The sequence below is a fragment of the Quercus lobata genome, chromosome 1, assembly GCF_001633185.2.
Source record: "Quercus lobata isolate SW786 chromosome 1, ValleyOak3.0 Primary Assembly, whole genome shotgun sequence".
Classification (NCBI taxonomy): domain Eukaryota; kingdom Viridiplantae; phylum Streptophyta; class Magnoliopsida; order Fagales; family Fagaceae; genus Quercus; species Quercus lobata.
Genome location: NC_044904.1, coordinates 18,791,150 through 18,845,704, shown reverse-complemented (window position 1 = coordinate 18,845,704; position 54,555 = coordinate 18,791,150). Strand labels below are relative to the sequence as shown.

Below are 54,555 nucleotides of genomic sequence, written 5' to 3'. Positions count from 1 at the left end.
TTCCTAACAAACAATTGAAGAAATAATGCAAAACTAAATGTGAATGCTATAAATTGCTTTTTTGTCTTAAAATACAAGACATCTTAAAAGCTATAATTTTTTTTTAAAGAATAATTAAATTCATTTAAATTTCTAAAAAAAATGAATAATTTCGTACGCATTTTTTTTCAATTTATCTGCATGGCACACGACCTCTTAAATAGACTACTAATAAAAAAAATTTAATTAGGTGATGTTAGCATTGGTAAATTGTATTTGTTGTACCTTCAGTTAGGGTCGATTTGATTAGTCTTTCAATTTTGGGAAATTTTAATCCAATCCTCTAAAATTTAAAACTAAACAATTTTGTTATTCTAAGTAATCTTCGTTAATTTCTTTCTTACATGGCGGACATGTGAAGTGGATTACTGATTCATACAATCACACAACACCCTTTAACTAATATGGCATTGCTACATATACATAAATGGGTCAATATCAATCTACAAATTATGTAGTTGTATCTTAATTTTACACCACCTAATAACTTCTAATTAGAATGTTTTAAAATTTTCCGGTCAAATTTTATTTTTTAATAGGATCATCTTTTGATACACATGTAGTCTATTTATATATATAAAGCTAGAAATCAGATAAAATCCAATTATATTTTACAATTTGAATCCAATTTTGTACCATATGTGTAATTTAATTTTTTAAATTTTAGTGGCAAATGAGAAATGACTCACTGACAACAAGCAACTAAAAAATCGAGGAGACCATAATAATTACATTCATTCACCTAGGTACACATTAACAAACTCAATTTCTCTCTCTTAGACCTTTTTGTTCTTTAATCTCTCTCTCAAATTCATAAAATAAACCAAGGAAGGTAGTGCACCAAACTATATCTCTCTTGTTTCATCTTTAATTTTCAGCCTTAGCCTCATAGGATACGCTTGTCTTTAATAGTTACATATTTTCAGGACATGTTAGACCAACCAAAGACAAATATGTTTCAATCTTTTTAGACATGGAAACTGGAAAGGAGGCAAGGTTGTGGAACTGATGGATGCTTTGTTAGGGGCTCATACTTTGACAATGTATCGCATGACTAAAATATTGTTCCTTTTAATAGAATTATTTTATTGTGTATGATCAAATCATGCATGTGTGGGTTAGCATTTGTACATTTTAGACAAATTGGTCATGTTTGCTTTCTCTATGAAATCATATTGTTGGTGTGCAGACCCAAATTCTACTATGTGGGTCGGGCTTGGAATTTGGGCTTACAATCTACTTGTATAGTGGGCTTGGTATTTTCTACTATGGGCAGTTCCACCTCAAATTCCTTTGTAGTTTCCTTAAGTCTCAATGCACACCTTAACTCTCCCCTCTGGGTTACTTACTCCCGGGTCTCGCCTGTTTGCTCTCACTCACTCTTTCTTATTTTTCTCACCATAACTACCAACCCCCCATTTCTCATTCTCTTCTCCTTTTTATAGCCTCATGTTGGTGGAGGCATCATGATTAGTCCCTCAGTTCACTCGTGTGGGTGGGGTCTAACTTAATTATTCCTGATGAAAATACACTCTAATCGAAACAGTGGAAATGGCATTGGAACTGACTCCAGCCTCCAAAAGTCTACTCGGCAGCGATATCCCCCAAGGTAATACCGGGCTGCCGAGAACTTGGGTACCCCTGAGCAAACGTACTCCCGACCAAGTTAAAGCTCGTCGGCAGAGGTTTGCTTTTGGCATGTTCGACATAGGGTGGACTCATCATGGTTTTTGGGCTCAGATTGGGCCTTAGAGCTTTTCTGAATCAAGGCCACGAGTCCAACGAGGTAGGGGTCATGGACCATACCACAAGGCCAGGGCCCAATGGGCCTCGGGCCCTACCCTATACAATAGCCTCTCCTTGATTCGTGTTCGACTCCCGGAAACGAATCAAGGATGACAAGCACCAAAGATCTCTTTGGAAGCTCAATCGTCAATTACTGAATGGATAGGATGGTCATTAATGCGCTCTCAAAAGGGGTGCTATGCCAGGCTGTCAGGTCTAACCGCCATCATAACCTGACGGTTCGCAAACCGAGGTGGCGTATGTGGAGGTTATAAAAAGAATTTGGAAAGGTTTTCCTGCCTTTCCACTCCATTAAATGCTCCTATCCTATAAATAGTTCATGTTCCTTCTTCAAATCACTTCTTGCTTCCCTACTCCTCAAAATTTCTCTCTGCCAAGCATACTTCTCTTGTGTACAGATCCTCCAAACAAGAGTACCTTCTTTTAGAGCCCCAGTAAGTTCTCCTCTTTTTCGCTTCCTTTCCTTCAATTTCTTTTCCACACTGTAGTATTTAGGATAGGTTTCTCGCATCTTCTTGACACTAAGGTTACTCTACCCAGTTTTAGAGCAGCATATAATATTCCTGAGGATGTAGATATAGCTTACTACCATGATGATGATATTGCTCTCCAACGATGCCCTCATGTAGTGTTTTTCCCATTAATGGCCATTTTGGAAGGTAGGGTTATGTTCCCCATAGATCCCCTTATTCTCAGTACACTTAGGTTTTATGGTTTGTACCCCAACCAACTCCCTCCTAACTTTTACCGAGTAGTGAGTTGTGTTAGCCGCTTAAACCAGATATACAGATTGCAATTAAACTATCATGACATCAACTTCATGTATAGCTTATGTGGTAATATTAGGGCAGATTACTACCTGAAAGTTAGGGACGTACAGGTACAGCTCATATCATGCTTTCCTAACTCCAATAGAAACTCGACAGGAGAGTACATCTTAGTGAGCAGCAACTGGCTTATTGGCCAGCTTACTTGCCTCACTTCGTCACGGGATGTTAATTAGTACCCTACATATATAATTGTGTCCTTTTAATACCCCCTTTTTTCTTTTTTGTCTTTCCCTTTTTCCTTTTTTCTTTTTTTCTTTCTTTTTTTCGTTGGAACAAGTATTAACCCACATAATCTTGTTTTGATACAAAAGGTAAGAAGTTCAAGCCAGACGTCAGAGTCGTGCATGTGAGAGACCTAAACTTTGTGCTTCGATAAAAAAATTTTGTGAACACTGACGGGCAACTCCGTGCATCTTACCTTATACTCGGCTACAACCCGGTCTATTTGTCGTGGCAGTCTTTTTGGTAAGCCTTGCTAGTAAACAGCCCCCTTTTGTCTTACATTGATGTGTGGCATCCCAATTTCCTTCTTCCCAATCTTATCCTAGGTGAAGCTTGGGATTTCGATCCCCGGATAGTGAAAGTGGAGTCCTTAGTGCCCATGAGAGACAATTCAGCAGATCTTGCTTTCCAAAACCGTACCGTACATAGACCCATTAGTGAACCTGAGGCCCCCATTCAGCCAAGCGGGCAAGTAGCAACTGAATTTGTAAAATCATATGAGACAAAAGCAAATCGAGGTAAAGAAAATATGGTATCAAAGTGAGCGCTAACCCTCGACCGTTTCTAGCTTGGCCCCCGACTTGCCTCTCAACAACAACTGCAGCAGCAACAAAGTAGAAGTTCAACTCCCCCTCCTCCACCTTTCGATCGCTTTTGAAAGAGGCAGCATACTACTAAACAATAGCCAAAGGCGACAGATGATGCTCCCTCGAGAACCCCACCTCCTCGAGTGTCTGGCAGGATTACCATCCTAGAGCCCGCAGCCGGTGCTTGGTCGAGTCCAATGTGGCATCCTCCTCACAGCCAGAGGTGGGCTGGTAGACTATCTTTAGACTTGGCAATGAGCCTCTTCCCGTGATGGCCAATGTTCGCACTTGGGCAGGGGGTGAAAGAGGGAGAGTCATGCGGAGCTTGGCGCAAGGTCTCCTCCTTCCCAAGGATAAGCATTTCTTATCGGGTGGGGATGATGAATCGTTGGCTAACCAGCTGCAATGGCATACCATAGCGGAAACACATCATCTTTCCTTTTTTTTTTTTTTTTTTTTTGGTAAATGCATTCATGCCTTCTTTCTTTTCATGTTTATTACTATTGCATTATCAGGCCACGCAACTGGCATACATCATGGACGAGCAGTTGAAGAAGGTTGCCGAGGACACTGAAAGGGAGAAAGCCTCAAAGGATGTGGCCATCACCACTGCTAAGGAGAAGGGGAAGGCTGCTGAGGTCGCTGAGAAGAAAGCTTAAACGTCCGAGAAGGCTTGGAGCCTGTTTGGTTTAAGAGTTTCCGTAACTCAATTCTCAGTTTCCATAACTCATAACTCAAAAATGGTGGGACCCATAGTAAAAAGGTTGGTTGGCCAAACGATAACTCTGTTTCCATCACTCAATTCTCTGATTTTTGAGTTATGAGTTATGGAAACTGAAAACAACAAAAGGCTGTTTTCAGTTTCCATAACTCATAACTCAATGGCATTTCCGTAAATAAACACACATGAGGGACCCACAGCCGCAACTTTTAACCACCTTTTGACTTTTTTTTTTTTCTTCTGGGTTGGCGTTGGCTGTTCGTTCCTCTTTTTTCTTTTTCTTTTCTTTTTTTTTTTTTTTTTACTGGTTCGTCTGTTCTGTTCTATTTTTTTTTCTTTAGTACCTAGACTCACCAAACTTAGTGAAAAAAAAAATAATAAAAAAAAAACCCCAGACCGAACAGCCAACCCAGGAGGGAAAAAAAGAAAGAAGAAGAAGCTGCTAGTGGAAAAAAGAAAAAGAAAAAAAAACTGCATTGTGACAGGTGTGGGCCCTCCAAATAGTGTGAAAAATAGTGAGTGATGGAAACTGAGTGATGAAGGCAAACGGATGTGAAAAATTGAGTGACGAGTGATGAGTGATGAGTTATGAATGATGAGTGATGAGTGATGAGTGATGGAAATTGAGTGACGGAAATTAAGTGACGAAAAAGTCTTACCCAAACAGGCTCTTGGGCATTGGCGGAGAAAAGGCTAGCGGAGATGGACATGAAACTGGGAGGAACAGAGCTCAAGCTGGCCGAGGCAGAGAGTTTGAATCTTGCATTGGCCGATGAAATTGCCAACCTCAAGGCGGCTCTTGAGGCTTGTGAAGAAAAATGGTATAATGAGGGCTTCGTGGATACTGAAAACTCTGTGGAGCCTATTGTCTATCAAGCCTGGCAGCATGGGTTCGGGGAGGGGTGGATGGCAGCCCTACAAGCTATAGAGGTCCCTAATGACTCTTCTTTAAGGAATCTCAATTAGGTTCCCTTCTCGGACCCCCTTCCCACTATCCAGAATCCCCCTGTCGCAGCTAATGAAGAGGAGACTCCCAGCATGAGGGAGTTGGTGCAAGCAATTGACTCCCACATGAAGTTAGTTGATCTGGAAGTCACTAGCAACCCTTGTGCTACCACCCAGTCTGCCGGGAACGTACAAACCTAGCCAGCCCCAAAAACTTAACCAGCCGAAGACGTAATAGAATGACCAGCCGAGGACGTAGCCTCGCTCCCACCCGCAGACCCTTTAGCTTGAAATTTGTATTCAATCTCTGCCCTTTAACTTTTCCTTTGTTTATTTATTTATTTTTATAGAGGGGGTCAGAGAATCTATGGAAAAATGCTGTAGATTCGGAAGAACTACTTTCCTTGGACATTGCCGAGGAAGTACTGCTTTGCCTAACACTTGTTTTTCCATTGTTTTTCCTTACTTTCTTACCATCTTTAGACCAAAATGAGCGTTAACCACTTCATTAAAGCCTAGTTTCCAGCACACTGTCTACAAATTCATTGTATTGGACTCTTTAAGCTCAATCCAAAACCATTTGGGCTTAGGACTCAAATATGACCCCTACAATTGACGCTGTCTGACCTCTACCAATGAGCCATATTTTAAATAGCCAAATAAGATGGAAGGAGACCCTATGAATTGCAACTAAAACCTTCATTTCCAATACCACTATAAGCGAGGACACACCACAAAAGATTTTAGAACTTTGTGGAGTCATCTGAAACAACTAGTTAAGATGGAAAGTTGAAGCAATTTCTATATCAGCCCAATGGGTAAGGGGGCCAAACAGGATCGGAATCTCAAAGAGATACTTCTTTAAGGCCACCTTTAGGCGCAATTAATATTATCCTCGCTGCTTTAGGAAGGACTGGTTCTCATCCCTTCAGGGTGATGTCTGTGGCTCGGCCTCCTAGCGAGGACTTCGACCCTGAGCCGAAAAGGGGTAGGATGGAGGTTCGACCAGTTTTGAGTTTTTCTGATGAAGGCAAAGTGGGAATCTTGCAGCCACATGATGATACCCTAGTGATCACCCTCAGGATAGGAGGGTATGATGTGAAAAGGGTGTTGATAGATCAGGGCAGCGATGCAGAGATTATGTACCCTGATTTGTATGAAGGACTAAGATTGAAACCTGAAGGTTTAGCATGTTATGATTCACCCTTGGTGGGCTTCAATGGGAAAGTTGTTATTCCAGGGGGCCAGTTTATACTACTCGTGTAAGCAAGTTCAGAAGTAGTGGAAGTGGACTTCATTGTGATGGGTGCTTATTCTCCCTACACTGCCATTGTAGCAAGACCCTAGCTTCATGCTCTAGGAGCCGTTTCCTCCACCATACACTTAAATGTGAAGTATCCATCAAGGGATGGGGTCGTAGAGCTAGTTGAGAACCAGTCTATGGCTAGGCAATGCTTGGCAGGTACAATTAGGCATCAGGCTGGAGGTGAGTCCTCAACGCTTGCCGGATAGGACTTATAGCAATTAACGATGCCAATGCTACCCATGGGTATAGTGATGGAAGGATCAGAGTGTGAGGGATAAGAAAGAGTTATTGTTGCCAATGATGAGGAGAAATTTTGTCGAGTCGAAGTCTAGCTGCCTCCTCTGGAGAAGGAAGAGTTGATAGTCTTTCTTAGGAAAAATATTGATGTATTTGCGTGGAATGCTTATAAAGCTCCTAGGGTGGACCCAAATTTCATTTTCCATAATTTGAATATCAATTCATCTGTCATCCCCAAAAAGCAACAACCTCGGCGCTCATCTAAGGACCATTCTGATGCCATTAAGGAGAAGGTGATCAGGCATAAACAGGCTGGGGTTATTAAAATGGTATTTTACCTTGATTGATGCTAATACTGTGGTGGTGAAGAAGAAGAGTGGAAAATGATGAGTATGTGTGGACTTCACATATTTGAACAAGGCCTGCCCAAAATACCCCTTCCCCATGCCTTAGATAGATCAATTAGTGAATGCAACTATAGGCCATCCTTGGATGAGTTTTTTGGATGCCTTTTAAGGGTACCATCAAATACCATTGGCTTTGGGTGATTAGAAGAAGACCGCTTTTGTTACTCTTACTGGTAATTACCATTACAAGGTGATGCCTTTTGAGTTGAAGAATGCAAGGTCTACCTATCAGAGGATGATGACTAGGATGTTTAAGTCACAACTAGGCAATAATATTGAGGTTTATATAGATGATATGGTGGTGAAGAGTAAGGTGGTGTCTGAGCATATGGAAGACCTTGGAAATATTTTTGAAATACTAAGGAGGCACAAACTATGCCTTAATGCTTCCAAGTGTTCTTTTGGCATTGCCTTGGGTAAATTTCTGGGCTACATGGTCACTCATCATGGGATTGAAGTAACCCCTGATTAGATTAAGGCAATTAACAATTTGCAACCTCCTCGGAATTCCAAAGAGGTTCAGAAGTTAACAGGGATGACTGCTGCTTTAAACTGATTCATTTCTCGGTCAGCAAACAGGTGTAGGCCTTTCTTTCAGTTGTTGCATAAGTGGAAGGGGTTTGAGTGGACCTAGGAGTGTGCCCTGACCTTCCAACAGTTGAAGGAATACCTTTCTCGGCTACCTATTATGTTCCGGCCCGAGAAAGAGGAAGTCTTGTTTGCTTATGTTGTTATAGCCTTCCATGCGGTAAGCTCAGTATTGATACGAGATGACAATGGAGTACAGGGACTAGTTTATTATATGAGCAAGTTACTACATGAGGTCGAGGTGCGTTACCTACCACTGGAAAAGATCATTTTGGCAGTAGTGCATGCTACGGATAAGCTCCTTCACTACTTCTAAGCTTACATAGTTGTTGTTTTAACTTAACTTCTGCTTCAATCGCTACTTCAAAAAGCTGATTACATAGGAAGGATTGCCAAGTGGGGTACGATCCTAGGGGCTTTTAATATTAGGTATATGCCTTGCACCTCTATCAAGGGCCAGGTCCTCACAGATTTAGTGGCCAAGTTTGCTAAATCCCCATTAAAAGAGGAATGAGAAAACTAGAACATGGATGGAAAGTCAGTTGGCGTAGTCTCCTTGCAAGAACCTTTATCCTAGAAGGTATTCGTTGATAGTGCAGCAAATTAAAGATGATCTGAAGTGGGGCTAGTGGTAATATCTCCTGAGAAGATCATTATTGAAGAATCCTTAAGGTTGGATCTCTCGGCCATTAATAATGAGGCTGAGTATGAATCTTTGTTGGTAGGAATGACTATGGTTCAGAAAATGGAAGGAAAAACAGTGGAGGTATTTTCAAATTCGAGGTTGGTTATAGGCTAGCTAAATAGAGATTTGGAAGTCAGAGATATTAGAATGCAAGAATATTTGAATCAAGTTAGGCGCTTACAATTAGGGTTCAAGTTTTTCACCTTACTACAAATCCCTATGAGCAAAAATATGTATGCCGATTCTTTTACCACCCTCACAACCTCCTCGATGCAGAGCTTACCTCAGGTTATTCTTGTTGAGAACTTATGTAAACCTACTGAAATAAAAGGGGAGAAGGTCTAAATTCATCAAATTAGGGTGGGACCTAGTTAGATGGATTATTTCGTGTTATTCCTTAAGGATGGTATCTTGCCCGAGGAGAGGGCTAATGTCACGATCCAAATTTGTACTTTAGAATTTAGAGCGTGACTGACATGTTAATATCAAGTTTACCTCAATACTAATACGAACTAACTTAAGCTTAAAGTGGTTATCAAAAATCGTTTCTTGTATTCCTGTTTATTTTCTTGTATAAAAGCCAATATATACCACAACTGTCAAAACTTTGAAACTTCATTTCATTTTGAACTTGTAAGATTACAACTTGACTGAAACTTAAAGTATTCAGTAATTATTACATAACTAAACTTTTAGCAAAATTATAATTTACAAACCTAACCCCAAGACATAAAACTGGGGTTCGAAACAAATTAAGGTTCAAAATTACATCAATGCTCAAAAGGATCAAGTATATCTTGATTCCTCCTATACAACAAAAAGCTAAACTACTATACAACAAAAAAGTTAGACTATTATACAACAAAAACTACAAATTCTAACAAACGAGAATCATAGAATTCTTACCACTTCTAATACTCTCACTGCTTCCAGGGAAGAACCTGTGCACTGAAATATAATAGAATGAGTTAGGAAGTCCAGTAAGGTTTTAAGTTCCATGAGCATTTAATAAGAATGCGTGTAAATCAAATATTTTATGGATATATCAGCTTTGATAAATAGTCTTCATACTATTCATAGTATTCTTAATCTACTTATGAACTTTTTGATGAAAATACTTCATTTTCCTTCCATATAATAATAAAAGAATATAATAAGGAACTTAAACATAATTCAATAACCTTATATTTAAATAGACTATAAATTACTTTATCATAAACTTTTCATCAGACTTATAACACAATCAACATACTTTTCTTATAACTTTCAAATAACTTAATAGCTCATTTATAATAAATATTAGTTAATTCAATTGTAAGTTTGTCACAACTTTAGAAGGCTTTCAGCACAAAGTGATAGGCATCCTGCATTTTCCACAATGCTAGGAAATCCTAGAATCATATCAAAAAGTATCACCCTTTTCGGTGTGATCATATTATCAACTATAGGGGTCAGTTGACATCCTTCACAAGTTGACCATTACTAATAAGGGCGATTATAGTAGAGTCCTCACTACTTATAATGACCAATCAAAATCTCCATGAAAATATCAGTACTATAACCCGTACAAGCTAAGTTCAGATCATAACAATGAAATAATCGAAAACTATATTTTCTGATAATTATGCTTTTACACAAATATTTCATAACAGTAGCATATCAATTTCATTCTTTAAATATTACGTTCGTGATATAACTAATAGCATCAATATGCTAAATTATCATATATATATATATATATATAAGATTTAATAAATCACGAACATAAATCTTTACTTAGATCATGCTTATATGTAATATCTCTAATTAAAAGATTTTGATGCATAATAATTTTCTAAATAGTCCTTATACTTATCAAATGCGCATGTCACACATCCCTTACTTGAAAACAGAAGACGCGAGAGATTTGTATAAGAGGAACTCAAGTGTCCACATTCTCATTCTCGTCACCTAAATGAAAGACCAAAACTTATTACTAAAAACTCTTCCAAAATAGATAAACTTATACCCCAAACATAACCTAACTCTCAAACTCAATAAAATCTTAATTCCCATCACATAAAGTTTCCCCAAAGACAAGATACATTCATCAAACACATTATGTACCAAACATAGAGAAACCAAGACATAAAATTTCATTTATAATCTAGATATACCAAAAGATAAGCATATTAAATTATAGCTCAAAACATTCACCTTAACTTTAGAATTAAATTCACAAAGTCAGAGCTATCTAAACACATCAAATTTTCATACAATTTTATAGAGCCACTCCTCTGAATGTCTAGTAAATATTATATCAATTTCAGAGTCGAAGTATAAAACCATGATTTACTAAAAATCATACAAAACAACATGCTCAAAGAAGGTTCTGGTGCAGCAAAGAAAACAAGAGAAATGGATTTTGGGGTGGAGCATGTGTAAGCTAAAGGAAATAGTGAGTTGATGACTCACCTTACAACTTTTAGCTTTTCAAAATTTACCCACCACCCCCAATAAACTTATATATTCTAGAAAGGTCCAAAGAACAATATAACTTCGTATATAAACCCTTACCTTTATAAAACTTATTTCTACAACATTAAAAGAGCATTTATCTTTTATAATATCACAATATCAAAATTTTATGCACTTAAAGTAACTAAGATAATAACAAGCATATAAACCCATAAAATTAATTGTGCAATTAGGTTAGGATGTTACAGTCGAGGTCGATAAAGTGCGAAGAAAGGCTCCTCGGTTTTGGCTGTCCGAGAATAAAAAATTGTACAAATGCTCTTTTTCTGGGTCATATTTGCTATGCATGCATCGTGAAGCAGCAGAGCCACCCTTAGAAGAGTTACATGAAGGGATTTGTGGAAGTTATACAGTAGGTAGATCCTTGTCTCACAGAGCCCTCACACAGGGATATTGGTGGCTAAATATACAGAATGAAGCACAAGAGTACATGAAGAAGTGTGACAAATGTCAAAGATTTACTCAAAATATTCATCAACTAGTGAGTGTTCTCAACCCTCTATCTAGCCCTTGGCCTTTTACTCAATAGGATTTGGATATTGTAGGATCATTCCCTAAGGCAGTAGGAAATAAGAAATGGTTGTTGGTCGGCACGGATTACTTCACCAAGTAGGTTGAAGCTAAACCATTGGCAAATATCAAGGACGTGGATGTCAAGAGATTTGTGTGGAAAAATATTGTCACTCAGTTTGGGATCCCTTATACCCTCATCTTGGATAACGATCTTCAGTTTGATAGCAAAACTTTCAGGAGGTACTGTTGTAACTTGAGTATTAAGAATAGGTATTCAATTCCAGCTTACCTATAAGGAAATGGATAGGTCAAGGCTGTCAATAAAGTCATAGTAAATGGACTCAAAAAGAGGTTGGATTATGCCAAGGGTAAATTGGTAAAAGAGTTGCCACATGTTCTTTGGACATATCGCACTACCCTTCGTAGGTCAATAGAAGAAATCCCTTTTGCAATGACTTATTGGGCTGAGACAGTAATTCCTTTAGAGACCGGATTCCCGACACTGAGGACAAGCTCTTTCACTCTGAATGACAATGACGATTTATTAGAGAAGAGTTTAGATTTGATTGAAGAGCAGAGAGAAACGTCATGGTTCAATTGGCGTATTATCAACAGAAGTTCAAGCAGGGGTACGACCAAATGTGAGGCTAAGGCCACTAACGCCTGGAGATTTGGTATTAAGAAAGGTTTTGGGTACTGCAAAGAACCCAACATGAGGAAAGCTAGGGCTCAACTAGGAAGGGCCATATAGTATCACCTCGATGGCTAGAATAAATGCATATTACCTGGAAGATCTAGATGAAAATGTTGTGCCACGCCCCTGAAATGTAAATAACCTGCAAAAGTATTATTATTAATGAAAGTCCTTTATGCTATATTTTCATTTATGACATTATGCGTCACACCTCTTATTTGTTTAAGTATTAAACAGAACTTTAGTCATGCTTGATTCCTCGGACCACATACCTTGGGTAAATTAATACTCCTTACTATTTGTCTAAGTGTTAAAAAGAATCTTAGTCATGCTTGACTCTTCAGAACACATACCTTGGGTAAATTAATACTTCTTATTATCTGCATAAGTATTAAACAAAACATTGGTCATGCCTGACTCCTCGGACCACATACCTTGGGTAAATTAATACTTCTTACTATTTGTCTAAGTGTTAAACAAAATCTTGGTCATGCTTGGCTCCTCGGACCACATACCTTGGATAAATTAATACTTTTTACTATTTGTCTAAGTGTTAAACAGAACTTTGATCATACCTGACTCCTTGGACCACATACTTTGGGTAAATTAATACTTCTTATTATGGGTTTAAATATTAAACAGAACCTTAATCATGTCTGACTCCTCGGACCACATACCTTGGGTAAATTAATACTTCTTATTATTTGTCTAAGTGTTAAACATAATTTTGGCTATGCTTGGCTCCTCAGATGATATACCTTGGGTAAATTAATACTTTCTACTATTTGTCTAAGTGTTAAATAGAACCTTGGTCATGCCTGGTTCCTCAGACCACATACATTGGGTAAATTAATACTTCTTACTATTTGTCTAAGTGTTAAACAGAATCTTGGTCATACCTAGCTCCTCAGACCACATACCTTGGGTAAATTAATACTTCTTATTATAGGTTTAAGTATAAAACAGAATCTTGGTCGTGCCTGACTTCTCGGATCAAATATCTTGGGTAAATTAATACTTCTTATTATCTGCCTAAGTATTAAACAAAACCTTGGTCATCCCTGTCTCCTTGGACCACGTACTTTGGGTAAATTAATACTCCTTATCATTTTTCTAAGTATCAAATAGAACCTTGGTCATGCTCGGCTCTTCGGACCACATGCCTTGAGTAAACTAACACCCATCACTATTATAATATTCTAATAAGTGGATAAAAAAAAATTTGTAAGCCAATGTATGGTTTACCTTTATCTCAAATCAAAAGGGAAGGCCTAAAGAACCTATTGTTAGGTTAATGACTTGTTTCAAGTATGTAAGGTATATCTTCTAAAATTGAAATTATTTCTTGTTAAAGAGAATATACCTGGAAAGCGTGGCTTATTCTGTGATTGATTACTTGAAGTGAGGCAGTAATATTCTCACTTGTACAAATGATTGTTGAAAACTGGATGAAGATACTTGTTATTTCAGATACAATCGTCCCACATTCTTATGTCAATTAAGTCTAAAATAAAGTATAGGTTATAGTGGAACTTGCATAAACACCAAAAGTTTAACAGAAATGTCATAACTTTCATTAAACTAAGCCTTGAAAAAGGGCAGAATGATTATAAGTTGTGGAAACCTGAATTACAAAAAAAAAAAAAAAAAAAAAAAAAAAAAACAACAACAACAACAACAACAACAACAACAACAACAAAGTACTACTGATTCTAGCTTAAGCACTAGTTAATCTTTAGCGGAGGTTTTTCCTTCCCTGTACCCTTGGTGGGCTTGGCAGCTTCAGTAGCAGTGAAGGCTGGACCTTTGCCTTTAGGATCCTCCTTAGCAGGTATAGGAAGTGTGGCTAAAACAACCTTAAGGCTTTGAGAGGTTTCTTTGCCCTTGGGAGGGTCCTTGGGTTTAGTTTGGGGCTTGGTAGTCTTAGGAACCACTCCCTTAGTAGTATTTTTAACCTTCTAGGGGGTCTTAGCTTGTTTAGTTTCCTTTGGAGGGCTATTGGAGGAAGGGAGGATTTTGGCAGGGCTGGCCTCGTTATCTACATCCTCTTTGGAGACTATATCTGCCTTGGGACTTGAAGTGCTAGAAAGGCCTGAGGCGCAAATGGCTGGGGGGTAATATACATTCTTTGCTCTCCTAAGGGTAGATGAGGCCTCAACCCCAGCCTGGTTGAGGGCCTTTGTCCACACTTGGAGGTAGTATGTTCTACATACCCCCAAGACCTCAACTCTGAGTGCTTCTTTGGTCTCTGCTACTCTTACATCGTAGTCGTTTTGTTCAGCCTGGTCCTTAGCCTTTTCGGCCTCTTCCAGCCTTTTTTTCAAGCTCGTAATTTGCTCTTTGGCTATAAATAATTGGTCCTCGGTTTGGTAGAGCTGCTTACGCTGGATCTCCGCCTGCCTCTCAACTCCTTAGAGTGCAGCCTCGGTGCTTTTCTTATCTCGATCAGAATCATTTAGCTTGATGGTTAGCTTTTGTGTCTTTTTTTCAACCACGTTAAAGGCCTCCACGTCCTCAATGCGCCTCCCTCATCTTCCTTCATCTGCTGGTGAGAGTTGTTTACCATATCCTTTGCCCTAAAGGTAGCTTGAATAGCCTATCAAATAAGGAAATACACTTGTAAAAAAAAGGGAGAGGAGAAATGAGAGATAGGGGTTAAGGGACTTACCATGGCGAGGTCCTTCTTTAAGTTGAGGAACACTTCATGCTTCCTCATGGACCTGAGGTTGGCCATATCAGTGGGCAGCAGCAGAGCTTGCTCCATATCCAGCCTTGCTCTGCTGGAAGTCCTTGATTGGGACATCACTAGGGAGAGGAGCTTTGTCCAGCACTAGGAGGGGGTCCAGGCTGGGACTTCAGTTTGTTGGTCACCCCTCCTGTCTATGATAGCACCCTCACTGGAGGACATTGTTTGCATGACCCTGGCTTGTTTGCCCCCTCTCTGGACCTCAGCTTCCTTGGGTGGAAGGTTCCTCCTCTCCTTCGTCACTTCCTTTCCCTTTTGTTCTCGGATTTTCTTTTTATTAACAGGGTCAGGTTGGGAGACCTGAGTAGGGGGAAGGGTGGGAGGCTTTGGTTGGACTGCCTTTTCAAGGATGTTGCCCCCAGCGTGGGACTCCAGCAAGTCGAGGAGGCTCGTTTTTGTCTTGCGTTGTAGCCTCATTACTTCTGAAATGGAAGGGTCTTCTTGTGTTTGGCTTACTTATGCTGAAGGGAGATGACTGAAGTCACTGATGGGAGCCTTGGGGGATTGAAGTCGGTTGAATACCTTGAAGTTGTCCTTGGAGTCCAAAACTTCGACTATTTCTTCTTCTTCTTTGATTATTGGTTGGGAAGAAGTTACTTCTACCTCGACTAAGGACTGGAAGGGTATCTCCATTTGCAGTACACCCTCTAGAATGGGACCAGTGATGAGGAAGTCGGGGACTGCTACGTTGATTTGATGCAAACGTGGGTCCCTCGCTTTGATCACACACTTAGGTGCCTGGAAGCTGGAGGAGATCGGGTTGTAGCTGAGAATGAGGTGGGCTACCCTTAACTGCCCATCACTGTGGATAAAGACCTCAGCCTTTAGTACTTTGTTTAAATTTGGCTGGTTAACTAAATTTATGTTCGAGGTAGCAGTGTGCTTATTTGCAAATTCATCAAAAACCAAAAGTATTGTTAGAAAACATCACATACAAAAGGAAAGGTAAATTATGAGTACCAATGGAAAGGTTGAGCAAATAAAATGTTAGTATGAAAGGAAGGGGTATTGTATGGACCTAAACCTAAGTACCCCACCTGGTGTACCTTCTCGTGTCAGGTAATGGAGTCCATCATGCTACTCCTTTGAGACGATTAAGTAATCCTTGTCCATTCCCTCATTGGACTCAGGGAGGCATAATATGAGCCTGATTGCAGGTTCTCTAGTTTTAAGTAGTATCCCTGCCCTGTTAGTTTATGGCAGTTGTACATCCAGTTAACATCGTAATGGGTGAGGTTCACACCCATCTTCTCGTTGAAGGCATCGACACTACCTAGGATCCTAAACATATTAGGGGCACATTGGGTGGGGGCTAATCTATGGGCTATCAGAGAATCCCTAGTGACTCTACCCATGGGGATTCTCATCCCTCCCTTTACGAGGGTAATCATTGGGATTACTACTTCTCCCTCCTGCTTTTTAGTGTGCCACTCCCCTTATTTACAGTACCTAATGAAAACTCCCTGGGGAATTTAGTATTGAGTCTTAAAGCTTTTTATACCTTTCAGGGTGTCTACTAGGTAAGCAAATCTACCCATATGAGATGAAGGTGAGAGGTAACAGAGAGACGAGGTGGAATTAAATGAGCCAAGGAAGGAAGGGCTCTAAAATGAAAAGAGACGGAATAAAAGCAGAAAATACTAGAGATGACTTATAGAAAGGAAGAAAAGCTCCTTGGACTAGCTCTTGAGTTTTGTGAGTGCAAAAAGTGAAGCAGTTGAAGCTTTTAGGTGTTATATATATGAGTGGGAAAAGTAAGCGGGAAAACTCCCGCTCCAATCCCTATAAAATCTCTAGCCATTCGATCTCCATCGCGTCGTAGAACGTGGGGAGCATGAAGCCGCAGAAATTAAATGCAAGCGCGTCTTGGATACCGAAAGGTCAAGAGCGTGCTTCGAATAGTTGAAAAGATGCCTGCATGAACAGAGATGACGTATGGTAAGATTAGGGTAATTGCAATAATATCAAAATCCTTCTTTTTTCTTCCGAAGAGCAAAAGAGGAGAATTTCGAGGGGCTATTGAAGGAAGGATAGGCTTAGAAATGTATATTGGGCCTTAGGCCTTGTCTGAGAACACTTAGTAGTTTGAGGATAAGGGAACATTGATATAGAGGTACGAGCTAGTGAATGGAGGAAGGTGGTTGGTCATAAGGGTTCAGGAAGGTAGTCCGTAGACAAATGCATTATCGGCTTAATAGAGCAGAGGTCAGAAGGGCTAATGTGCGGTTAATGGCAACATTCTGAGCAGTTTTAATGGAAAGGATGAGCATCAGAAAGGAAAAGCTGCTACCACCACATTAAATGCTCTGTAACTAACTTTCTAACCACATTAATGTGGAAGTGATACCTGAACAGTTATATTCAGCCTTACAGCTGCCACTAAAAGTTTCAAGAATGTGTTGATGGGATAAGGATAAGAGCCGGCCATTTGATCTACACTTGTGGAGTTGAGATAGAATAAAGGAGGGTAATATAAAGGAGAGGGATCCCATTACAGGGGGGGATCGGAGAATCTGTGGAAAAACAATGTAGTATTGAGAACTATAATTGTAACCCAGTTTAAGAGAAATAGATTCGAAAAAACTACTCTCCTTGGACATTGCCGAGGAAGAACTGCTTTACCCAACACTTGTTTTTCCATTGTTTTTCCTTACTTTCTTACCATCTTTAGTCCAAAATGAGCGTTGCCCACTTCATTAAAGCCTAATTTCCAGCACACTCTCTACAAATTCAATGTATTGGACTTTTTGAGCCCCAGTCTAAGACTATTTGGGCTTGAGACTTAAATCTGGCCCTACACTATGACTTAAGGAAATTTACATAGTCTGACATAGTTAATAAATAAAATAAAATATAAAAATAACCTATACCACCACTATAATTGACAAATTCCCTTGCACAAACACGGCTGCACGGGTTACATACTAGTTTTATATACTTTCCAATTATTGACACCGAACTCTAATTTTTTGTTGCATAGTTACATGTGCCAAGCATTAGAAAAATTCTATGGTCCTCATGTCATTTATCTATCCACTAAAATATTCTCACTATTGTTGATTCAGTTTAACATGGAAGTCAATTTCTGTTAATTTTTATTATTATTATCATAAACTGACTCAACGATTTTAAATAGACAGGTGATTTTTAGTGAAATGATAGATGTTACCACGCCTTATAATTTCTCCAAGCATTGACACCAGCTGCAGGCTTTGCATCGTGTATCCAAGAGAGAATCCCCGTCGTTAATATTGGGTTGCAGATCTTGGTGAGCCCATATAAAATTTTGGCCCGGCCCGTTATTGTTGGGTTGATGAGCCCATGGTCATCTCAAACTCACCGACTTCTGTGCTTCCAATTGTTAAAAAAAAAATAGAGCAATCGCAACTCGCAAGGAGTGTGAAGCGAACAAAGCAAGCAACACAGTGAAATCAAATCAGAGCCGTTAATCTCAAATATTCATTCATAATAATAATAAAAAATTAAAACGTTTCGCGAACTCAAACCCTAAACTCAGTCTAAAAATTCGTTCATTCTTTCTACAATTGCTGCCGTCCGAACAGCTGGTACCGATTATCATCGAGCATGGGGAAGAGAGAGAAGCGGAAAGCGAAGCTCGATCTCGAAGAAGAAGACGAAGCAGAACCCAGCGGCTCTGCTAAGCCATCGAATTCCTTCTTGGGACTGAGCAGCGACGACAACGACGACGACGAAGCGGCGAACGAAGATTTGAGCCTGAAGATCGTCGAGAAGGCGCTGTTGATGCGCGCCGCCAAGTTGGTTCCCGACGCCGCCGCCGCCGACGACGGTGACGCCGGCGTTTTGAATGGAACTCAGGGAGCAATTGATGGCGGTGGCAATGGATCTTCTTCGTCTGTATTGGAAGGGGAGGTGGTTGAATCTCCCAGTGGCAGTGGCAGAATTGTTAAGAAGAAAATTGTTAAGAAGATTGTTAAGAAAATTGTTAAGAAGAAAATTGTTAAGAAGATTAAGAAGATGGAAGTTCAAGACCAATCCGTGAGTTTTTTTTTTTTTTTTTAAATATCTTAGGCTCTGTTTGTTTCGCCCAATTTAACTTTAACCCTAGCTGTTAATTTTTGCCAACTTTAGGTGAAGAAGAAACATGTTGAACTGAAATTGATTGTAATTATGCTTTATATATTTATATTTTGTGCCTAAAACTTAGGTATAGTTTTTTAGGTTCACTACATTATGTTCCCAATTAAATTCAAACTCATAGCTGCATTGAATTTGGAAAAATGCTAAAACCACACATACTATTGGTTAGCAAAAAAGTGATGATAATGGTGGGCTCAATTTGCCACATCCGTAGTTTGTAAAAATATAGTAAAATAGTTTGTGGCTGTAGCATTACTCTTGAATTTAATTGTCTTTGGAAAAGATAACAATATTTGTGCTTCATTGGATTTGAATATAATTGAGAACTTAATGTATAGCATTTAAGGAATTGTACCCAAGTTTTGCCTTTTTATTTGTATATTAAAATTTTGATATTTCTATATTGGATATGCGGATATAAGTTTTCCCATTTCGACAATTGAGTAAAAATGGACTTTTGGCTTACTTGGTGGGTCATGAGAATTTTTGTATATGACTGTTTTGGAAACTTATATTGCCTTAGGTCGTTGTTGTGAACGATAAAGAGGAGGAGGAGACAGCGGAAGCCTCAAATATGGTTGAGCCTGTTGATCCAAATGCTGTTGAAATAACTGACAACATTGTGTTTCGGAAGCTTCTTGTGAGTTCAAATATTTGCTCTCAAATGCCAATTTTGAAAATACAATTCCTATTGAAAGGCTTAGTTTGGTATCTCTATGATTTCCATTCTCTCAGCGGGGGCCAAGGTATTTTGATCCCCCAGATAGCGGTTGGGGAGCATGCTTTAATTGTGGTGAAGAAGGTCATACAGTGGCAAACTGTACAGCAGCTAAGCGGAAGAAACCTTGCTTTGTTTGTGGGAGTTTGGAGCACAATGCAAAGCAATGCTCAAAGGTTCGTTGAATGAATATTGGATTTTTATTATTATTTATTGTAGGACTTATTTCCTGCGCTACTAATTGTTGTTATATTTACCCTAAGTTGTATATATGTTCTGCACATACATACATGTAATGTGCACACTGGCTCGTGCATATGTGTTTGTGGGTGCTCACGTGCATCTGTGCATTTATCTATTTATGATGGGCCTTTGATTCTGATCATCATCCATATCTGGGTGTTTGATTTACTGCTTGGTTCTTTTTCAGGGACAAGATTGCTTTATCTGCAAAAAAAGTGGCCACCGAGCAAAAGACTGTCCTGAAAAGTACAAGGGTGGCTCTTTAAGTTTGAAAATTTGTTTAAAATGCGGAGATTCAGGACATGATATGTTTTCATGCTGGAATGATTATTCACCTGATGATCTCAAGGTTTTTTTCCCCTTTCTTTCTTTCATATCGTCCTAGAGTATTTTTTTTTTTAATAAAAAATATCTATTTAAATAAAGATGGTTGAATTTTGAAACTCTTTTCTGATAATTAATGTTTCTCTCCTTTGCCTTATCAGGGAATACAATGTTATATCTGCAAGAGACTTGGGCATATATGTTGTGTTGATTATGTTAGTACTAGCCCTGGAGTAATTTCTTGTTATAAGTGTGGTCAGTTGGGCCATACTGGTTTGGTAAGTTCTATTTAATGTTTTCAATGACCTTACCATTTTGGGTTGTGCAAGTATGATGTGTGTGAGTGTGTGCTTGTGCCTAATCTTAGGCAAAATGGTTGAATATTGAAGTTGATTTGTAAAATTGTAAAACATATATTGACTGAACAAAGTATCTATTAGATGCTGGCATTTTTGAATTTATTGGCATGGAAATGATGTACTTGCCATTGTTGTTTTTATGTGATGATTTGGTTTTATATGTACTGAAAAAGTATCATATCTCAAGTCCAAACTACTCTTTATATACCCTCTTGACTCACCAGAAAGTGGGGGAAAATATTTTACCTTGTTGAAATTGGACATGCAAGGGCTATGTCGAACATTTCAATGAGAATTTCTGATTCATAGTGTCAATTTAATTTTTTCTCGATGTTGTCTGGTTTGGAGCTGTAGTGCAAGTAACTTAACACTTTTTTTACCAGTTTTATTAAACTCTAGAGTTTAAGCAATTTGTCTATAACATTGATTAGACTGTATGTTGCTCTGTATATAACTGTAAGTTGATTCTAGAAGCAAGACATGAATGGTGCTATGCTTGATGCATATTGTTTCTTACTGTTGAGGAATTTCACCATTTATTAGTAATATTCTTGTTTTCATGTCAGGTAGTTATATTTTATCAACTTATTTGTGACATGTAATTGCTCGTTACTCTGAAAGACTGAAACTTTCCTTTAAAAAAAAAAATTCTAGAAGTTTACTCATTTTCCTTTCTAGAACATTTCATGCCTGTTATATGTTTGTATCATAGAATCTTTGATTTTTTCAAATTTTTGTTTCTCTTTGTAATTCTATGGGTTTCTTCGTGTGCTTACAAAGCAGTATTTTTTAAAAATAAAAATATTCATATCTATATGTAAAAAAAAATCATAGAATCTTTGCTTGTTTATTTACATGGGCACTAGATACCTTAGTCTGTAATATAATTTTGTATTGGACAAAACTTAGTAGTACCTTAGGTTCTCCTCTTAAGACTTAGCGATATGGTTACATAACTAAAAAATACACTTTCATCCCATGAGAAAAAAGCTACATGGCAGAATCTTAAGAGGGGGAACCTAAGGAGTAATACCTTTGCCCTTTTGTTTTATTCTTTCTAGTTTCTCATAAGCAAATTTTTTTAACATTTGATCATTTAACTTGTTTTTATAGGCATGCACAAAGGTACGTGGGGAAGCCAATGGTATGGTGTCATCTAGTTCGTGCTACAAGTGTGGTGAAGAAGGACATTTTGCCCGTGAATGCACGAGTTCTGCTAGGGTGAGTTTCAGCAAATATTTGTTCAGGTTCTTAAAATTTTTATGTAAAGCATGGTTCTCTAAATCCAGAAGGTGTTAATTTGTAATTTTGTAGCCCTCTCTTCAATTTCCATTTACCTTTAAAAGTTCTACGTTTCTCTAATATCAATCCTGGTGTGTAATTTTGGACTTTCTGCAGGCTAGCAAGAGGAGTCGTGAATTATCAACCCCAACTTTGAGATTTCACAGAGAAGAGAGAGACTACTCAGAATTCAAGTCTTTGCCTAAAGATCTTGGTAAGGTTCGTAAAAAAAAGACAAAAAGAAATGAAGAACAAGGCAATACTACACCACGAAAATCAAAACGAAGAGGTGGCCAGATAATGGAGGATCCTGGAGACATTTCTACACCACAAAAGTCAAAACATAGAGGTGGCTGGATAACGGAGGATCCTGGTGACTTCTCCCATAGAAAAGCCAAAAAGAACAGCTGGAGGTCTCCAGCAACACCATCAAATAAGGGTCATACAATATCTACTTTAACTGCTGGTGGTCACATTTCAAGCCCTCGAGCATCTAAAAAATCAAGTAATTTTCACTCGGGAACTTCAATGTCACAAGGATCACCAATGGCTTTTCAGCACAGATTTTCAGCATCAAGGTTTGACAACTCTGGCGGTGCTGGGATGCAAAGAAGTTATAATTGGTGGTAGGAACACAAGTTGATATATAAACAGAAGCTACAGGAAGGAGATAAAATCAAACGTAATTGAGACTCAGGTTCCCTTTTCCTTTATTCTAATAGGATTGTAAATATATATATATATATATATTTTTTTGTGCAAAATATTCCGAATGTGATTCATATCAGTGGTTATTTGTGTACATGAAAACAAGCACCTTTCATTCTGCTTCTTGTCAAAAGGAGCATGTGTGTGTATAATTTCCATTCTACTAATTAACCATATGATGCATGGGCATGTTCATAAGTAGTATTATTTCTGTTGCTTTTGCTTAATGGTTACTTTTTTCACCTCTGAAACCATCTTTGGAAGATTAAGTAATTCACTTCGTGGTTTGTCTTTCTGCTTTGTATTGATTATTTTGGTTGTTTTATTGTGTGACTCCAACTATATCTGTTGCAGTGCATTTGGAAAGTACAGAAGTAAATTCTTAACAGCTTCAACTTGGTTGACATATAGAGCTGTAGCCTTTTTGTATGAATAATCATAGCATTAGCAAAGCTTTTACATAAAAGTGAAGACGTAGGATGTTTTATAAGCAAGATGTAGTTGCTATCATCTAAGCCTTATATCATGAAAACTTGTTTTGTTTTATACTACTGGACTTTGTTACCTTTTGGATTGGGGTTGGCTTAGGAAAGAGGGATAGTTTATAAATTTAGGTAATTGGATATATATAGTGTGTTTTCATCGATTTGTATGAAGAATTCTTGATGATCATTCTTTTGATTGAAATCATTCTTGCAGTCATATTTCCAAGTGCTTGTATTCTTTTTATCTTTATTAGAAGATTTATCAGATGGAAAACATTTTTGTTCTTGTGCTTTCTCCTTCTTAGGCTCTATATAAATATTAATTGATCTTTTGTAATGTTGAATCTTGTTTGTAGAAGATCCTACATCACATTATGTTACATGATATTTTTAATATGATTATCGAATAAAATCGTCTGACACTGGTGTTTAATTATGTTCTTGTGCAGAGATTTGGACTTGCTCTACAAATTGGTTGTTTCAACGCTTATGGAGCATCATGCTTCACCTCTGTTGTATCTTACTTACGTCTGACTGTTAGCAAAAAATAGCTACATCGACCTCATCAGAGTTCTTTTGGCTGTTCATTGCTAGTAAAACATCCATTAATTGAGAGCTGCATGATCCCCTTGCTTTGTTGAGCTTTATTCTCTTTTCATTTTTATTTATTATATTTATTATCTTGCTTTCGGAAGCTCTCTTTTAAGGGATTGTCGTGTTGAGGCCTGAGCCTTTTACCAGGAAATATCACGTTCTCTAAATTTGTCACAGCCACACCCCTGAATATTAAAGCAAATTTTCACACACAACTTATTGTACTTTTGAGTTTTGACAACCAATTGCAAATATTTTTTGGTTTCATCTAACATCAAAATGTGATCAAGGATTATTATTATGTTTTTTTAGAGGAAATGAAGATTTATCCTTTCTGATTTGGAGGTGCTTATTATATAATGTTCGTGCCATTGTTTCTTATAGGAATGATTGCATTTTTAGTTGATTCTCATGCTACATGTCTTATAAGTTCTGGTATTTTTTTTCCAAGTTTTAGTTGATGCTGGAGTTTTAATTTTTTGCGCCCCCTCCCCTCCCCTCCCCTCCCCTCTGCCTTCTTTGATGCATTGGAATTAAAGGGTAAAAGTTAGGAACAATGCCTTAGTTGTAGTACATTAGGTTTTCAATTAAATTTAAACACTTGGTTGGCTGCATTGACCAATAAACACAAATAGTGTTATATTTTCTGAGGTAAATTAAATTCAAGATAGCCAAGTGTTTGAATTCAATTGGGGAATGTAATGTACCGTGTATACCCTAACTTTTATTTGTTGTTTAAATATGAAATATGAAATTTGATAATCATGGTAATTATTAATAGGTGTTAATTATAATGGTGCTTATGTATGAAATATTTCTAACAAAGATGTTTAGGGTCAATATTTTTTATGACAATCTATATATATATATATATTTGTAAAAATAAAATCTATACTTTAGATGATTTTGATAGAGCATATATAGAACATATCATTGTCTTTGGTCTGCCCGATCGCCTGACTTGGTCTCAAAAAATGTGGTTGGTGAGGGCTGTTTGCTCATTTAAGTCTTTTTTCTCCATCTTGTCAAGGGCGCTCAATTGGCTGACTTCTTTTAGTGTGTCTATAGTATTCAAGGTTTAAGTCACTCATATCATGTTTTGACTATCAAATTACAACAACAAAAAAAATATTTTCTCACCATCTCATCCGATCCTTGGTGAAGCACAATCAACATTTAAGGCTATCAAATTGGCTATTTTTCACAATTTATCCTTTATTTTTTGAAGGGGACTCTACTGATGTTATTAAAGCCCTACAGGATCTTCTGTCCTTCCCTCCTTGGGTCCTTATCCCTTTTCTCTATGAGTTGAAAGTTGCTCTTAGCTCTTTTTTATCATTAGAGTTTCTTTTTATGATTACACGTATATAATTTTTTGTTTCATAATTTGCCCCATTGATTGCACTTTGTAATAGGAATGAGCTTATTTCCATGTTCTCTTGGATTTTCTCCCCTTAAGATTAAATCTCTCTATCTCATTTTCTTTTTTTATCATATTATTTTGAAAAAAAAAAGTGAATAACTTTCTTATAAACTACTTAGATTTTTATTATAAAAAAAGAAGCAAACCCTCCTCACAAGCTTTCTCATTTTCTTTTGACAACTAAGATTTAACAAATTCGACGTGTATTTTGCCTTTTGCTTAATTATTATTATTATTTTAAAGTAAAAGATAAAACTTTTTTTTAATAGTATATAAATTTTAATTTTATACAATAGATGAATAGAATAGAATAAATAAAATCCATTTTGTGCCCTATCAAAAAAAAAAAAAAAAATCCATTTTGTGCAAGAAATTAGCAAAGTATCGATGCGCGTGTGGCGCATGCATGTGGAATAACATCTAACTTGCACGTGTAAGTTTGTGGAGACACCATAAAAAGGAAGATAAAGGGGGCCCCTGCCATCTCATCATACAAGCTCACCATTTAATTCATGGAGTGAAAAATAAACGGTCAGTGATGCAACTGTTGACTTTTCTAACCCACAAAAATTTTGTCAAATTCTTTTTACAATTTTTTATTTTCACTCATCATGTTTTCTATTTCCACAAGCAAAAACTTAAAAAAATCACATATAAACATAGGATTCCCCATACGGGTTTAACAAAACAATAATGCCCATAACTAAGGCATATTAATCACCAAAACCAATTGTCCCAAACCCAAATTCCCAAACTGCAATCCCTAGATTTAGGGTACGCCAATTTCACATCTTCCCTTTGAATCCAACTTACCTTTTTTTTTCTCTTAGCCCTACTCACACCCCACATTTCCATTTCTTTGTCTTTCCTTACCTTATTTTCTCTTCAAATCCGTAGAAACCAATTTCTTGCCAAAAAAAAAAAAGTAAAAACACTCTCAACCAAATACGTCACCACCGAACCAAACACAACTTCACGCGCACAAAAAAAACAAAAACACAAAAAAAGGCCTCATTCAGTTTTCACTTCCCTCCTCTCCAAATTCCAATTCCAAATCCCTTCTCCACTCCTCATTCCCTTTGATTCATTCACTTCTTCCTTCCTTTACCAAAATCCCAAACCCTAATTCTCTCTCAAAAGTGTTTTAGTTTTGTTGAGTTTACTTCCAAAAGGACTAAAACTGCTTTTGGTTTTTTTTTGTTTTAGTTTTTTTTTTTTTTTTCGTTTTGTTTTGTTTTTGTGTTTATGTACTGAAAGTCTGAATCCCCAAACCAAACATTGTAGAAATTCTAGGGTTTACTTCAAATGCTCTGAAGAATCACTGTTTGTTCTTCTCTCTCTCTCTCTGCACACAAACAGTAGCAATGTCAGAGGACATGCTTCTACATTTCTCTTCCAACTCTTCCAACCAGTCCGACCAGTCCTTGCCCACTAAAATGGCCAAACTCGAGGCTCGAATGATCGGCAAAGCTTCCTCTGCCCCGCAGCCTCAGCAGCAGCAGCAACAACCGGTTCTGCCGCCACAGCAACAGCAGCAGCAGCCCGCTTGGCAGTCTGTTTCTTCTGCAGCAACTGCGAAATTCGGAGGAGGAATTGACGGCTTGGCCGCCTCGTTGAGTTCGAGTGATTCCGACGACGACGATGTGAGATTCTTGACTCTATAGTCCAGTTCTAGAGCAATGTCTGTAGTTCTGGTTGGTGATTGAGTGAATACATTGAATTTGAATTGAACTTGCAGTTGATTAATTGATTGGAATTTGAATTTTTTAGGGATATATTATATGTACTAGTTATGTATTGTGATATATTCAATCATTTTTTTGATTACAATGTTAGACAAGTTGGTACCTATAGTGTTGGATTTAGAGTTTAGACTACAGTCTTAGTTTTCGTATTACAATTGCATAATTTAGTGTTGTGAATCGATAAAATTGAACTAGGGTGTTTTGTCATTCACAATGATGGATCTAGTGACTATTTTATCTCTGCTAAGTATGATCTAGGACCCTGTTGCTGTTGCGAAGCATGTGTGTAGATATTGCACCAATCGATGAAATTATATGGATCTCAAGGTTTTGGATTGAGGGGCTTGTAGGATTGGAGTTTTGGCATTTTAGGATGCATAAACCAGTTAACCCCTTTCGTCGCCATTCCCAGGGCGTTTATATCTTGAAAAAGCATCTTGCTAAAGGTTCAAAGTAACAAACTTTGCATGAGTATTTGAATTGTACCGATAAAAAATATTTGTAGTAACTAAGTTTCAATTATTAATTTACTGAATGTGCTATGGTTTATTTAAGGGTGATATGGATGATATTGATTGTGTAATTAACTCGTAATTTCTTGACATCATGTGCACGGCCCATTTGCATTTATTGTCAATTGGTTCTGGTGGGTGGGGTCAGTTGTCCCATAGGTTTTACTGGCTAGAGGCGTGTCCAAAGGCTCTTCTTTAGAAAGGTTCCCTATGTAATATAAAAATAAAAAAAATTGAAATTTTAGGTTATGGGGTGGTTCTATGCTTGCTTAGGAGTATGCCATAGTGACCTATGTGTGAATATGTTAGTAATCTTGTAGTTTTAGAAACTTTAATAATTTGTTTTCCTTTTTAAGTTAAAATTAATATGTAATATCTTGGCAATCAATGTTGCATATTTTGTCATGTTTATGACTTGATTCACCATACACATGGATATACATATATTCATAGGCATAAACATGCGTATATATTCATAAATACACTTGAATGAGTATATTACTATTATTATGTTTTTTTCTGACTTTGATGGCATTGTTCTATGCAGAATGGAGGGGAGTTTCTAATACTAGCCAACACACAAAAGCGCCAAAAACTCAAAGAAGACGATGATTCAAATGTTTTTGAACGTGTTGAGGTAGGTTCTTGTTTTGATGAGTTAATATGGTGGGAACTTTGCGATGATTGATTGTGGATCACTGCCCGTGATATAAACATGCATGATCATTTGCATTTTTGGGAATTTTTGTTTATGCGGTGGTTTCCTTACTTGCTTAGGGATGTGCCCACGTATGGACTGTGTGCCCATGTGTTTTGCATATCTTGTTTTTAGAAGCATTACTAATTAGTTTTCCTTTTTATGTTAGAATTTTATATGTATTTTCACAGCAATAACTGCTGCAATGTTAATTATTTTATTTATGTGGTCATAATTAGTTGCCAATGACTTGTACATGGTTTGTTTTTCTGTATATATTTTGTATTTTGCTACTTCATTCCTTGCATGAAGTGGCTTTGTTTAATAAACGTTTTTTCTTACTTATAAAAAAAAAAAAAAAAGTTGCCAATGAAGTTTAGATAAAAAGGTACTTTCTCCTCCCATGAGAACAAGGTGGAGGGTGAAATTGTGAGTTCAAACCCTTTTAGATACATGTAACTTTATGATAAAAAAGAAAGCGTTTGTCTCATTTGGTCTGCTGAAAGATATTATTTTTTGGTCAAATTTTATAATTTGTGGGCCACATATTAACAAATATGTGACTGTAAATTTCAGTTTTCTGACTGATAAAATTGACCTGTCAGAATGGAGGAAAGTTTCTAATACAAGCGAACACTCAAAAGCACCGTAAACTTCAAGAAGATGATAACTCAACTGTTTTTGAAAATGTTGAGGTAGGTTCTTGTTTGATGAGTTAATTTGGTGGAAACTTTTGTATAGCTACTTTTTTTTTTGGTTGAGTAATGTGGCTTACTGCTTGTAGTTGCTTGTTTTGTAGCCTCTCTTTCCATGTGTGTGTGTTTGTATCAACATTACCTCAAAGTTCTTAAACGCACTCACTCACACATATCTGCGTGCACGCACTCACACGCATATGTGCGCACATGTGCGCGCACACATACACAGGTGTAGTTTCAAAAATAGAAAGGTCACTTGAAACATCGCATATTATAAAGATTGAAGTCAATGTTGGGTAAAACTCAATTTAAATGGTAAATTGATAGTGGATGCATTAAATGTAAAATTAATGCCTTCAAAATTAAAGTGTCAAATGCTCCATTGGTAGCTTTGTTTTGTGGTTCTTTATTTGATTGGTCTAGAGCATGGGGATTCACTAGTACTAGTTCTCTCCCTGAGGTTATAGAGTTGTTTTTCCTTTTTTACATAATTCTATTCTTGTGTATTTTTTAGGTTACTCTATGTCCTTTCTACATGGAGTAGTCTTTTTGCAATAAAACAAATCCTACTTATCAATATAAATAAATAAAGTGTCAAATGCACCCAAATAAGAAATACATTTATGGAATGCGAATTTTGGGACTGAGGCTTGGTTGTTTGTTTTTATGGAATGCTAATATGGATTGTTGAAGAAAGAGTATTTTGATTCTGTTTTCAAGGAGCAGGCCATGGCAAAAGCTTAGGTGATCTGCAGGATGAGTTTTTGCAATTATACAAGCTTGCACGCATGTGGGCACACACACACACACACACACACACACACACACACAAGCTTCCACTAAGTTTTTTGAAAGAAAATGGATTGCATACTAACGGGTAATGGGTGGGGAAAAAACCTTTCAGGCAATGGGTGATGGGAGGCAAATGGTTGTTGAAAATGTGGAGTCCAAGGCCAATTCTGATTTAAATAGAAAAAAACAAGGTCGTGGAAGGGGGCACTCTGTTTCAGGTCGGGGGCGTGGTTCTAGAGCTAATGATCAGACAAAATCACAGATTTCTTCTTCAACTTGTTCACCTTCAAATGGTCAGCTTGAGAACTCATATCATAAGGTATGCTCATTGGTCCGAACTGTTTTTATATTAATTCCTTATCTCTTCTGTAATTTTTGTCACCCTCAGCTTCATCTTATTGTCATTGATTTCATTATCTTGATTTTGTATTAATTAATTTGTAAGAGAAAATTACAAATTATCTGTATAATTTGAATGGCAATTTGAACATTAATGATTTTGTTATGACCGGACATTGATTATGATTAAACCTATAAAAAAGGATTATTATTGGAGCAGCAATTTGCAATATCTTGTTCAACCAGATGATACTTACTTCATTGGCTGGTAATTACTTGTAATGAGACAATTTTTGGCTTTAGAGTTTGTTTGAAATCAAATTTATGTTACCAGATAAGTGAGAAAGCAGTAAAATATATACTGTTCATATGGATGCTGAAATTAACAGGATTGACATGTCTTGCTCTTGCAATTTAGAAACTCTTAGGTGGGTGGAAAATGCTTAGGAAAGTTTTTAAACTGGCCTCCTCTAGGTAGAATAGTTAGGGACGTTTTTCTTTAACTTTTGAATATTATGGGAACTTTTCCCACAGCTCTCATGATTGATGTTGTGTTAGTAAAATAAAAGAAAGTGGATTAACATAGAAAGCAGCAGTTAGGTACTGAAAATGACAAGTATGGGGGTTGGTGTTTGCCATATGTCTTTGTAATCATTTTGGAGCCTCGATATGTGCAAGGAGATGAAAAGTGTGTATATGCTTATCTGAAAGGACATGGAATGTGTTAGATGTTGCTTGTACTGTGTTCTTATTTTTAGGGATGCTTGGTAGAAATTAACATTAAGTGTGCATTTGGATACCGTTTATTTTGCTGAAAACTGAAATTTGAAAATAATAAAAAAATAATAAAAAAGTACTGTTCACACATGGGTCACTGTTCATTTGCCTACTTGCACTGTTCATCCTAAAAAAAAAAAAAAAGGGCCAAAAACGCAAACGCAAACCAAACGGACACTAAGTTTTTACCAATTACCTCTAGTTTAAATGGTATTTTTCTCTAACTACAAGAATTGTGGAGGGTGAGATTGTGGGTTCCAAAACCACTAAGCGTGTGTCACTTACTAATAATAATAAAAAAAGAACATTAAATTTTGGCTGTTCATTAATTGGCATTCCCTTTCCCCTCTTATTTTAGCAGGATGGCAAGCCGAAAGAGCAGTTTTGGAGTGAGAATCGCTCTCCATTAGAGGTTAGATGAAGGGTTTTTGGTGTATTGTAATTGTTTTGGAATTATGTTTTAAGAATATGTTCTGCTGCTGTTTTGCCAAATAATATTAAATAAACCAAAAAGGAGGAAATTTTGTATGCGTACTACTTGATTTTTTTTTTTTTAAATTTTATTTTTAAATTATTTTAAAAGGAAGAGCTATCATTTATGCCAAGAACTTTGTTGCTCAACGGGCACCTTTTAGTGTTTTAAATGGAGATGTCTAGAGGTCAAATTTCTCCTTACCCAACTATCGAATTATCAAAAAAAGGAAGAGCTGTCATTTATTAAGTATATCTCAGATGCAAAAATGAAGAAGAAGAAGATTTTTATCTCACTTTTCAATTGATTTTTTGTCAAATTAAATTAGGAGGAGGTTGCATCTTTACGAGCAAAAGTTGCAGCGCTAGAGGAGGAATTGCGTAAATCACATCAAGAGGCTACTGATTATCAAAATCTTTGCCGCCAGTTAGAAAAGGTAGTATAATGGCAGTCAATAGTTGTGAAAAACTTACTATACATGTTATAGGGTAATACAATTTATATTTTAAACTGGTACCGATTTTTTGACATTAGTCTTTTAGAATGACTTTGTTCTTTTGTGAGACTGTGATACAGCACCTTCTTTTTGTTTAATGAAGTTTCTTATTTAATTGTGATTTCTGGCAGGAATTGAAGGACCTCAAAGATCACGAACAGCAAATGAAGCCCAAGGTTTGTTTATTAAGGGCCTTGATTGTGAATTTTCAACTTCTAATTTTATATAGGATTCTCTTATTTTATGACGTTTCTCAATTAAAAAATGGTGTTTTACATATTGTCAAACCATGTGGTTCATTTGGTTTCCAACAAAAACTAAAAGATGTGCACAAGATGAAGAGTGCAGTGACACCAAAATTTTGCTAAACTCTTACAGAAGAGCCATACTGGATTAGGGACAACAGTTGCACAAGGAAACTGAGAAGATATGAACATATGCATATTTTATATAAACCACAATGGTTGACACATGGCAGATTTAGGAAATCTATCTATATATGCCTGTGTGTTGTGTGGGTTTCTGTTTAGGAAAATATGTGGATTTAGATTTTAGAACACTAGAAAGAAGAGTTACGATTCAAGAATGACTAGGATTTTGGTAGGTAAGAGAATAGATTTGATTTAAGGTTGCAAAAGAGGTGAGAAGAAACTAAAATCGAATTTCCCCTCAATTTGTGAACAATGCATGTGAACAGTGTCGTTAGTATTGAGACTGAATATAAAAAAATAAGAGAGAGAGAACATAAAAGGAGAAAAAAAACATAATAAGAGTAATGTGTCATAATGCTCAAAACAAAATATTTTTAATAATCAACTCCATATATTTGCGTATTATAATAATACGCTTACATAGATTCTAAATCTTAAATTTTCCTAATAGAATTAGAACTTCTACATTGACTAATAAACAGAATCCTAATTGAATTGAAATATCCTAGAAATTAAAGCCTTCCTCCTCCGTACTTTGTTGGATTGAAGTGGTGCTTTACTCTCTCTGCCTTGTTTTTCTCTCTGCCTTTTTTTTTTATTAAATAAATTTTTTGTTAATTATCAAAAAAAATATATATATATATATATATATATTGAAGGCCCACAACTATAACTCACATCTGACAATTATAGAACTACGAAAGACCCTCTAATTGAAAAAAAAAAAAAAAAAACCCAATAAAGTAAAAAAATAAAAAACTAATAATGTAATTAATTACAGTGGACTCTTATTCTTGAGTTTTCCCTTAATTACAAGGACGCTTAGGTCAGTTGGCACCTCTTGGTCTCTCCAATGGACAGGTAGCCTAGACTCCCAAGTTTGACCCCCCTCCCCCAACTTAATCTATCCACACAATGGTTGCACCACAATAGTGTCATTTGCTTTATTATTTATTTTGGATAGATTTCACTCACTTTAATTTTCCTGAGTTCTTACTTGCCCTTTTTTCTTGTGAACATGCCTTCAGTTGTTGATATATTCATTCTACATATTTTTGGCTTGCAATTCTTTGGAGTGTTGGAAAGGGGATTTGGTGGGCATCGCAATGTGGATATTTGGGGTACTATACCTCTATGTGATATGTGGCTTCTTTGGAGAAAATGCAACAATTGCACATTTGAAGGAATAGAGTGCTTACCCTCAGAAATGAAACCATTATTATTTCCAATCTGTATGATTGGATGGCTGCTTTAAGTAGTCATTCATTCTCTACTATGCTGGATTTTTTGGACTTAAGCACTTTTCATTGACTCTTTGACAACCCATGTAACTAGTGTACAGTGGTTGCACTGTTTTTCTTCTCTTTTGAATAATATTTTCCTGTTACTTATCAAAAAAGATTCAGTACTTATCCCCAAAAAAAAAATTTCTTTGATTTAGCGTACCAAGATGAAACAAGCTTTCTGCTTCTATGCTTTGACCTAGATTATCTTACACCAAGAACGTAATGTGTTGATTTTTAATTGGGCTTATAGAATGCATAGAAAATTACCTTTTTTTTCCTTAAAAAAAAAAAAACCTTTTATGCATAAGAAACTGGTTTGTGATTGTTTAATTTCTAAGTTATTTTTTTGGATAAGTATAAATGCAATTCATTAGAAATTGAAAGCATAAACAGGAAGTATACAAAACTAAAAAAAAAACAGCAAAGTGAAAAGGGAGAAAAAGAGAATGAAAAGAGATACTAGCCGTGATATTAGCGGCAAAACTGTAAAGAGTCTAGAAACTCCATCAATGAGTACATAGAAAGAGTAAATGACTTTGAATCCTATCCATAAAGAGTCTATTAATCTTATTTACTATTCATCTGTAGTTGATGATGTGAAATTCAATTATTGGGGAAAAGTATATCTACTTCTAATTCAATTGGGCTAAACTATAGAAGAAATGAAGCTCTGTGTTGATTTTTTAATATATATATATATATATATATATATTCTTTTTATGGTGTCAAGCTAATATCTATGAATTGTCATCGACTCTAGAGAAAGGTTAGAAGGATGGGAACTTTTCCTGTAAAAAGGAAATAAGCCTGAGATGGAAATGAAAACATCCAAATTATTTTTACTGAAAAAGCTCCAACCTTGATAGTTATTCATGATCTGTTGATCTATAAGGGGCAGAGTCGAGCATAGAGTTAAGCTCATCCTTTTCATTTCCAGCCATGCAAGAAACTTTAGGCAAGCATGCAATGATAATCTTAGTGTTTTCCATAAAACTTAAGATTATGATTGATTTGTTACATATTTAAATTAAATGCCTTATATTGATTTTTCCCGCATCGCTGTATTATGAAATGTATTTGGCTTATAAAAAATTATTTTTTATATTGATTCTTTTAACACTTATTGTGATTCCCCCCTCCCCGAGGGTTGGGGAGGGGGGGGGGGGTTGCTTGATTCTTCGGAAAATTGCAACTAATATTGGCTGATGTATTTTACCATGAATCTTGTCTTTTATGATTGTTTCTTTTCACATGTGAGGGATTTTTGAAGGAACAGCGATAAAGCTAGTTTGGTGGGACAAAATCATTAAATTCTATCCTGGGCATTGCTTCCTTCATTTGAAAAAAAAAGCTTTCTAAAACATCTTAGAACAAGGTTTCTATATCTTCCATGGTTTTGAGACAAGATGCACCGTGTAAAGTAATGTCCACTAGTTGCTTTTTTTTTGGATAAGTGTAATGTCCCCTAGTTACATATCAACAAGAAAAAAGTAATGTCCACTAGTTATTTGGTTGGCACGTTCTTGTGACCGTAACTGATTTCGGTTTTCTCTTGTATTTTTGTTGTCCACTCTTATGCAGAGAATCAAAATAATATCTGATCTACTGATATCTGTTTCAAAAGCTGAGAGACAAGAAGCTAGGATGAAGGTACGGCAGGACTCTTTGAGACTTGGCAATGTGGGTGTAATCAGGTACTACGTTAATTGATTTATGCTTCTAATAACTGTACATGGAATAAATTTGGAATGCCTTGTTTGGTGATAATGATGAGCGAGAGAGTACGAGAGAATATTGTCAAAATGGAAAGTGGAAACTTGGTATTAATTATATATGATTGCAGAAAGAAATCAAAGAAAAACAAAAGCAATCATGTAAAATTATTAGCCATCATTTTGTAGAGATTTGACTTTAATATTCATATTTTGGGAAAAAAAAAATAATGAGTAGTACATGCTATATATTATATGCTTTGTTGCTGCCCCTCCACTTATTTTCCTTCCAATCTTTCTGGTTAATCTCTGTTCCCCAGAGGAGACCTATGTCAGTTACGAATTGGGGTGAAGTTTACCAACAAAATTTGTGGTGATATTGTAGCTTGTAACTACATATATTTGTAATTTTAGCTCAACAGTGAATCGAAAGAGAAAAAGAAATGATAAAGCCTAGGTAATTAAACCTAGGTTTCTTAATTGATGACCCCTAGGAAGGAGAAGGTGATCACGTGATGTAGATGCTTTTTTGCATAGGCTATTGTTAAATGTTTCCAAACAAGTAGCAGGATTCCTGACTAAACATAAAAGTAATTTGGAAACTCTGAAACCAAGTTGAAAACTACCAAAATAAAATAGAAAAAAAAAAAGGAGGAAGAAGATCCAAAACATAAAATGACTCATGGGCTTTTGGTGTAGTCCATTCCAGCAATTACCAGATTACCTCTAAAATAATAAAATTAAACTTTTTTTAAAAAAAATTTGATAACGTAGTGAACTTTTTTAGAAAAGAGCCGTTTGGACTTCTAGCTAGTGAAACCTTTGGGCACTGACTCCACCCACCAAAACCAGTTGCTGAGTAATCTAGGGGCATTCACCCCTAATGGCTAAGCAGTTTAAAATTAGACCATATTCTTGAAATATTTTGATATATAAACTAGCTCCTTCTTGCTACAATAATAGTGAGTGTGTATATATATATTTTCATATTGTTACCATCTTAGAGAATGTTCATGTAGGCTTTTTTCTATTTTTGGGGAGGGGTTGTTGGGGGGGGGGGGGGGGGGGGCGGTTGTGGGAAATTTCTTGCAGCCTTCAATGCTGAAGAAAGTCATTTTTCCAAATAAATTGGAACTTTCCTAATCTTTGCACATATTTCCATCTTTTTCTTTATATCGGATTGATCATGTTCTCTTGTGGATTGCAGAGCTGGAACTGTCATATCGGAGACATGGGAAGAAGGGCAAGTGTTAAAAGATCTTAACTCTCATCTTGTATGTTGTTTCTAGTCTTTATTTTTACTTCAATAAATTTGGTTACTTCTGAACTTTCTTCATGTGCCAATTTTGTTTGAATCCAATGACATCTCCACCTCATAAGAGTTTGCTTTTTTAGTAAGTAAATAATTCATTAAGAAAGGGCAATAGGGAATCTTGTACATGGAAAGTCTATAAGAGATAAACCAACAACTATCAATGAAAATTATAAAGATCAATCAGCTCAATTAAATTTGAAAAAGAATACTGTTCTGTGGCTGTCATCCATTCATGTCAGGATCTTTTTTTGATAAGTAAAGGAAAATATATATTAAAGAAGAACACAGCCCCGTACATAGGAAATGTACTAGAAAGGCAAACACCTCAAGAAACCAAATTACAATGATCAAACAAAACAGGAAGAGAAAAACAATAAAAAGATGGTATAACTAAACACCATTTGAGAAGAGTAAAAAAGAAAAAAGACTTAAACTCAAGAATGGACCGTTCACGACCCTCAAAGCTTCTAGCATTCCGTTCCCGCCAGATACACAACAAACAGTGCGGCACCATCCTCCATATAACAATATTACGATGACGCCTGAAGTTACAAGACCAACAATCCAACAAATCCACTACCCTTTGCGGCATCACCCAACAAATACCAAACAAGCAAAAGACCATACTCCACATCTCATAAGCCAAAGGACAGTGAAGGAGGAGATGATCTACAGATTCCCCACACCTTTTGCACATAAAGCACCACTCAAGGACAACAAAATGTCTTTTCCGAAGGTTATCAATAGTTAGAATCTTGCCTAAAGCTGCAGTCCAAGAGAAAAAAGCTACCCGAGGGGGAACCTTCGATTGCCACATCATTTTCCACGGGAAAGAAATGGCGGAAGAGGGGGAAAGGGAGTTATAATACTTGCTCACCGTGAAACCCCGACTGCTGGACAACTTCCAACAAAGTTTATCAGAACCAACACCTCGTACCTTAGTGGAATAGATCAAAACCATACACGAATCCAAAGATTGTAACTCTTGATCATTCACTAAGCGACGAAATTGTAAGTCCCAAAAAATACTCCCGTTAGCATAGCACAAAACCTCAGAAACCGAAGCATCCCTTGTCCTACTAATATTATATAGATCTGGAAACGCCTCCTTAAGAGGACGATCCCTACACCACACATCCTCCCAAAATTTAACACGAGTACCATCACCCACATCATACTGAAGGACCTTAGAAAATTCAGCCAGCCTCTTCTAATGGACTTCCACAAACAAACACCATATGCCCCAGACACGGATTTTGTACACCAACCACCCCCCTCATTCCCATACTTCGCCCCAATGACCCTTCTCCAAAGGGCATCATTCTCCACACCATACCGCCACAATCATTTTGCTAATAAGGCAGAATTAAACCTTCTCAAGCACCGAATGCCTAGCCCTCCATTCGTCACTGGCCTACATACCTTCGACCAATTAACTAAATGAAGTTTACGTTCGTCACCAATACCATTCCAAAGAAAGTTTCTTTGTAATTCCTCCATCCGCTTGGCCACCTTAACTGGAATAGGGAAGAGAGAAAGAAAATAAGTAGGCAGGCTAGAAAGAGTACTCTTAATAAGGGTAACCTTGCCCCCCTTAGATAAATACAGTCTCTTCCATCCAGCTAGCCTTTGCTCCATCTTTTCCAAGATAGGATTCCAAACCGTCTTATCTTTAAAGGAAGCACCCAACGGAAGACCAGACTCTCTACAGCCCAAAATCTCCACTAGCTCATGCAGATTAGGCACATCCCCAACAGTAACCAATTCAGACTTACCTAGATTAATTTTTAGCCCTGACACCTCCTCAAATCTAGAGAGAATCTCACGCAGAGCTGTTATATGATTGCTATCAGCATCACAGAAAACAAGAGTATCGTCCGCAAACAACAAATGGGACACCGTCAACAAGGAACCAAAAGCATTCCCCACTGAGAAGCCCGAAAACTGACCTGACACAGTAGCTGCGTCCAACATAAGGCTCAAGGCCTCCATGACAATATCAAAGAGAAAAGGGGATAATGGATCACCTTGCCTCAGTCCTCTAGAACTCCCAAAAAAATCAAAAGGACAACCATTGATCAAAATGGAGAATTTAACAGTTGAAATACAACACTTGATCCATCTTCTCCACTTGTCAGAAAAACCACACTGCTGTAACAAAAACAAGAGAAACTCCCAATTCACATGGTCATAAGCTTTCTCAATATCCAATTTGCACAACACCCCTGGAACCCCTGCCTTCAGTCTACTGTCTAAACACTCAGAAGCAATAAGGACAGAATCCAAAATCTGACGACCTTTTATAAAGGCGTTCTGAGATTCTGAAATAAGACCGTGAACCACCCTTCGCATTCGATTGGCTAACACCTTAGCGATAATCTTGTACAACCCTCCCACCAAACTAATAGGCCGAAAGTCTTTGACATCCACGGTATCATTTTTCTTAGGAATGAGAGCAAGGAAAGTAGCATTGAGACTCTTTTCAAACACTGCATGGGCATGAAAATTATGAAACACGTTCATAATATCAGATTTCATCAAGCTCCAGCAAGACTGAAAAAATGCCATAAAAAAACCATCTGGACCTGACGCTTTATCACCATTGAAATCATGGACCACTCTAAAAACTTCATCCTCATCAAAGGGCCTGTCCAGCCAACTAGCATCTTCCTCAGAAATGCTAGAAAAAACAACCTCATCCAAAAGAGGTCTATGGACCTCACTTTCCAAGTATAACTGCCTATAAAATTGAGAAATGCACCCCTCAATGATCCTGGGATCCGTGGATAACTCTCCATCCACCATAAGCCTATTGATGGTATTGCTTCTTCTATGCGAATTAGCAATACGGTGAAAAAATTTTGTGTTCTTGTTAGGATCATCTTAAGAATAAGAGTTGGAGGGTTAGGTTGAACTCATGTTATGATCATCTTTTGTGATCATATTGAATAATTGATAGTGTTTTAATCCTGTGTGATGGCCAATAGCAATTTTTGTAACCTTTTTGCTATGTCTTTTTCATTTCCATAATTAGATCAATTAATTATTATTATTAATTTTTTTACATTTATGAGGGCCACTGAAGCTTCTTCTTCTTTATTTATTTATTTTTATTTGCATAAGAAGTAATAGTTAAAATGTTATAGATTTGGTATTAAAAAAGTCATCTGGTCCAGGAAAATTATATAGGTGAAGACTCCAGATGCCTAGTTGTTATATTTACTCTTCTTCAAAGTTCTAAACATATTACTGAGAAAGTGCTAGTGACATCAATTTAATTTGCTTTAGCTTTAGTTATAATCATAAGCCATATGTTGGAGTATTTATGACATAGCATACAATAGTATGCGTGGATGTTTTCCATAATTAATTAAAGAAAGCATTAATCATAGTATCAAGATGCTAGTTAGTTGCTAATAAAAGATGCAATGGTATTGGATTACGTGGAGATATGGAATGGTGTTGTACACTGGATTCCTATAATTGTGAGACCAGCTGACTAGCTTAAGAATGGGAGCTGGAAATGTTTTCCAATTTATTTGAATTGCTGAACTCGGCCAAGACTTATGTGGGTATGGAGGATTAGATGCACTGGCAACTGGATAAGAATGGTGCTTTAGTTTCCAATAGTTTTGTGAGGCTTTGAGAGGTGTTGCATCCTTAGGTTTCTTTGGAAGCCAGTATGGAGGGTAAAAATTCCTACATAGATAGTGTCTTTTGTGTGGATTGCTGACTGGGGGTGAATTTCTAAGGTGGTGATCAGGTGATAAGAGTGTTTCTGTGTTAGTGATATAGCTCTAAGACCTTCTGGTGTAGAGTTTGGAAGGAAGGTTGTTCTTCTTTGCTTAATGTGGAATGTATGGAGGGGGAGAAATAGGAGGACGTCCAAAGATGTGTATTTATCCATAGAGGAACTCCAATCTCAGTTTGTGGGATCTTTATTTTATTGGAGATCTTTGGATGTGAGTTGATCTCCAACAATTTGTGATATTGTTGATTAATTGTATTCGTATTTTGCCAAGGATCCTTTGGGTTTACATCCAGCATACACTATACACCATAAGTTCCTTTTGTATATTTCTCTTTCTCCTTTTTTCCCTATAACAAATATGGTCTTATATGTAATTCTGGTTTAACCCTTTTTTTTCAAATTGAATTATTTACTTACTAGAAAAATATATAATTCCCTAATGAAATTCCTACTTCTGTTGGGACATCCCTCAAAGGTTTGGAAGAGCCAGCAACCAAATTTCTGTTGGCTGTTGAAGCTGAGTTACAGCAAAGGGCTGTTAAGGAAAAAACCGAACAAGCCGTGAAGAGCTCAGGGAGGAAAGGAATAAGGGAATTGAGGGGTTTATTTAGCTCCATCAATTATGGTTCAGCTTCCTCAAGGCGATTTGGTAATGGTAAGGACAGGGCTCTAATTATTCCCCAATGAATTTGAAGATTTTATCTTGGAATGTTAGAGGTTTAAATGAGAAGGAAAAATGGCCCAAGGTTCGTAATTTTTTACATTCTTGGAGGGCTGATATCGTTTGTTCGCAAGAGACAAAATTGGAATGGGTTACAAGAGGGCTTGTTAGAAGTATTTGGAGTTGTCCTTACATAGATTGGTTATATTTGGGTTTTGAGGGTGCTTCTAGTGGAATTCTGCTCATGTGGGACAGAAGGGTGGTTGAAAAGATAGAGGAAGCAGTGGGGCAATTTTCGATTTCGTGTAGGTTCAAAAACGTCAGTGACCAATTTGAGTGGGCTTTCACTGGTATCTGTGGTCCAAATTTGAATAGGAAGCGTCAATTTATGTGGGAGGAATTGGCTGGCTTGATCAGTTGGTGGAATTTGCCTTGGTATTTGGGAGGTGATTTTAATGTTATCCGTTTTCCTTCAGAGAGGTTAGGGGCGGGAAGATTTACTCGCTGCATGTACGACTTTTCAGATTTTATTTCTCTCCATGGGCTAATGGATATTCCTTTGGAGGGTGGTCTTTTCTCATGGTCTAACTCTTCCTCTGCCTCTAGAATTGATTGGTTTCTCTTCTCTCCGGTCTTGGCAGAATACTTCACTCTTTTCTCCCAAAAAAGGCTTCCTAGAGTGTTATCCGATCACTTCCCAATTCTTTTGGAGAGTGGGAGTCATCGAAGAGGGAGAATTCCTTTTCGCTTTGAGAATATGTGGCTGAAGGCGGAGGGGTTTTTAAATAAGGTGAAGTCCTAGTGGGAGAATTACCACTTTCAAGGGACTCCTAGTTACATTCTTGCCAAGAAGTTGACTGCTCTAAAATCAGACCTAAAGAAGTGGAACGAAACAAATTTTGTCAATATTGCAGCCAAGAAACAACTTTTATGGAGTAAGCTGAATGTTTTAGATTTAAAAGAGGACCATCACTCTCTAATAGAGGTGGAAAAATTGGAAAAAACTACTTTGCATACTGAACTTGAGAAGGCAACCTTGTTAGAGGAGATTAGCTGGAGACAAAAATCTAGAGTGTTGTATTTAAAGGAGGGCAACTCCAATACGAGGTTCTTTCATAGGATGGCTAATTCTAATAGAAGAAATAATTGTATTGAAAACCTTATGATTGATGGGGCTTTGTCTTCCAACCAAGATAGGATTGCTGACCATATTGAACATTTCTATATGAACCTATACTTTGAACAGCAAGTGCAGCGTCCTCTCCCAGATGTTTTGGATTTTCCTAGGATTTCAGGGGATAATGTGGTTTGGTTAGAGAGACCTTTTGAGGAAGCTGAGATTTTTGAAGTCATCAAGGAGTTTAATGGGGATAAATCTCCTAGGCCTGACGGTTTTTCGATGGCTTTCTTCCAAGCTTGCTGGGGGACTCTCAAATTAGACATCATGGCTGTGTTCCACCATTTCCATGTTACAAGTCAGTTTGAAAAAAGCTTGAATGCAACTTTTATTGCTCTCATTCCTAAAAAAGCTGCTGCGGTAGATGTAAAGGACTTTCGGCCTATCAGCCTTGTTGGGGGGGGTTTATAAAATTCTTGTTAAAGTTTTGGCTATTCGTCTTCGCATGGTTTTAGGAGAGATCATCTCAGCTCCCCAAAACGCCTTTGTTCTAAATAGGCAAATTCTTGACTCCGTTCTTATTGCCAACGAATGCCTTGATAGTAGATTGAAGTCTGGTCAGCCAGGGTTGTTATGTAAATTGGACATAGAGAAAGCCTTTGATCATGTGAATTGGGGTTTTCTTACTCAAGTGCTTGAGCGTTATGGATTTTCTGTTAAGTGGAGGCGATGAATTTCTTTTTGTTTATCTACGGTTCGTTTTTCTATCCTTATTAATGGTACTCCCCATGGGTTTTTTGGAAGTTCAAGGGGGTTGCGGCAAGGTGATCCTTTGTCCCCCTTTGTTATTTGTGTTGGTTATGGAAGCCATCGGTAAAATGTTGGATAAGGCTGTCCATGAAGGTCGTTTGTCAGGTTTTAATGTTGGTGTTTCTACTGGAAGGTCTTTGATGGTTTCCCATCTCCTTTTCGCTGATGATACTCTAATTTTTTGTGATGCTAATATTGATCAAATGCTGATTCTCCGTATGGTGCTCATTTGGTTTGAGGTCGTGTCTGGTCTGAAGGTAAATTTAGATAAGTCTGAGCTGGTGGCTGTGGGAGTAGTTCATAACATGGATCTTTGGGTGGCTGTCTTAGGCCGCAAGCAAGGGTTTCTCCCAATGAAATATTTGGGTCTCCCTTTGGGGGCAAAATTTAAGGACAAGTCAATTTGGAACCCAATTCTAGAGAAGATGGAAAGAAAATTAGCAGGTTGGAAAAAAATATATTTATCCAAGGGGGTAGAGTCACTTTAATTAAAAGCACTCTCTCTAATCTTCCTACTTACTTTCTTTCTTTATTCCCTATTCCTGCTTCGGTCGCCAACCGAATTGCTAGGCTCCAGCGGGATTTTTTGTGGGGTGGCCTTGGAGATGAGCCTAAATTTCATCTGGTTGATTGGTCTATGGTGTGTTTTCTGCTTGCTTTACGTGGGTTGGGGATTAGGAACCCGAGAACTTTCAATGTAGCTTTATTAGGGAAGTGGTTATGGAGATTTGGGCATGAAAGGGATGCTCTTTGGCGTCAAGTGATAGAGGTGAAGTATGGTTGTGATTGGGGTGGTTGGTGTTCTAGCTCTTCCTCTGGTCCATATGGAGTCAGTTTGTGGAAAAATATTAGAAGGGGGTGGCACTCTTTATCTCGGTTTGTTCTGTTTGAAATTGGAGATGGTTCAAAAGTGCAGTTTTGGCTAGATAGTTGGTGTGATTCTTCTTCTCTCGCTGACCGCTATCCTGAATTATTTAGGATTTGTCATAGCAAAGAGGCAAGTGTGGTGGATCTAATGAGGTTCACCAATGGTGTCCTCCATTGGGAGATTCATTTTTGTAGGGATGTGCATAATTAGGAATTGGAAGCTTTCCGGAGCTTCATCAATACCATTTATTTCACTCCTATAAGGGGGTTTGGGGAGGATAAGAGATGTTGGCTGCCTTGTAAGAGTAAGGAGTTCACGGTTAGTGCTTACTATCATCTCCTAGTTGGTCATAGTGAGCAGTTTTTCCCTTGGAAAAGCATTTGGAAGCAGAAGATTCCCTCTAGAGTGGCTTTCTTTGTTTGGACCGCTGCCTTGGGGAAATGTCTGACAATTGACAATTTAAGGAAAAGAAAGATTTGCATTTTGGATTGGTGTTATATGTGTAAATCTAATTGTGAATCTGTTGACCATCTTTTTCTTCATTGCCCGGTTGCTTTGGAGTTGTGGGATATGGTGTTTGGTTTATTTGGAGTTTATTGGGTTATGCCAATGTCTGTTGTTAGGCTATTAGCTTGTTGGCAAGGTCGATTTGGTCACCATCGTAATGGAGATATATGGATGGTTGTTCCTCATTGTTTGTTGTGGTGCATTTGGAAGGAGAGAAATAGTAGGTGCTTTGAAGACAGCGAATGTTTCATGCCTGACATCAAGCTTCTATTTTTCAGAATTTTATTGGACTGGTTCTCTTTGTGGAGGAACCATCCTTTTTCTTCTATTTTGGATTTACTTGATTTTTGTAATGTTTGTTCTTGATTTGTTCACCCCTGTATACCCCCTGTGTACTTGGGTGTCTCTCTTTTTTTATCAATGAATTTTTATTACTTATCAAAAAAAAGAAAAATGTCATCAACCCTTTAACTGCCAAATTCTTGTTAGATTATGTTTTATGTTTGTTTTTAATATATAAATCAGAATCTGTCATTTTGTCTTTGATTTTTATATATATATATATATATATATATATTTATATGAGTATTAGAATTCCATTAAAAAAGCCCAAAATAAAGCACCATCCTATTACATGGGGGTGTATACTAAAGACTAGCGAAGAAAAAAAAAGGGAACAAAGAAAGCAAGAAGATTAACATCTAAAAGGTCATTTTTTGCTAATCGTGGAGAAATTGAAGGAATTGGAAGTTCACTTGTATAACTTAGATTACTAGGAATATCTGAAGAGGGAATTCTCTTATTAGGAAACTGTTGATATGGTTCTCAGCCTGCAGAACACTATGACACGTTTTACATGAGTGCTTTTCAGTAAGTTGTTATTATCTGCCGTTATTGAAAGCTTCATTGTCACAGAATTGCTGCCCAAAATTCCATTTATTTTCAGTTTCATTAAAAATATGAATCCAAGCTAATAATTTGTAGAAGACATTATAATAACACGGTTATGCCTTTTACTAGAGACACTTACTTGAAGCTAAGGAGGCTATTGAGCGGCAGCGGAAATCATTGAAGAAAAGACAGTCTGGTAAAATTTTGTTGTTTTGAAATTTTACAATTCCTACTTCCCCATTGTTCTGGTACTACTTGTGGCGAGTCTATGATCCAGTACTATTTTAACAGTCTCTTGGGTCTATTTTATCATTTGGACATGTGCTTATTCATTTAAGCTCCCTTGGTAATTCCCCTCTTATCCCTTCTCTCACATAGTATCTGCACCAAGCTGGCTTGTGCATGCCTGTACCACCTACCATCTGGGTAGAAACAATTACCTTTGTAGTTGCTTGTGTTCTTAGAATTGGTAATTCTAAAGTTTTTCCTCTTCTCTCCCTTTGTTGATGGTCTTTTCTGGCCCGTAAGCATTGATCCTGTTTTAGCTCAAATGGCACCTCCCTCCCCTTGAAAGAGCAAGGTGAAGGTGAAGTCATGGGTTCAAGACACCATTAGGTGTGAGTGTAATTTACCAATATAAAAACAATAGTATTGATCATGTTGTATTGCTTTGAGTGACAATTCTGTCCTGGTGTATATACGGACAGATGATTGGCTGTTTCACCATTTGAATTGGTTTGCTTGTCTGCTTTCTTGGTCCTACATATAGCTGTGTATGTCAAACCCTTTTTTCTATCCCCTTCCTATACTGATCAATCCTCTAACTCCTTAAAGGGAGTTGTTGGTTCATACTTTAAATTAAATTACCTCTTGATACATATTTTTACACACCCATCACCCACACCCACACCCACATACACAATAGTCATTATCTTCATACAGCTTTGTCATTTGTCAACTTTCGGAGTGCTAATGCAAGTTTGCGGTTCTTGAAGATAAGGGAGACACGGTTGATACTGAAACTGGAATACAAGAAGAAGATTTTCTCATCCAAGACGAGATCTATAAATCCCGTATAGCCAGCATCAAACGTGTAAGATCAATTGTTAAAGTACAACTGATTTGGTTATTCCATTTCACCTCTGTTATGATTAATGATTGCAAAGATTTTGTTTAACATACATGTACATCCATTGACATTGAGATTGGATTTTCTGTAGGAGGAGGAAGTTATAATTCGTGAGAGGGATCGCTATGAACTGGAGAAGGGAAGGCTCATACGTGAAATGAAACGCATAAGAGATGAGGATGGTTCTCGTTTTAATAACTTTCAGATTCTTAACCATAGATATGCCCTTCTAAACCTTCTTGGGAAGGGAGGATTCAGCGAGGTTTACAAGGTCAGAACTTTGCTGAATCATTATGATATTTGATAAAATTTAAATATTTTCCTCCAAAAATTGTACCAGCCTTCTGGTTACTCAATCAAAAGTCTAGATCATTCCTTTGCCTGTAGTGGCAATCGTAAAGATAAACCTTTTTGCAGTGATTTGAAGTAAGAAATTTCCAGCAGGCTTACGACTTGGTAGAGCATAGATACGTTGCATGTAAGCTTCATGGTTTGAATGCTCAGTGGAGTGAAGAGAAGAAGCAAAGTTACATACGACATGCAATACGGGAGTACAATATTCACAAGACGCTGGTGCATCATCATATTGTTAGGCTTTGGGACATTTTTGAGATTGATCAGAATACATTCTGCACCATCTTAGAGTACTGTAGTGGTACGTAGAGGTCCTCACTATTTTATCTATCTGGTGGTCCTAGCTTTGGTCATGGGCATGAATTTGAATTTGCCTCACCTTACCCCCTTTTCTCTTTTATTTTTACTTATTTTTCTCAGGGAAAGATCTTGATGCTGTTCTTAAAGCAACACCTGTTTTACCTGAGAGGGAAGCTAGGATAATTATTGTACAGATATTTCAAGGCCTTGTATACTTGAACAAAAGAACACAGAAAATTATCCATTATGATTTGAAGCCTGGAAATGTTCTATTTGATGAGCTTGGTGTTGCAAAAGTGACTGATTTTGGTCTTAGCAAGATTGTGGAAGAAGATGTTGGATCCCAGGGTATGGAACTTACATCACAGGGAGCTGGAACATATTGGTGAGTGATGCAGATCTGCATCTATGCTTGCTTTTATTATTTGAATTGTGTTACTCTTCTGTTTGAAGTAATGCACATCAATAACTGACAAACTCTCCTGCTTCTGATGCAACTTCTTCACTTGCATTAGCCAGGTTTAAGAACTACCTTCCTTACTGTCTGACTGTGGTTGAGCTGTGGGTGTGTGACGCAGGACAATCAGAACAAAACTGAAACAACGATAAAATAAATGGATATGACCTAGGAGTCGGCACCTAGGCCTTACTTGGAGTCAACACTAAGCGGAAAAACCACTAGGAGTCAGCACCTAGGGTAGACCTGGAGTCAGCACCAGACCAAAAGAGACCAAACTGTCATTTTTTTCATTCATCAAAATATCAGTTATCTCCTCAAGGAGTACAATAGGTTGCCTATAAAGGATTGCTAAACCTTAGTTCTAATTGGCTGGGAAACCCTAATTGCCTTATTACAAAAATAACCTTGCTTCCAAATTAAAATACTAATAGCCTAATAAACTAATAGAACCTAAAACATAAAAATACAATTGACTTGCAAACATAAATAATACTAAATAATAATCTTCTTGCGTCTCCTGCATCATTCTCCTCTGGTTGAAGAAAACTCGACCTCGAGTTCTAAAGCGTTGAAGGATTAGGATGCTGACAAGTAACACTTGCTTCAAGTCTAGAATCACCCTAGGGAGCATAGAGAAAAGAAAAATCTTGAATTCCACCATGTCAAACTCTTCTGGAATAACAAAATCAATGTGTGGAATCAACATAATCTTAGCTTGAACCATTGGAAGCACTATTTTATCCACTTTCTTTATTTTAGCAAACTGTTTGTCTTCATGCACCAAGGAAGGTTGATCAAAAGCAGATTCATTAGCTTCCAATATCACATCATGTGCACCCTCTAACATAATACTCTCTTTAGACACCATCTTTTCACCTTGTTGCTCTTCAATAGATTCATTTCCTTGCACGCATGTTAAAGCAACACTTGTTGAGGCACGTACGTCTGTGTCAACATTAGGCTTTGGTGTTGCTAAAGGATTCTCCATGACCAAGATATCATCATCAATGTTGTCTTCTATTGAGGCAACAATAAATTCATTGTGATCAAGTATCCTTGGTTTCCCAATTGAATCAATTTGAGTCTTCTTTTTCTTCATCTGAGCAATCCTGTCTTGAACATCTTTCATGAGCTTTACAGATAATTCCTTTAATTCCTTGGTAGATAATTCCTTGATAGATTGTTCAAAAGTGCGCTGAGGACATGAAATGGGATGAGGATTCATCGTATTTGCTTCAACTTGAAAAGTACCACACTGAGATTGGGGTAGATACTTAGCTCGAAAGTATGATGACAAATACTCATCACAAAGCTTTTCTTTCATATCTTCCCAAACACTAATGGCAGGTTCATAATGTAGATAGCGGAAATATTCAAGATTCTCCCAAAACCTTTGTACTCCACCTTTTAACTTCAACTTTGCATACCTAACCTTTTTGTTATCTACAAAATTTGCTTGCTCAAAGAATTGCTCTATCCCATTCATCCAATAGACAAAATCCCGTGGACTAGTTTTACAACCATCAAAATAAGGTGCTTCAGATATTGCCATAATAACCCAATGAACAAGAATCTTATTGAGTGATGTTTACTGGGCTGATCATATTGTGGGCGTTTTTTTTTTTTTTTTTTTTTTTTTTTTTTTTTTTTTTTTTTAATGGGATAGTTGGGTCAGGTAAATGCTGGGTTGAAGTGGAAGTGGGACCTATGGTTTTAATTGGACTGAATAGGCTGGGCTAGATGACAAGTTTGAGCTTTTGATATACCTTCTTTTTTTTCTTTTTTCTTTTTTTGGGGGTATTGTGTTAGGAAATGGTGGATTAATGCAGTTCTCAAGGGAAACAAAAACTGCCGGATAGCGTTTTAGAAACAAGTGTGCTGGAGTCTTAAAGGTTAAAACAAAAATCTAGGTGACAAATTACCTTTTAGATGGGGTTGAGGGGTTGCTGGTGGACTTGCTACGGCATGGCAGCGAGCAAGTGATGGTCATGGCAGCGCGAGAGAAGGATGGAAGGGATCGAAGCTGCTGGCAGTGAGTTGCTGCAACTGGGGCTTGCTTGTGTGTATAGATCTCCAGCGTGAGGAAGACCAAAAATTGATGAACCAGGGTCAGTGGTGATAGAACTTCTCTGTCTTTGTGGTTGCAACTGGTTTGGTGATTTGAGTATGGGCTTAGGATTTGTGGCCGTGGGGTTGGGGTCTTGGAGTGATTAGGATGTTTGTGTCAAATTGTAAATGGTGGCGATATGGTGGTGGTGCTGGCAGGATTTTTTTTTGTGGGGTCTTCTAGTGGTGGTAAGAAGTAACTCTGATTGGGATTTCTAATGAGTTGTGACGATGGTTCAACAATTTTTTTTTTTTTTTTTGGTTCTGGATTGACTGCGATGATGCTTCAAACAGATTGGTGTTTGCTCTGATACTAAAATTGACGCAGGACAACCAGAATAAAACTAAAACAACGATAAAATAAATGGATATGACCTAGGAGTCAACACCTAGGCCTTGCTTGGAGTCAACACCAAGCAGGGAAACCACTAGGAGTCAGCACCTGGGGTAAACCTGGAGTCAGCACCAGACCAAATGGCCATTTTTTTCATTCATCAAAATATCAGCTATCTCCTCAAGGAGTACAATAGGTTACTTATAAAGGATTGCTAAACCTTAGTTTTAATTGGCTAGGAAACCCTAATTGCCTTATTACAAAAATAACCTTGCTTTCAAATTAAAATACTAATAGCCTAATAAACTAATAGGACCTAAAACATAAAAATACAATTGACTTGCAAATATAAATAATACAAAATAATAATCTTCTTACGTCTCATGCATCAGTGTTTTTGTTTGTTTGTTGTTGTTGGGTTTTTTTTGTTTGTTTGTTTGTTTTGTTTTTGTTGTTGTTGTTGACTAGAAGATGAATGTCATTAACAAATGTTTGTTAGTAATCATTTTGATTAGTTTGGGGGAAAGGTTTGAACAGAAATCACTTTTAGATTATTTGAAGCTTGTTGTGTGTTGTGAATTGGTTTACATCTTTCATTTTCTCCATGACATCTTTTTTTCGCTATTTGGATAAGGGTGTAATGCTTACCAATTATTCTTTTTGTTACCTGCAGGTATTTGCCTCCCGAGTGCTTTGAGCTCAGCAAGACACCTCTCATATCATCGAAGGTGAGGGATTTTCTGAATTGCATATTTCCTTATGATTCATACAGTGGAGACCAAATGCCTTTCCTAGCCTCTGAGTTCTACTTTTTTTTTTTTTTTAAATAATCTTGAATTTCTTTTTGGTCTATTAGTATTTTGGTCTCTTAATTGACTAATTGTTAGTCTAATCTGGACAAGTAGGGGTGTGCAGAATATCTGCTTGACCCTCAAACCTGACCGATTTGCATCCGACTTGCCCACCCCATGCCGGTCATTAAGTTAGGCGGTTTGGGTTGGGTGGGTTAAACCCCCAAAATGGCAGATTGGGTTGAGTAACGGATTGAAACATTGCCAACCCACTATAATCCGACCCGCCCGCTTAATTATACATAAATAGAGAAATATATATTAATTCAAAAATTTTAACCTTATATTTTGTATTTAAAGTTAATAAATTCACCTAATCAATTTTTATAGCTAATCAGTAATCAATTCCTTAAACAAAATATAAAAAATCAACATTGAAACCCTAAACTCATTTTAACCGTATACTACATACACTCTGTATTTAGCCTTCACCATCAGCCAACATTGAAGCTTTTTTTTTTTTTTTTTTTTTTTTTTTTTATCCCTTCAATTCTTCACCTTCCATCAGTACTCTCCTAGACAACCACAAATGTAATTTTTTTTATGTCTTTTATTGTTTAATGTTTGTATCTATATTTTTATTGAGTATTTTGTTTGTCTTTTTAATTTGGGTTCCATATATTCTTGTAAATCTACAAAATATTTTTGTCTTTTGATCCATTTTATATATTGTAAAAAATGTTATGGTATTACATGTAAAGCTAGCTATACCTACAAACTCAAATCAATCCGCTGAAGATGCAAACAAATACAAAACAACATGTAACATTAGAATGAAAAGCTCAAGGTCATTTAGTTTCTAATAATAGAGTTAGTTATACTATTTTGCATGTGTAATACTCTTAGTTCCGTTGTGCATCCTATTGTGTATTTGGAAGGAACGGAATTGGAGGACTTGGATAGCTCCGGTGATCAGGTGCTTGCTTCTTTTAGTGGAATTCTTTTTGATTAGTCTCGGGCTTGGGGACTCATGTCTAGTGATTCTCTCCCTTCTTTTCTTAGCTCCCTTTCTCTTTTTTAATTATTCTGTTGTTTGGTTTTCTTTTATGTTTTTTCTGGGTTTGCTCTATGTTCTTCATGTATAGAATAGACTTTTGTATGTATATCATTCTTACTTATCAAAAAAAAAAATATGGTTAGTTTAGGCACCAATGTTTGTTATCCTTATATGTAAGTATATACACTCTGTAATTTATCAAAAGAATAATGTCAACCGGCCCAACCTGCCTAACCCGCTAAATTGAAACCGTCAAAATTTGTACCAATCCGCCGGATTTAGACTTTGGTGGGTCAGTGGTGGATTGAAATTTTCCCAACCCACTAGTTACAAATTGGATAGAAATATTGGTCTATACCCACCCAATCTGATCCGCGTACACCCCTATGGACAAGTGCTTTCAAAGAAGATCTTTATTAGTTGGTTAGTTCACCTGAAGTGTTTTTACTTGACAGGGTAGCTTATTAATGCATTTGGTTTCTAAACACAATTAATACTGTTTCTCCTTCACCTTGTTTCTTCCTCACTTTGGTTTTGAGCTTTTTTAACATGACATCTCTTGGAAATCAGGTTGATGTTTGGTCTGCTGGAATTCTGTTTTACCAAATGCTTTTTGGCAGACGTCCTTTTGGGCACGACCAGACACAAGAACGGATACTACGTGAAGACACAATTATCAAAGCAAGGAAAGTTGAATTCCCTTCTAGACCTGCTGTTTCAAATGAGGCAAAGGTGAGTTATGCCCTTTGATGAATCATTTGCTCAGTGCTGGGGAAAGAAAAGAAACAATCTTTTTGCTCAATCTATTAGTGAAATAATCATTTAGTGTTGGTTCAGCTGGAACTTACATGTTGAAACTTTTGTTACTCTAAATAGTTGGGAGATTCAGTACCTTGACTTTACCATGGCAGACGAGAATGTAGGGAGAATTTGAGTAGCTTAATGATGGATTTTTGTATACCTTTTTTTCACAGGAATTAATTCGTCGATGTCTAACATATAACCAAGCTGACAGGCCAGATGTTTTAGCTATTGCGCAAGATCCGTATCTCACATACTCAAAGAAGTAATACTGTATAGTCACAGATAAAGGGGCCGAAGAGCAGGAAGTTACAATGCCTCCTCCTTTGTTCAACGTTGAACAGAGCAATACCTGTATGGAATTTTGTATAGCTTACATAGGTTTAGTCATTACCAGATACTGGCTTTGTAGCTGATGGGTTCTCTCCCCTGCTCCAATAGGTGTGGTGTCTGGGGTTTTTGTGGTCTTGACCCTGTGAATTGTGATTTGATTTGATTAGGGTACAGGGTTATAACATTTCATTTGTTGTAATTTTTCTGCTCTTTGCTTAAATATTCTTCTCTTTTTCGGTTGCTTTTATATCTTGCTAATTGGACGGACGTTTTCCTTTTGGAATATAGAAAAAGAAAACAGATATCCCCAAAATGAGAAATGTGGGTTTAGCTCAGTGCGTGGTTGTAAAATATGTTACTATGCTGTAAAACAACGTATGTTTGCTTTTTTTTCTTTTTCTTCAGAACAAGTTCGTTTATTTTATGAAAATCAAATAAAATGAGAAATGCATGTCTTATAATAATAATAATAATAATAAAAATAAAATTTCCATATCCAGTGTTTTCTGTACTATATTACATTAAGTTGTAAGATTATAATGTACAACAGAATCATCTCTGTCAATATTTTTGGATCATGTTTTATTAAATTTATGTTAATAAAGAATTTCTTTTTTTTAATATTATACAACTCAATAACGTCTTGTTTGTCATTTGTAAAAAATAAATAAATAAACTTCTAATCTGATTAATATTTTAAAAAATTATATTCTATGCAATTTGTTTTAGTGGGATATTATTTAATATTTATTTATGAACATCGTATGCATAAAGTTAACACATATATATAATTTATCCACACCAAGTTAGTCTTTTTTTTTTTTTTTTGGTTAAACAAGCTGGTAACATAAAACTAAACAACAAACATTCTATTACAAAAGAGCTTAACTTTGTCAAAAGCTAGCAAATCAACCACCACAGGCGGTGGTTCATACAACAAAAGGAAATTAACAGCTTGAGTTGCTTCTATGTTAGCAAGCTTGTCAGCATATCTGTTGGCTTCCCTAAAGATGTGAGCCATTGTGCAGCTAGGGAAGGTTTTGATTAGGTTTCTGCAGTCATTCAAAAGGGGTTCTAACATGAGATTATGAGAGGAGGGGTTATTAAGTAAGTGTACAATCAAATTAGCATTAAGTTCTATATTAACATTGAGAATATCAAGTTGTTGAGCAAGTAAGAGGCCATCTTTAAGGGCCCAAAGCTCAGCCAAAATGCTGGACATACTCCCAAGCTTCCTCACAAAACCAGCCACCCATTCACCATTGTTGTACCGTATCACACCTCCTCCCCCCACCTGGATCGGGTTACCAAAAACAGCACCATCAGTATTAAGCTTCATCCAACCAGCCAAAGGCTTCTTCCAAGTTAGTCTTTACATATCTCAAAATAATTTTTTTATCCAATTAATTTGTAAACTATGAATTATCTTTACATAACTCAAAAAATATTGAGTGGTATGATGATGCATTAAGTTACATTAAATATAAATTCAATCTAACTCTAACCACATAATAATTATAGGATTAGTATGTTATTATGGCATATATTTAAAAAATAAAATAAAATAAAATTTCAAAGAGTAGTTTTTTGAGATGCTTCCAAAGAGCTGTTTAGATGCATTGTTTTAGTGGTATGGTGAATGCCATTAGCACATGTTATTATTATTAAATTAAAATTTTAAGAACATAAGTTGTCTTGTATTATTGAATACAATATAAACTTCTGTTTCTTGAGTACTTTTCATATGCAATGTTTGATATATGTTACCACATATTCGTGGGTAAACTAAAAGTGAATTTAGTGTTGATACTTGGATATATTACACGATTCATAGTTAGCTCGCTGAGTGTGCAACCGTCGTGGTTTACACGGAGATGTTCATGAAAAAAAGAATTGAAGCATACATACAAGTGTGG

General features: G+C 36.9%; 2 protein-coding genes across 7 annotated transcripts; both read left to right on the top strand.

Moving 5' to 3' along the window:
• Positions 1-18,239: 18,239 nt before the first annotated feature.
• On the top strand, positions 18,240-24,014 carry LOC115982056 (zinc finger CCHC domain-containing protein 7). Of its 2 annotated transcripts, none has more exons than XM_031104558.1 (8): positions 18,240-18,860; positions 19,486-19,602; positions 19,698-19,856; positions 20,111-20,272; positions 20,409-20,525; positions 21,720-21,827; positions 22,005-22,584; positions 23,530-24,014. In XM_031104558.1, exons 1-7 carry the CDS (start codon positions 18,429-18,431, stop codon positions 22,515-22,517), a joined length of 1,608 nt encoding a protein of 535 aa, XP_030960418.1. In that variant the 5' UTR covers positions 18,240-18,428; the 3' UTR covers positions 22,518-22,584; positions 23,530-24,014. The 2 variants fall into 2 exon arrangements, with proteins under 2 accessions (XP_030960418.1, XP_030960409.1); XM_031104549.1 differs by having other exon boundaries at positions 18,241-18,860; positions 22,005-22,569.
• Positions 24,015-25,789: 1,775 nt separating this feature from the next.
• Positions 25,790-52,859, top strand: LOC115982021 (serine/threonine-protein kinase TOUSLED). 5 transcript variants are annotated; one of them, XM_031104510.1, is made up of 17 exons: positions 25,790-26,740; positions 27,902-27,991; positions 28,657-28,746; positions 29,654-29,860; positions 31,019-31,069; positions 31,458-31,565; positions 31,757-31,801; positions 34,924-35,036; positions 36,262-36,328; positions 45,104-45,170; positions 45,970-46,067; positions 46,195-46,374; positions 46,545-46,758; positions 46,878-47,142; positions 50,331-50,385; positions 52,076-52,237; positions 52,480-52,859. In XM_031104510.1, exons 1-17 carry the CDS (start codon positions 26,462-26,464, stop codon positions 52,573-52,575), a joined length of 2,187 nt encoding a protein of 728 aa, XP_030960370.1. In that variant the 5' UTR covers positions 25,790-26,461; the 3' UTR covers positions 52,576-52,859. The 5 variants fall into 5 exon arrangements, with proteins under 5 accessions (XP_030960370.1, XP_030960354.1, XP_030960387.1 ...); XM_031104494.1 differs by having other exon boundaries at positions 25,791-26,740; positions 31,016-31,069; XM_031104517.1 differs by having other exon boundaries at positions 25,792-26,740; positions 46,548-46,758.
• The last annotated feature ends 1,696 nt before the right edge of the window (positions 52,860-54,555 follow it).

What these genes read in the sequence shown, in the direction of transcription:
- LOC115982021 (XM_031104494.1), top strand. Translation starts at nt 26,462, where the DNA reads ATGTCAGAGGACATGCTTCTACATTTCTCTTCCAACTCTTCCAACCAG. An exon ending in GGCAATGTGGGTGTAATCAG is followed by an intron (nt 35,037 to 36,261) that starts GTACTACGTTAA and finishes TGTGGATTGCAG; the next exon opens with AGCTGGAACTGTCATATCGG. An exon ending in GTATAGCCAGCATCAAACGT is followed by an intron (nt 46,068 to 46,194) that starts GTAAGATCAATT and finishes GATTTTCTGTAG; the next exon opens with GAGGAGGAAGTTATAATTCG.
- LOC115982056 (XM_031104558.1), top strand. Translation starts at nt 18,429, where the DNA reads ATGGGGAAGAGAGAGAAGCGGAAAGCGAAGCTCGATCTCGAAGAAGAA. An exon ending in TGGAAGTTCAAGACCAATCC is followed by an intron (nt 18,861 to 19,485) that starts GTGAGTTTTTTT and finishes ATATTGCCTTAG; the next exon opens with GTCGTTGTTGTGAACGATAA. An exon ending in AATGCACGAGTTCTGCTAGG is followed by an intron (nt 21,828 to 22,004) that starts GTGAGTTTCAGC and finishes GACTTTCTGCAG; the next exon opens with GCTAGCAAGAGGAGTCGTGA.